A 72,089-nucleotide genomic window follows, 5' to 3' on the forward strand; every position below is an offset into this window, starting at 1 on the left:
ATCCACACATGACAGCATCAATAAAGCAAATAGATCTCATAAACGGTTCAAGAACAAGGAGGGTACTATAGATAGGCTAAATCTACATTGACAACTCAACAATGTTTGAATCATGAGATGGAGGGACACTACCATAGAACATAAAACAAAAGATATTCTAATTTTGGATTTTTAAAAGACGTTCTGACAACCCTTCAATGTTATAAACGACCAGTGCCTTATCCAAGCCACATAGTCATGCATAAAACTGGAAGAGAAATCTCAGAGCAAGTTCCTTTCAACATTAAATTTTCATGTACCAATGCCTTACATTAATACAATTTTCTACTCTATCATAAAATCATGCTTACACATCCAATATACATATTCAACATCATTAATGTTGGGTTTCGGGATTTAAATTCTTCCTTGAAGAATATCCAAAAGACAAACATTACACTCTTAGAGAAGGCTAAAAGAGACAAATCCAAATTATCCTTGACAATATGAAATTGTATGAATTTAAATACATTTTGGAGACAATTTCATGGAAAATCACACATGCCTTGCATATGTGTGAACCAACAAACTAAAACAAGACCTACAACAAAGACAACACTGAAAACCTTGAAGAACACACTGTCATTTGCACAAATAAAAAGATGTCATCACTGGAACTTGCAATTTCAGATTTCTCCCTTGGAGAAAATCACTCAAAAACTAGAACCCCTACAATTGAGAAGAATTGGGAATAAGAAGGAGAGGGAAAAAGATCAGAACCCATCAAAACATGCCAAGTGTCTCCTTTGTCCCTAACTGAATTTCATTTCCTTCCCATGGAAAATGCTCTTGAAATATCTGATTTCTATTGAAACTAACTCCATAACTGCATTCCTCATCTCGAGAGCTTTTTGGAAATATATAATACTTGCCATTTTGAGTAAAAATAGAGCTTGGGCAAATTAATCACTCATGTGTGCACATCATTTAATTTTTTTGAATTTTTAATATATTCTGCACTATATATATAACTGATTTTAATTTTGATTTTTGGCTCCTTTTCTGCCCTGATGACTTACCATGTGGCAGCCCCTGATTGGTCGATGCGATCCACTAGGCACCACCTGGGATGACACCTCATCACTGCCACGTGCACGCTTTATCACTGCCACTTGTCTGTCCACCTATACACCACATGTGCGCTACGTCACTGCCACCTATGTGCCAACTGTGTACCACATCACCGCCACCTCAGATGACCTACGAGCTGTCCTTCCCCCTGGGCCCACCACCTGGCTTTCGCCATTTCGCAATGGCTAACGGGCATGCAACTTTGGCTTGCGAATCAACGCCGACCGTCAGATCTTCTCCAAAATGCATGGTCTTTAACTCCTCATTTTCGCTACATTTTCAACCTAATCTTTTCACCATTTCGTAGCCCTTAACCGGCGAGCATCTTCGGCCTACGAAATCATGCACACCGTCAGATCAGCTTGAACCTGGACGATCTTTACCCTGCTTAATTTTTGCAGACGCTTTTCGCCATTTCGCCTTTTGCCATTTCGCAGGCCTTAGCCGATGAGCATCTCCACCCTGCAAAATCATGGCGACCGTTGGATCTCCTGAAGCTACATGATCTTTAACTCACTCCTCTACAAAATTCACCTGCCTCGAGATCCATGCCAACGTGGGGTCCACCTATCATCACTTGTCGACCTCCTCAGCCATCTTGAGATCATGCCCACACCTGTGGGGTTCACTTGGGCACCCAACGGGCACCATCCGTCAAAAGCCTTGATGGCTTTGACATATTAGATTTGTAAGGTTTAGGTTATAAACATTAGAAAAGTTCACTTCCCAGCGAATGTGGGATAATACATTAAGCCTGAGACTGCATTTTGGAGGTTCCCGTAGAGCTCTAATGGAAATTTTCTGCATTTGCTTGGAATTTGTTCTGTTTGCCTCTTCACTCACCACGTCCACCTTGGTATTATTCTGCAGCTCCCTCTCCAATCTCCATGTAGAAGCCTTGGAGGTCCTCTGTAGACCCTTTGCATACCACGTGAACTGCTGGGAGGATGCTTTGGGAGGGCATGTGAAGGAAGAGCTCCTGCTGAAAGCATATTTAAAAAACAAATAAAACTTTGGAACCCCTTAGAACATACCATGTAGGGGAGGGTAAATGCTGGCAAGGCTTTAAGCCTATTGGTTTCCTTATGCGTGGAGGCTTCTACATGCTCCCTTCTTCAAACTCCACCTCAAATGTAGTAGGGAGGAGCTAGCTGGACATTATGCCACCATTGTAATTGCACTTTGCTGCTTTAAAAAAAAAAACCCACGTGACCAAAGGAGAAGGTAAGGTTGCTGGGGTTCAATGCCTTGCTGAAAACTATGCAATGGAAGGAGGACATGGCATTGATTTGCATTTGCTGAGAACATCAACACCCTCTACTAGTCATCACGTGCCATTGGAGATGGGCATTCAACCTGCCAATATGCATTTGCTTGAATGTTTTTGTTGCTGCCAAAGCTATGTAAAGGGGAAGATTCTGCCATTTCTGTCATCCACTATAGAAAGGGAGGGTTATGGCTTTATACCAACCAATAGCATTTGACTTGTGTTTTCACTGCTCTTTTTTACATGCCACATGATCTTGGTAGCCTTCTTCATTACCACATAATCTACCATAGCATCTTTTTGCTATACTTCAAACACCACGCTGCATGCTATTTGTCCCATCTTCTAAATTAAGTCTTCAAAACTAGGCAATGATTCCATAGATGCTTTTCCTTGAAATATATGTTGAACCTCTGGCAGAAGATCATACATTGCATCATACATGTCAAGAATTACAAATAACTTCTTTGATGTCTTCCGATTTTTAAGCATAACTTCCCCGAAGTTCAAAAGTTGTTTCATGCTTGGCTCAGTAAATTCTGCAAAACAACATTCTATATGAGGATTGAGCTCATAAAGCATTTGATTGCACATTCTCCATTCAGCTGTATATAATATCTTTACTGCAATTTGCAAACATTGGATTCAAGTTCCAATCTTTGCCTCACATGATTCCCATGATAGTTACTGCACATCATCTTTCAATAACTTGTCTCATAATCAAAACCCAAATTTAGATATTCTAAAATTCTCGCAGTGAGCCAAGTCGCCAATAAAATTAATCCGCGAGCATAAGCCAGGTTGGGCCCCAAAGTGGGTTCGACTAAAAAAAATTTTGTTTTCATGCAACTGACCTTCAGAATGCTTCAAGAACCTCAAACACACCTTTGGAAATGATCGACATCATTTTTGGATCATTGGACTGAGTTTTGCAACTTTCAGGTAATTACGCCACATTTTCGCATTTAATCGCGAAGACATATTTTTTAAAGTGGTCAAAACACCTTTCTGGACCTTGCCATCTGACAGGTGTATTCTCTGATATACAAGCATGAAATATACCAAACGGTTTCTCAAGACGAGTCCCAAGTGAAGAGATATTAATTGGTGAAAATGACCAACTAGCTTTGTCAACACTGCAAACCTGATGAAGTCAATGTTCTGGCAACACATGATGCCTTTCTTAGAAATATCAAACGACCTCCGTAGACCCTCAAATTTGAAACACAGGTACCTTGAAGTACATATTAAATCTTTGGATTCTTATTTTGACCAAAAGTCTAACTAGGTGCAAATGGCACGCTCATGAAAATGGCTACTTTAACTGATATAACACTGAAAGTACGGATCACTGAAAACGATGACTCAATGAACCCTTTTGAAAACCGATCAAACGGATTGGTAGAGGCTTGAAATTTGAAACATGACTCATCATTTATACCAATAATAACATAGAACAAACATTCTGACATGACACTCACTGAGGCAACTTTTACACTTATGCGAAATAGGGCTCTGACTAGGTGCTGAAACAAGGACTTGTCAAACCACACAAACTGCAAATGGATTGATCTTCAAAAACTGAGCAAATGGATTCGTTAGGACTTGAAATTTTGCAAGCTCACTCACATTTATGCATAGAATTGAATCCATTTTTAATTTCTTCATGATGATAAAAAGGTTAAAAGATGTAAGCACTCAAAGTAGGCTACTCAATAAAATTAGCATTTGTGCCTAAAATGTACTTTTAGCTCACCCCTTGAAATGGGTACCTGACAAACTTATCCAAACTGAATTCTAAAAGTTTCAACACATTGCATAGGCAAAATGAAAGGTATAGGACACATTTCAAAGCTTTGCCTCTTCATGATTAACTGAGCTCCATTTTGCCCTCTCTCTAACTAGGTCATTCAGACTAACTCATTTGGAAATGCAGAGCAAAATTTTGAAATGGGCCTCTAAACTTGACTCAATTTTAATGAGTCCCAATAGTGGCTCTGACTGGGGATGGTTGATTGCAAGATCAACTCAAGAATCTAGAATGAATGGTTAAGCAGACCACCCAAAATACGAATCACTCTTCTTCTCAAAAACAGGGCATCCTTATTCTACCCAAACAACAGGGCACTTTATTGAAAACCACACAACTAAAGCAAAGCAACTATACAAGATATATAAACATACTTAAAATTGATTATAACTCCTCCACTAATCCTCAACATTTACCTCTGTCAAAAATCTGATTTTCATCTCTTGATATCGTGATCCAAACAAAGGCACCTTCTAGTAACAACTAAGCATAATCATTATAATCAACCTCTTTTATCTCATCACTATAACAGTTGGTGTGCATACCTCTTGTCTAATTCTGAACTTTACGATCACACACTACCTCAACAAAAGTAAAACCATGAGACAACTCACTAAAGAGGCTTTCCCACAAGATACCATGCATTTCACTATCCCAATCAATTCTATCTTTTGCAAGGACATCATCATGCTGAACTTCAAAAGTAAAACATTCATTCTCAACACTGTAATTCTCATCAGCACATACCTTATTATCATTTAAATCAATAGAATGAGGGACACTACTAACCAACTGATGCAAACAAGGAACATAAACATTTTGGTTCAGATGTGATACTTCCCTATTTGATCACACTCTTTACCATCCTTGTTCATCAAGCTCAAAACCTTTGCATTCTCAAAATCCCATTCATGAAAAAGAATGCATACCTTTGGCTGAAGCAAATCCTCAGCTAAATCTTCTTCATTCAAACTTATATCCACCCAAAAAACTTCCATCTATGGTCTGGAGTAATCATCACACAACCCATGCCCCTTACCTTCATCATGAAGTAATTTTTTACAACACATGCTACTGTTGTTTGGAATTTCATCAGCATTATGGACTAGTTGATCATTTACAACATCTGGTTGATCATTTATTTTTTCATACAAAGGGTTAGAAACCAAATGAAAAATCCCTTTATGAACATTATAAAAATGAAGTGGTTGGTCCGTATCTATATCAACATTGAATAGAACATTAGTAAAATTGCTAAAGATACCATCCGCCCTATCATCATAATCATCTTCACCAAACAAAGAAGAAATTGAAACTAGGCTAGAACAATCCTCAGTGTTCCATGTTTCACATCCATAAGATTTCATCCTTTTGTCATCATTATGAAAAATCAAGATAATCATACTTATCTTTCCATGATTGATCTTCTTTACCAATCGAACACTCATCATCAGCCAAAGAATGAAAATGAATATTGCTGCCATTTACTTCATCTGATGAATTTTCAGCATGTTCACTAAAATTTTCTATCATAAAACCATCTGTTAGGTCAGCATGTTGTTCATTAAATGTACAAGCATTCAGTTCACAATCATTTTCTGAAGAATCCTCTTCACCATATTGCAGAAGGTCTTCATTAACAACTTGAAGGCTCTCTAACATTTGAACCTTCTTATCCACAACTTCAAGAGCTTTCCTAAGTTCTAAAATCTTTTGGACTTGCTTTGCACTTTGTTGTTCCGTGTGAGATTCTATAAAAATTTGTTCATCCATGTGTGCTATACTTTCATTGCAATCATGTGTACCATTGAGATTTTCTAAATTAACTTTTTGCATAACTTTCAAATTAGAAAGATCATCAACATGATTATAAGAAGTGAAATCTGAAAATACTTTTACTTCATCCTCAACACAAGTGACATTATCAACGTTTAAGTGAGGATCAACTATTGTTTGCACTAAACAATTTTGATTTTCATCATATTGCACATTTTCACTTGCACAAACAACAACACTTGGTAATTCCTCTGTATTTGGTATTTCAACATCAAATACATCAGCAACATGTAAAGATTGATGGTCATCACCATCATTGTTTTCATCATCACTAACCTTGGGAGATGCATGATTAACTTGATATTTTGCAATCACATAGTCAACATAACCGGCATACAAATCAAATGGTACATATCCCTTGTATATATCTACCTTTGTATCAACATTTTCACAACACTTCCCACTGATCATTCCATCATTACTTTGAGAGACAACTGGTATTAACAACAAAGGTTCTTGACTCTCATTCAAATTTGAATCACATGCATCAACAAAACCTTTTAGAACTGCAAAGCTTGATGCACCTAGACAAGGAATGATTTGCTCAGCTTCACATGGTATTTCACCATTGAAGGTACTTTGGCATGAAACAACAACAGACATGAATCTCTTCAAGATCCCATACTTCAAGTTATTTTCCATATCCCTAGTTGTGTTAAACACTTCATACAAGGTCTTGGGTTCTTTGTTTCTCAATAAGAAACTCATCTTCTCATCAAATGCACTCATATAAACATCCAGACATACTTTATCATCAAGTTTATACTTTCTGGAAGTTTCAGACAAAGCTTGTGAAAATCTGATATTAAATGTTGGTACCAATTCATCTTCCCTGATTTGTATATAAGTGAATTCTTTCAGCAAATCACAATCACTCATCTTTTCATCAAATTGGTCTATGAAATCTAAAACTAATTCTTCCCATGAAGAAATACAATCTACCGGCAAAAAAGAGAACCAATCCCTTGCATCCTCTTTCAATGACTGAACAAACAATTTCATGCATACATCTTCCTGACAAATTTCAAACTCTCCTATCAAATCTGAAAATCTTTTCACATGTTGACATGTTGCTTTTGATTTCTTCCCACTAAATATGGGCAAATACTTTCTAATTTCTGTGGGTATGGGATTTGGGTAACCCGAAATACCTTCAAAGTTTAGAGCAGCATAATACTTCATATTGAAACTCTTCCTATTACATGGTTGTGACATTTCACTAAGCATGGCCACATGTGGAAATACACAAGGTTGAAAAACTTCACTATTCATTCCTTCTTACTCCCACAAATGATTATACAATCTTGGATAAAATCCTTCAAGCACATATCATCATACTGATCTATTCATAACATTGCTTGACACAAATCTTTCCCTAATTTGCATACTATAACAGAAGAACATAAACACTAGATATTTCAGCAGAATAGATATGCAAACTAATTTGAAAACCTCTCTTTCCCTCTTTACTAGTGTTGCTCACTTAATGGGAAAACTACATTACACATTAAAAATTTCAGAAGAGATATCTTGCATTTAAAACCTCTGAAAATGCATGGAGATTTGCAGCTATAAGACTTGTAGATCTTAAGATTTACTTCACATTTCAGCACTATCTTTTACCTCAGAGTCGCCACCTCTTGCATAGAGGACATTTTGAACAGCAAAATACCATTCAATCACAAATTTAAATTCTCTGTTTCTCTTTCAATCTCGCTGCAATAAACACTCTTCTAGGCTATTTAACACTGGTATGAACCACAGAGTCGCCACCCAAATAAGGAATCGGGGAAAAGTTTGCACACAGCTGCAAGAACTTCTTACAACTTTCAACAATGATTTTACTGATACTCCTTTATAAAATATGACATGAAAAGACATATCATTCTACATATCCAGAACAAGGAACATTCTCTAACTCTGTGCATACACAATGGACAGACTGCCTGGAAATGAAATTGACAGGATGAGGTATACATTCAACTTCTAACCTTATCAATCAAACATTTGAATCCATTAGCTCCCCAACAGAGTCACCATTTTTGTTGTTCATAAAAAATGATTAACCCAAGTACACCTGCAATTGATCTATGAAGTAGCCAATTCAATCTATGAATAACCTTAGGGCTTGGACAACATGACAAGGATATGAATCCTTCTACTCTTTAGGCTCTGCAAAACCTAGGTGGGTATACCTTTGATGCTTGAAATTTAGACTCATTAACCACATATGACAGCATCAATAAAGCAGATAGATCTCATAAACGGTTCAAGAACAAGGAGGGTACTATAGATAGGCTAAATCTACATTGACAACTCAACAATGTTTGAATCATGAGATGGAGGGACACTACCATAGAACATAAAACAAAAGATATTCTAATTTTGGATTTTTAAAAGATGTTCTAACAACCCTTCAATGTTACAAAAGACCAGTGCCTTGCCTTATCCAGGCCATAGAGTCATGCATAAAAATGGAAGAGAAATCTCAGATGCAAGTTCCTTTCAACATTAAATTTTCATGTACCAATGCCTTACATTAATACAATTTTCTGCTCTGTCATAAAATCATGCTTACACATCCAATATACATATTCAACATCATTAATGTTGGGTTTCAGGATTTAAATTCTTCCTTGAAGAATACCCAAAAGACAAACATTACACTCTTAGAGAAGGCTAAAAGAGACAAATCCAAATTATCCTTGACCATATGAAATTGTATGAATCTGAATCCATTTTGGAGACAATTTCATGGAAAATCACACATGCCTTGCATATGTGTGAACCTACAAACTGAAACAAGACCTATAGCAAAGACAACACTGAAAACCCTAAAGAACACACTATCATTTGCACAAATAAAAAGATGTCATCACTGGAACCTGCAATTTTGGATTTCTCCCTTGGAGAAAATCACTCAAAAACTAGAACCCCTACAATTGAGAAGAATTGGGAATAAGAAGGAGACGGAAGAAGATCAGAATCCATCAGAACATGCCAAGTGTCTCCTTTGTCCCTAACTGAATTTCATTTCCTTCCCATGGAAACTAATCTCGAAATATCTGATTTCTATTGAAACTAACTTGATACCTACATTCCTCATCTCGAGAGCTTTCTGACAATATATAATACTTGCCATTTTGAGTAAAAATAGAGCCTGGGCGAATTAATCACTCATGTGTGCACATCATTTAAATTTTTTGAATTTTTAATATAGTCTGCACTATATATATAACTTATTTTAATTTTGATTTTTGGCTCCTTTTTTGCCCTGATGCCTTGCCATGTGGCAGCCCCTGATTGGTTGATGGGATCCACTGGGTGCCACCTGGGATGACACCTCATCACTGCCACGTGCACGCTTTATCACTGCCACTTGTCTGTCCACTTGTACACCACATGTGCGCTATGTCACCGCCACCTATGTGCCAATTGTGTGCCATGTCACCACCACCTCGGATGACCAGCGAGCTATCCTTCCACCTGGGCCCGCCACCTAGCTTTCGCCATTTTGCAATGGCTAACGGGCGTGCAACTTTAGCTTGCAAATCAACGCCGACCGTCGGATCTGCTCCAAGATGCATGGTCTTTAACTCCTCATTTTCACTACATTTTCGGCCTGAGCTTTTTGCCATTTCGTAGCCCTTAACTGACAAGCATCTTCGGCCTACGAAATCATGTACACCGTTGGATCAGCTTGAACCTGTACAATCTTAACCTTGCTCAATTTTTGCAGACGCTTTTCACTATTTGCCTTTCGCCATTTCACAGCCCTTAACCGGTGAGCATCTCCACCCTACGAAATCACGCCGACCATTGGATTTCCCGAAGCTGCATGGTCTTTAACTCACTCCTCTGCAAAATTTATCTGCCTCAGGATCCGTGCCTACGTGGGGTCCATCTATTGCCACTTGTTGGCCTCCTTAGCCATCTTGGGATCCGCACCCATGCGTGTGGGGTCCGCTTGGGTGCCCAACGAGCAACATCCATCAAAAGCCTTGATGGCTTTGACATATTAGATGTGTAAGGTTTTGGTTATAAACATTAGAAAAGTTCACTTCCCAGCGAATGTGGGATAATACATTAAGCCTGGGACTGCATTTTGGAGGTTTATGCAGAGCTTTAATGGCAATTTTCTGCATTTGCTTGGAATTTTTTATATTTGCCTCTTCACTCACCATGTCCACCTTAGAATTATTCTGCAGCTCCCTCTCCAATCTCCACGTAGAAGCCTTGGAGGTCCTCTGTAGCCCCTTTGCATACCATGTGAACTGCTGGGAGGATGCTTTGGGAGGGAATGTGAAGGAAGAGCTCTTGCTGAAAGCATATTTAAAAAACAAAAAAAAATTTGGAACCCCTCAGAACATACCACGTAGGGGAGGGTAAATGCTGGCAAGGCTTTAAGCCTGCTAGTTTCCTTATGCGTGGAGGCTTCTACATGCTCCCTTCTTTAAACTCCACCTCAAATGCAGCAGGGAGGAGCTTGTTGGGCATTACACCACCATTGCAATTGCACTTTGTTGTTTTAAAACAAAACCCCCATGTGACCAAAGGAGAAGGTAAGGTTGATGGGGTTCAATGCCTTGCTGAACACTATGCAATGGAAGGAGGACATGACATTGATTTGCATTTGCTGAGAACATCAACACCCTCTACTAGTCATCACGTGCCATTGGAGATGGGCATTCAACCTGCCAATATGCATTTGCTTAAATGTTTTTGTTGCTGCCAAAGCCACGTAAAGGGGAAGATTCTACCATTTCTGTCATCCACTGTAGAAAGGGAGGGTTATGGCTTTATACCAGCCAATAGCATTTGACTTATGTTTTCACTGCTCTTTTTTACATGCCACGTGATCTTGGTAGCCTTCTTCATTACCACGTGATCTACCATAGCATCTTTCTACTATACTTGAAACACCACACTGCATGTTGTTTGTCCCATCTTCTACATTAAGTCTTCAAAACTAGGCAATGATTTTATAGATGTTTTTGCTTGAAATATATGTTGAACCTCTAGTAGAAGATCATACATTGCATCATACATGTCAAGAATTACAAATAACTTCTCTGATGTCTTCCGATTTTTAAGCATAAATTCCCTGAAGTTCAAAAGTTGTTTCATGCTTGGCTAAGTAACTTCTGCAAAACAACATTCTATATGATGATCGAGCTCATAAAGCATTTGATTGCACATTCTCCATTCGGCTATATATAATATCTTAACTGCAATTTGCAAACATTGGATTCAAGTTCCAATATTTGCCTGAAATGATTCCCATGATAGTTACTGCACATCATCTTTCAATAACTTGTCTCATAATCAAAACCCAAATTTAGATATTTTGAAATTCTCGCAGTGAGCCAAGTCGCCAATAAAATTAATCCGAGAGCATAAGCCAGGTCGGGCCCCAAAGTGGGTCCAACTAAAAAAAATCATTTTCATGCAACTGACCTTCGGAATGCTTCAGGAACCTCAAACACACCTCTGGAAATGATCGGCATCATTTTCGGATCATCAGACTAAGTTTTGCAACTTTCAAGCAATTACGGCACATTTTCACATTTAATCGCAAAGACATATTTTTTAAAGTAGTCAAAACACCTTTCTGGACCTTGCCATCTGACAGGTGTATCCTTTGATAAAGAAGCATGAAATATACCAAATGGTTTCTCAAGACAAGTCCTGAGTGAAGAGATATTAACTGGCAAAAATGACCAACTGGCTTTGTCGACACTGCGGACCTGATGAAGTCAATGTTCTGGAAACACATGATGCCTTTCTTAAAAATATCAAGCGACCTCCATAGACCCTCAAATTTGAAACAAAGGTACCTTGAAGTATATATTAAATCTTTGTATTCTTAGTTTGACCAAAATTCTGACTAGGTGCAAATGGCATGCTCATGAAAATGGCTACTTTAACTGATACAACACTGAAAGTACGGATCACTGAAAACGATGACTCAATGAACCCTTTTGAAAACCGATCAAACGGATTGGTAGAGGCTTGAAATTTGAAACATGACTCATCATTTATACCAATAATAACCTGGAACAAACGTTCTGATATGACACTCACTGAGGCAACTTTTACACTTATGTGAAACAGGGCTCTGACTAGGTGCTAAAACAGGGACTTGTCAAACCACACAAACTGCAAATGGATTGATCTTCAAAAACTGAGCAAATGGATTCGTTAGGACTTGAAATTTTGCAAGCTCACTCAAATTTATGCATAGAATTGAATCCATTTTGAATTTCTTCATGATTATCAACAAGGTAAAAGATGTAAGCACTCAAAGTAGGCTACTCAATAAAATCTGCATTTGTGCCTAAAATGCACTTTCAGCTCACCCCTTGAAATGGGTACCTGACAAATTTATCCAAACTGAATTCTGAAAGTTGCAACACACTGCATAGGCCAAATGAAAGGTATAGGACACATTTCAAAGCTTTACCTCTTCATGATTAACCGAGCTCCATTTTGCCCTCTCTCTAACTAGGCCATTCAAACTAACTCATTTGGAAATGCAAAGCAAAATTTTGAAATGGGCCTCTAAACTTGACTCAATTTTAATGAGTCCCAACAGGAAGGATGATAGTGGGAAGAGTGTGGAAATTGAAGGTATTCAGAGACCTATCTCTCTTTGCATGATTTCTCCTATGCAGATGAAGAGGTGTGTGTGTAAGGGTTGCCAGTTGTTTGCGGTTAGAGTGAAGGATGTGGATGGGGAAGTTAGTTCAGAGGATTTATTGCAGCAGCATCCCATTCTTCAGGAGTTTGTAGATGTTTTTCCTAGTGATATTCTAGGTATGCCCCCTCAGCGAGATATAGATTTCAGGATTGATTTGGTGCTAGGAGCTGAGCCTATTTCTAAAGCTCCCTATCGGATGACCACGCAGGACTTGAATGAGTTGAGGGTTCAGTTGGAGGATTTGTTGGTAAAGGGGTGCACCTGTGCTATTTGTGAAGAAGAAGGATGGATCTCTTCGATTATGCATTGATTACAGACAGCTTAATAAGGTGACGGTGAAGAACCGATATCCCTTGCCTCAGATAGATGATTTATTTGACCAGATTAAGGATGCCAAAATCTTCTCTAAGATTGACCTTAAGTTTGGGTATCACTAGTTGAGGATTCAGGAGATAGACATTCATTGTACAACTTTTCTTACTAGATATGGTCATTATGAGTTCATAGTGGTACCTTTTGGTCTCACGAATGCACCTTCAGTTTTCATGAGCTTGATGAATGGTGTATTTAGGTTGTATTTGGACAGATTTGTATTAGTATTTGTAGGATTTTGCCAAGATCAAGGGCACAATGAAAAGCATAAAAGGAGAGACAATAGAATGACAAGAACAAACTGTATTCTCATCAATATGCAAATGATCAACTGGATTAACCAATACAATGAATATAGGCCTGCTTATATAGGCAAGGCCATATGGATGTACGAGCACACAATTATGACATGTGGCTCAATGAGAAACAAGGGTAGGTAAGAAATACTAGGGGTAGGTAGGAGAAATAATATAATATTCCACAAGAGGTGGATGACCCACCGAATGTGGAGTGTAACAGCAAAATAAGACCACCACAAAGGGTGGAATTTCTCCTACAAGCTCTATCCCCATGTGCACACTTCCCTAAGTGTCTCAAATCCAAACTACGAAGAGATGCATTATCCTAAGTTAACTTAAGTAAAGTGTAATAATATCCATAATGAATATTTATTTACACCAACAGTATTTTTGGATGATATTTTGATCTATTTGAGATCAGTTGAGGAGCATGAGGATCATGTGAGGTAGGTTTTGTAGTATCTTAGGGAGAATCAGCTATATGCCAATTTGGCAAAGTGTGATTTCTTCCAGACAGAGGTGAGGTATCTTGGTCATGTGATTTCTGGAGAGGGTACCGCAGTTGATCCCTTGAAGATTCAGGCGATTGTCGATTGGCCAGCACCCACTAATGTGGGAGAGGTGTGTAGTTTCATGGGTTTAGCAAGATATTATCGCAGATATGTTTAGGATTTCTCCAGGATAGCTCATCCTATCACTTCTCTTCAGAGAAAAGGGAAGAAGTTTGTTTGGACAGAGCAGTGTGAGACAACATTTCAAATCCTTACAGAGCGTTTGACTAGTGCACCTATTTTAGCAGTACCAAATCCTTTGGGGAATTTTGTAGTATGCACGGATGCTTCTTTGGAAGGTCTAGGAGCAGTATTGATGCAGGATGGTCGTGTGATTGCATATGAGTTGCCTAAACTTAAGAATCATGAGCAAAACTATCCCACCCATGATCTTGAGTTGGCAGTAGTGGTGCATGCTTTGGTTAGATGGAGGCACTTCCTTCTTGGACATAGATTAGAGTTGCACAGTGATCACCGCAGTTTGCAGTATATCTTCACACAACCAAATTTGAATGCTAGGTAGAGGCATTGGATGGATTTCTTATGTGAGTATGACTTTGAGGTGAGATATATTCAAGGTAAGGAGAATGTGGTAGCAGATGCATTGAGTCGCAGGAGGCATGAGATCTCAACAATGTCTCTTAGTGTGGATTTGAGGAGCCGTATTCTTAGTGCCCTTTCTTTAGATGTACGGTATCAGGAGATTATTGCAGAGGTTGCCATAGGTAGAGCTTTTGAGGGTAGATATGCAGGTTACTCAGTAGAATCAGATGGACTCCTTAGGCATTTGGGACGCATTTATGTTCCACCATCAGATGGTCTTCAAGATTTGATCGTGTCAGAGGCACATCGCACACCGTACTTGGCACATCCAGGTGTCAAGAAGATGCATGCGGATTTGAGATAGATATATCATTGGTCTTGTATGAGGAGAGATATTGCAGATTTTGTGGCATGATGCCTAGAGTGTCAGTGAGTGAAGGCAGAGCATCAACATTCCGTAGGATTATTACAGTCACATTTGGTTCCAGGATGGAAATGGGACATTATATATATGGATTTTATAGCTGGATTGCCCATGTCTTCACGCCGTCATGATGCTATTATGGTCACTGTAGACAAATTGACCAAAGTAGTGCACTTTTCTTCGATCAGGTCTTCATATACAACAGCGACAGTAGCCTGAGTTTTCTTGGAAGGAGTTGTGAGGTTGCATGGTATTCCTCAGTGGATCATATCAGATCACGATCCAGTGTTCACATCAGTATTTTGGACATCTCTTCAGCATTATTTGGGTACGCAGTTGAACTTTAGTTCAACTTATCACCCCGAGACAAATAGACAGATAGAAAGGGTGAACCAGGTTTTGGAGGATATGTTGAGAATGTAAGTGATGGATCAACAGCCTAGCTGGGAGGATTATCTCTATTTGGTTGAGTTTGCATACAATAATGGTTACCATATCTCTATAGGTATGTCTCCTTATTAGGTGTTATATGGTAGACCATGTCACACACCCTTGAGTTGGGATTGTTTAGAGGATAGAGTGTGTATTGGATCAGAGATGTTGCAGGATATGGAGGAGCAGGTGGCTCATATTAGAGAGCATTTGTTGGTCACTCAGGATAGATAGAAGAAATATGCAGATGCTCATCGAGTGGACAGGCAGTTTTCTATTGGTGACAGGGTATTTCTAAGAGTTCACCCATGAAAGAGTCCGATCCGTTACGAAAAAGGCTCTAAGTTGGCACCTCGGTTTGTTGGACCTTTCAAGATTTTGGAGTGGATTGGTCCTGTGGCTTATCGCCTTGCCTTGCCGCCTAGCTTGTCCCACATCCATGATGTCTTTCATGTTTTAGTTTTGAGGTTATATCATCTTGATATTTCGTATGTGTTGGATTGGAATGCTTTGCAGGTCGAGGATGGGCAACTTTCTATGGAGCCCGTATGCATTCTTCAGCATAGACAGATGTCACTCAGAGGTCAGAGTGTAGAGCAGGTAAGGGTCTAGTGGGATCCGATTGATGATTCTTTAGCTACATGGGAGGACGCAGTGCGGATGAGAGAGCTATATCCCTATCTATTCTCAGGCTTCCAAGAGTAAGCCAAGCCAAAGGGGGGGAGAATGTAGTGTCCACCCTTGATTCAACTTATTTTGACTAGAATTGACTTTTATATTATGCTTGATAGACTTATCTAGACTATATTTTGATGTTTTGGATGATGATTACTCGTGTTGCTTCAGTGACTTATGATTGATGTTTGACACTATTGGACATATGCTATTTTGATTATCTATATGGATGTTGGTATTATCATGATTTATCATGTGATTTGATGATATATGTACTCGATGGATTTTATATGCTCACTATGTGATGGATTATTGATAGATTAGATTTATCATGGTTTTGATGATGATTATGATTAGGCTAACCCTACTTCATGATTACCTATGATGAGATGTTTATGAGATGTGTTTGACTATTGTTTGACTGTCTTCGTGATAGAGACGATTCCACATCACTCATTGCGAGTGGGATGTGTCATCGCGATTCTCTATCACTTGCCTGTTCTATATAAATGTATATGTATATGTGGTATTGTCATTTTGTGGTTGTAGGATTTTGCAGGTACCAGACATCGACTCCACCTGGCTTCATAGGTCTAAGCATCTCTTTAGTTCTAATGGCTAATGTGGTTCAGAGATGGCATGAGTTTCCCCTCACATACTCTAGGTCTAAGTTGTTCACCGTGTGTAGTCAGCGTCTTGGCATAATTTGCCATGTTAGTTAGTAAGCTTGGTCTTTTGGTTTGGTGAGTTCAATGTACGCCGGTTGATTTACTTGATTATGTTAGAGTAATTATGTGGCTCTTGATGTGCAGTTTTATATTTGGTAATGTTTATTTTTAAGTATTTAATTTATGAGTTCTGAATATTTAATTATCTGGTATTTATATTTATTTGATAATTAACGTCGATTGATTTTATGATTATTTAATAATTGATGAGCTTCATTGTTGTTTAATATTTGTGATTTAATCTTTAATGGTATTTGATTATCTAATTATTTATTTGACCTTCTACGGTTTGATATTTATTTGATGTCTTATATTTATTTGGTTCTTTAATTAATTTTATTAGCTTTTGGTTTATTTGATTTTCGTCCCCATTTGGATTATTTATTTACAGCTTATGTTTATTTAATAGTTTGACTTTTATTCCTAAGTGGAGTGTATGAACACATTAAATTAAATAAAGAAATAAAATAATCCCACTTAGCTAAATAAGAATATTTTATTTACTTTACCTACCCTTCACTCCCATTGGTTAAATTCAAAATGGGTGAATAAATTATATTATATGGTGGGTTGGTAAAATATACTCCAAAATGGAATATTTTGATTGGCCAAAATTGAGGCTAGGGTTTAAGATTATTGTTGCTTTTTATTTTTCTTCCCGTGGAGTTTTTTGGGTTGGTTTTTTTTGGCTCTTCTCTAGAAAAATTTCAGCAAGCTTCTTTCTTGGCTTTGGATTTCCTCTTTTTGGATTTGGCTGGAGCTTGGATTGGATTTGGTTGGCTTGTAGGAGCTCTTCTTCAGCTTCATTTTCCATTACTTCAAGTTGCAGGTTGGAGTTCTTTTCCGTTGCATTGTTTTTCAATGGCTTCTCTGTGTATGCCTTGTGTCTGCATTGTTTTGGGTATTGGGTTGAAATACTATTTATTCTATAGTTTTAATATTGTTGAAAAGAAATATTTGGGAAGGAAACTTTAGTTTTATATAGTTGCTAGGAGATTTATTGGTTTTTCCTATGTATGGCATTTCATGGCTCTGTGAATTTGCTGTGGAAACCTTGGGTTGATTAATCCTCTCCTGTATGAGATGAGATTGGTCTTCATTTGTGAGTCCTTCAGTTATGGTTGTTTGGGACTATCTTCATTTGTTTCTCTATGAGTTTTGCAGTGGTTCGGCTCATTTTAGGCCATGTAGTTATTTGATTTAATCTTGATCTATAGTTGGAGATATTTTATTATGTTTATACCCAAGTAATCCTTGTTTTTGGGTGTCTCTTTCCATATGTTTTTCGAGCATTTTTGTTAAGTCTGTGATTTGTTATTTTACCCAAAAGTTATTTGAGTTTTCCGTAAGTTTTATGCAAAAGCATTGTTTCTACAAAAGCGTTGTTCTGTATTGCATTTGCGCTGCTCTGTGCTGCATTTGCGTTGTCCTAGGATGCATAAGTGTGAATCTAGAAACATAAGTGATGTTTCAAAATGCATATGTGTGATTTTGGAATGCATAAGCGTTGTCTTGAGTTGCATATGTGTTGTCCTATGTGACATAAGCGTTGTCCTGTGGGGCAAAAGCGCTAACCTGACTGTGCTTTGTATTTTCTCAGTTTTGGTCATTTTTGAAGTATTTTCCTGAATTGATTTTTGTACCAGAGGCTTTATTTGAGGTCTGTTAGTACTTCTAGATTTGGCTATTATCAGTCTTGGTGTATTTTTATGGTTTTATGTATATTTACTTCTCTATACCATTGTGGGTATTTTAGACTCTCTTCCATGTGGATAGGCGATGGATGATTGAGATGATTTTTATGTTGTTTTGGACCAGCAAGTGAGTAAGCCTTGCTGTGATGTTATTCTTTATTTGATGTCTTGTTATGCCTTTGTTTATTGCTAGCCAAGAGGCTCATTTTTCTATATGGATGTTGTTGTAACCTTGCATATGTTGTGAGAGTATGTGTGGAAGTTGTTGGCTGCTTTGAGTATTATTTTCATGTATTTATGCGGTAGAGCCTCTTGTGATTTGTTGTTGGGCCATGTTAGGAGGATTGGGCTTCCTTGTGGTGACTGGGGTCATGAGAGATGGGCTTGCATGAGGTTCCTTGTAAGGATACATGAAGTCTAGACCGCTAGGGCACATTGGAGTTTTCCATGACTTGTAAATAAGTGATAACCTAATAATTGATGGGTTGGGTAGTTAGATTAATTAATAAGATGATAAATTGATTTGTGCCTCATGGCTTAGTCCTAGGGAGGATGTTTTAGGATAAGTATGAGAAGCTCGTGAAGACGGTAAGCTAATCTCCCTTAGTCTCTCATAGGTTGAGATGGCTCTACATGTCCATCAGGCTAGTGCCTTGTGTTATTATGTTACTATGTTATGAGGATGGCATGTGATGACACTCCACTCCTACATTTGTTTCCCCTTATTGATTTATGATTATGCTTATTGGATGCATTTATGTCTTGATGAGTTGTATGCCTCTGGGAGTCATTCTTGTTGTATTGTGTAAGTTCTTGCTTGAGAGTCCTTGTGTGGTTAGTCTCCTTGGTTATAGGTGCCAGCTTAGGTTTAGACTGTGTGTTGAGACCTTGTGTTATCTCCTAGCACGGGGGGTGGTTCCTTTGGTTCCACATGGTCGGGTGGTTGGTGGTTTTTAGCCATTGGGATGTTCCCTTTGATTCTTCTTGCGTGGATGTGGATTCTTCTTTGTGATGTACTATGGATGTACCTTGTAGTAGATTTATGTAATGGATGAGATGGACTATATGTAATATAATATCTTTGTATATAGTAGATGGAATATTTAGTAGAAGGAGCTATGCTCATGATGTATTTAATGTACTTATATTTGTAAGATGAATTGTAGTAGGAAATTGGGATTTAGAGATATTATATTTGTATCATAGTAGAGATGTGATTTTATGAATCATGGAAATAAAGTGGATTATAGTCGGGATAGAATGGAATTGCATTATGAATTAGTTGTATTATCTCATGGAATGATTAGAGGCTAGTTAGAATGTTAAATAATATTGAAAGAGGAATGTTCATGGAATAATAAATGAATATGTTATAGGATGTTAAATGAATTCAATAAACATGAATGATTCAAATAGATGCATTGGTAGAAAGAAAACTATGCATATCATGGGAAGTAAGTAATGTTGTAGGTTGCATTTCTCATGGTTAAAGAATTTAGAATATGATGCATTATTGAAGGTGAAATCTACCTATCATGTGTGTAGTATGTTATTGTGGAAATGATTTAAGTAATGATGTTAAAGTACCCTAGAGAAAGATTATTGATGTTGTGTTATTTCCTCTTGCGTTATTTGATTAAATGATCAATGATGTATGTTCATATTGATTAATTGGTTAATGAATGTAAATAGAGGGAGATGTTGTAAGTTTCATTAGTTGTTTTAGATGTTAATTAAGAGAAAAAATTTATCTCCATTTGTATATTATTGTTTAGTTTCTTTAGGGTATTTTGGCAGGCATTACACGGTGACCTGCAATCAATTTTGAAAGGTTTCAGAAGGCTTAGATCAAATATGCAGATATTATCTAGAAGTTTTAGAAAGGATTTGATAGTCTGGTCTATGACCTCATGAAACTCATGGTAACCAATTACATTTATTACAGTGAAAAATTGGGTTTTCGAAGGATGAAAGTGCACTTCAATGTTTCATTTGTCACAATGCGATCAAGAGAATAGTGAAGATAAGAAGAGAAAAGTGATTCGACAATTTCAAGAGCAATTTCAGTGATCCTAAAGCTAATTTTAGTGCCTGGTTGTGAATTAAATCTATTTAGGCTTTTAGTTTTCGCAAACCCTATCATTTTAAATGGCAGCTTCTGGTATTTCTACCCCTTTGGTGGTCGAGATTAAGGACAGGGCACCAATCTATTTTCAAGAAGCACCCTTTCAAGTTAGTTGAGGATTATCTAGAAGGTGCATTCTCATTGGTACCCTATGACATTCTCCATAATGAAGACATTAGGGCTTACATCCACTATGATCTCGAGGAGCTTGGAAACCTAGATATGTTGGACCTGTACAACAAACATTTGCTAGATGGTTTGGGAAATCTCAAACCCAAATACAAAGCTCTTCAGAACAAGGGTTTATCACAATTCATGCATTTTTCATTGTTTGATGAAGTAGAGTGGATCCGATATATCCTTAGCTCAGTTAATGATGAATTGTTATGGCTTGATAGGCTGCACAAGATCTCCAAACAAGTGATCCAAGTCGTGACATGACTAGTTGAAATTGGTGAAGTGCCTAGCCTGAGGAAAGTGTCAAATGATACAGTGATAGCCACCACTAGTTCCAAGTTTGACAACAAAGCTATGAACATAAGTGATATACTAGAGAATGATGTGAAATTTGCATCAATGGTGGTCAGTTACAAGGTATACCAGTCAAGCAGGTACAACTCTTTCTCCGGTACTACCATATACTCTACATACCAGACGCTCAAGGATGATAAGAGGTATGACCTGTGTTCATCTCTCCTAAATGAAATGTTAAGCAATTTGAAGAATATTAAGAAGGATAAAAAGAACACTTTGAAATATGGTACTCTTCTTATCTACTTGGCCTTATACTTTTTGAATGAGATACCCAGTGTAAAAGGAAAGGTCCAATGGGCCTATGATAGACCCATGGCAATGCAAATTAAAGAGGGATTATGGAGAATTAGAGATGCATCGATGAGAATATCTACTCTCTAGGGATACTTCAAATCCTTCCAAGCAACAATGAAAAGTAGAGACATGATCCCTAAGAAAATTGTTGAGAAGTATGAGCAAACCATATGCTTCATGGTTGACAAAGATAAATGCCAAATGGAAGCGGTGGAACTCAGTATATTGTGGATCATCCCCATGGGTTATGAAGTTGACCCCATTACACTAGAGGCATATTCTCAACATTTACTAAGTCAACTGATGGACCCTAAGGAAGGGAGATTTGGAACATTCAAGGAGAAAGACCTTGAATTGCATAGACAATTCACTACACCTACCAAGAAAAGAAAAGTTACTAAGATGGCCGAGGAGGTGGCACCTCAGATGGGATTCACCCAGGAGGGGGTGAAGAAAGAAAGAGAAATATATGCACAGAAGGAGGCCAAAGAGGAAACCAAGAAACCTAAGGTTGATTTGGTTCCCTCCAAGGTCAAACCTAAGGAGACCAAGTTTGCTCCTACTCTGGTGGCACAAACTGTAGGACCTAGCCCATCTGAGAAAGGCATGTTGAAGAAGGAGAATCCTAAAAGGACCTATGTTGCAATATCTATGGTAGCTTTTGAAACAAAGTCTGAGAAGGAAGAAGGAAAAGTGAAGAAGAAAGGAGAATTTATTAGGCCAGTGAGGAAGCCGCAATCCGATGGAGCTCAATAGAGTAAGATGTCTCAAGTATTTGTCTTCTCTTCTCCATACCCTTTATCTTTTGTACCAATGTTGCCACTTGGTGCAGTATCAACTATTGAATCTTAGGGTTTGTAGATGGTTACAACAAAAAATTACAAATACTTGAGAAAAATACAAAGGAGTAGTTGATCCAACAATTGTCACTCCTTCGGTTACAAGGACCCCACCTCAGATCCCTTTCAATCTAGACGGTCCACTGAATCTTGGACAAATGTCTCTTGCAGAGAAGCTTATGCTTGCATCTGTTGTGCAAGCCCAGGCTAGCCAGGATATGGTGAAGTCTAAATCTGAAGATAAAAAGCTCATTTTCATGTTAGTTGATGTTTTGCAGAAGGTGGCTCCAAATGTATAACTAGATTCCAATAATAGCCCCTTCGGTAAATTCTTGCAATTTATTAACAGTGTAAATACCATTTTTGATTCTTTAGAGAAGTCTGCTACTCAGAAAGTTTTCAATAAATTTAAGGATGTTAGGATACAGACATTCCGGAAGATGATTGAGGATGATAGAGTGAGACTAAATAAGAGATTGTGGATTATTTCTGATACATTGTCAAAAGGCAGTAAATTGTACAAATCTTGCCTAATTTTGCCTAAATTCACTGTAGATATAAAAAAAAAAAGATAGGTATTTTCTAGGGCAAGCTTGCTAGTATTTCACAGTCATTTGATCCTATTGTAACTTTAACTAGAAGTGTTGAAGGGCAGATTATAGCTCTAAATGATCAGATCTCAAGCCTCCAAGTGGACAAGGACAAAATTTCAAGAAAATTTGATGAACTTCGTAACCTAATTGCCCCTTGGTTTGTCACGAATCATATTTTTAATAAGGTGCATTTTAAAGATTTAATGTGATTTTTATGTATGCATTGAAATTAAAATAGATTTGATCATTCATAATCCAGTTGTGAGAAAATATTGTATGCATTTTTACTCCTGCAATTGATATGAAATTTGACATTTAATATTCTTTTGGGTTTGTCAATACTGATAAACTATCGAGTGCAAGTAATGCAGGATCAAGTGAACGAGGTCGAAGGTGAGAACACGAATCAGGTAGACTTATTTTTAACTAAATGACTTCGATGGAAAAAGGAAATCTCACACACCACATTTGCATATACATTTATCTTTGCATTTATGAATGAAATATTATGTTAAATTCAACCATATAGGATGAAAAATCGATTAATAATTGAATTATATAGTGATTCTATGATTATAAACTTGTATATTCAAAAGTGAATATAGTTCATGTTTAATTTATTCGATTATGTATTTATTTTTATAGGACTAATTATATTGAATATTTTAGTATGATTAATTAGTCGTTGAATAAATTGAATTATATGACCTAGTTTATAAATTGATTAATCATTGTTATATAGATGGTATGAAACTTGAAATTTATCGATTACATATATATATATATTTAGGTGAAATTGTAAATTTAATCATTATGGAAATGGTCATACGCTATAAAAGCGATTACATAAAACATATTATGAAAATTAATATATATACTAAATTAGGAATATATATTATAAACTTTAAATATTTCTAAGTTAAATATCACATAAAGTCGCATGTTAAATGATGACTTAATAAAAGGTGGTGGATTTAGTTTGACAAAAAAATGACTGTCGCATGACCAAAAGGTGGCGCTTAGACTAAAGTCAACAAATTCATATGGCCAAACAACATGGAGTTAAAATAATGACTAATAGGAGTCGATATATATGGCATAAGACTAAAATGTAGGAAAATATTAATTAACACGTAGAAGATGGAGGTTTAATGCAGAAATTGGAGGATTTTAACGCGGAACTTAGCATGCAAAGGACATAGACCATTGTTAACATTACAAGTTGCAAAGACCAGTGGAATTAAATGCAGAATTATGAGCTCCAATGTGGAAGTAATAGTAAGCAATCAATTTATAGCACAAAAATAGGAAACATGGTCATGCATGGAGTGTTAAATCTGCCTTCGTACACGTTAGAAACCCCAGTTAGACTCCTCCATTCAACGTAGCAAGAGGAAGACCCTTAGTGGTGGCATAAACTAAGTATATCTAGCTTCAACGTGGCATAGATTTGGCAGATATACCAAGGAAACTGTGAAATACAAACACATAAGTGTTTATTACATCTTCCACCCTCTCCATTGGACCGATAAGAACTGCTGTAATCACGATCAAGGAAAGGGGAAGCAACACATAACTTAGGGATGAAGTCATATTGTGGAGATCACGTGGAGATATACTTCTATCGTGGTGTTAATCTTGCACAATAATAGCAGAAATATAACAAAAGATGCCATCTCTCTCAAATGTGGAAGAGTAAGAGGAGATGAAGGTAAAAGATTTCTAAATAAATACTATCACTGAGCCCTTGAATAGGGAGTAATCTTAGGGAAAAATTAGATAAAAAGAGGGAGAAGATAGAAGAAAGGATCATCTTTTCTTTGCTAGCAAGGAAGGATGAGAGAATAAAGAAGAGAAGGATAGAGTAGAAAAGAAAAATAGAATAGAAGAGAGGAGAAGATACTTTGATAATATCAAAGAGAGAGATAGAGATAGATTTGATATAGAGATAGGAATAGTTTGGAGAAAGACTTGCCAACAAGGCGAGGAACTATTTGATGAAAGAACGTCAAGGTCGTACAAACTAGACCAAGTTTACAAGAGGTCAGAATTCCTTTGTTTATGGTTGTTATTTGTTATTATTTGGTATAAGAATGTATAGAATTAGAAGCTTTAGATATTAGGTATGATTATCCAAATTTGTTTCATATGTCATTATCTTATTTGAAATGCATTGTAAATCATTTTAGAATAGAAGAAAAGTATATAGAGAAAAAGATGTTAACTAATTGTTAATAACGTATTTTGTCCAAAATAATTAGTTCTAATTCTATTTAAGAATGTATTTGCCTACTTTTTGGTAATATATGAGATTAAATTCATACATGTATAACACCTTCTTTTGCGTGTATCTTATTTAGTCGAAAGGTTGATTATGAAACTATTGCTTATAAAATTTTATTGTTTTCCAAAGTATGAAAGATTGTTCGTCAACTAGATACACTAGAAGAAAATAATGATAATAGGGAAAGTGATATTTCTATTTTTGTTTGAAAGAAAGATTGTATTTTCAATTATACTTGTGTTTGAGGGAACCAAGCTAGGGTTAAGCTTGAGTTAGAAAATTACCTTTCGGGACGGGTGCCGAATGTGGATGTTTTTAGGGAGAATGGTTGCTTTTTCCAACTATTATTTTGCTGTGCATGGCATTATACTCAACCGAGTTATTATTTGAATTATCCATAGAAAATGATGGAAATTCCTTATTTATGCTCTCTACCACATCCTAGTATGATAGTGAATGCTTGTTTCTTAGAATGAAGTAGAAAAATGAAAATGCATATATTATCTAGGCATGCACCAGATTCCCTCTTGCTTTTGAATTCTTTGGTTAAAACAATTTGTGCAGGGTCGGGTATTCTTGATTGACCAAGAATTCCAAGGAAGCGTAAGCTTCAAGGCTGGGCAGAAAAAGCGCCTAATTCTTGTTCTCATCTGCGTTCAAAGGACTGATGGAAGCAACTCAGACTAAAGATCGACGGATGCATCTTCTTGTATATTTTTAAGGCAATTTGGAAGCCTAAGTAGGAAATAAGGACTTCTAAGTGAGAAATTTGTATTATTCATTTACATTATAATGATATATCTATGAACATTTTTATATCCATATTCGATGTTTTCTTATATCTTGTATAAAATATGCTTAATGATTGAAATTTAAGTTTATTTATGAATAAAGAGTAGTTTAGGGCTAGATCCTAGATTGATGTCTTTACATTCTGGTATCAAAGCCTAGGGTTTATAACACTAGGACCTATATGAGTCACTACGTTAAGATAAATTTGGAGATTAATAGTTTTATGTTTAAACATTACAGAAATGGTGCATACCAAGCAGACAGCCCGGAAGTCTGTAGTTGGGTATGCCCATTACCTGAGGTTCAAGAAGGATCCTCCATCTCTTGTCAAGCCGGTTTTGGATGACGTCCCTTTTGAAGTGAAACTAGTCCCAGAAGGAAGTGTTGTAATACCTTCTAAGAAGAATATTCTTGTAAAATAAAAAAGAGCCTGAGTTAGAATACTCACCTATAAGGCCAATTGTTATAAGTTCTGAAGAATCTGAGGAGTATACTCCTCTAAGCGATGATGAATCTGATGGCTATACCCCTCTGAGTGAGACTGAATTGGAAGGATATACTCCTTTAAGTCCTAATGAGTTTGAAGAATACACTCCCCTGACTCCTCCCGATGAGTGATGTAACGTGTTACAACACTTCTATAAAAATGTCTTTCCTTCTTTTACCAAATAAAGATGTATTCCCTTCTATATCAAATAAAGATGTCTTCTTTTGTATTTTGAGTTAAAAATTGTGTTTTTATTGATGATATCTATATGTATTTTGAACCTAACTTGTGTTATAAATTTGAATGAAGTAGATTGAAAATTATTTGATACTGCTATATTATAAATTTATATTGTTTTCCTATAATAGTCAATAAGAGTATTAAATCTCTATAGTTGTAATATAAGGCTAGATGTTAGGGGGCATGATAGAAGTTACGAAAGACATAACATTGCAAATATGTTTCTTTTTCGCTAAGAATTATCAACATCTCCCTGATGCAAAATTGTTAAAAATGGCCTCAAGAACCACAAGGGCAGGGCCAAGTAATGGAAATGAAAGGTTAGATCAAATTCTTGACCTACTCAATCAGAAAAGTGCAAGGATGAATGATCTTGAACAAGAGGTTCGAAGGGTCAAAGAAGTCCGACAGGAAGCCCCAAGGGTTGAGGAGCAACCCGACAACCAAGCTAGAATAGAAGAAGAGCTGGAAAAAGATTTGAAGAGGATAGCCCCACCAAAGTTTGATGGAAAAATAATTGGCGATGGTGTAGAGGCATGGGTAATAGAAATGGAGAAATATTTTGGTCTCCGCAACATGTCAAATAAAACCAAGGCAGTTTGGGCTGCTTATCAGTTATCTGGTGAAGCTGCTACTTGGTGGGACAATGAAAAATCAGAAAGGAAACTGCAACCAAGAGAGATCACTTGGGATTTGTTTTTACAATCCTTCAAGAAAAGGTGGCTTCCTCAGTTATTCTTCGACAAGAAGATGACAGAATTTCAAAACCTTACTCAAGGTAATATGTCGGTAACACAGTACTGGGAGAAATTTACTAATCTCCTTAAGTATGTTCCGCAATACCAGATGGATGAAAGATTCCGCATTCGGAAGTTCATTTTGGGTTTAAGAACCCATATAGGAGCAGAGGTGGATATCCATAATCCATCAACTATGGTGGAGGTATTTGAAAAGGTGACTAAGCAAGAGTAGAAGTTGCAGTAGTTGGGGAACCTCCGAAAGAATGAGAACAACCGACCAAATTTTGGAAATAGAAATTTCCAAAGGAACCACAATGGCAACAATCGGCAAATAAGAAATCTTAAGAGGGGACCCAACACCCAGGAAAAAGGTAGAGCGAATCAGGATGGAAACAAGAAAGCAAACAATAACACCAATGCTTGACAGAATATGGACAGAGGAAGGTCAGGTGGCCATCCTAGTCCTAGGGATGGGTGTTATAATTGTGGAGGGAGTCATTATGCCTCTAATTGTCCACAACGTACCCCAGCAGAGAGAGGAGCATATCAGCAAGGATCCCCTCAACATCAGATTCATCCTGCTGTCAACAATCGTCAAGCTGATTTCCAAGCCGCCCCTATCCAGATTATGAGTAAGCTCTTTGGAAAAACAGTTTCTATTTTAATAGATACAGGAGCTACTGAATGTTTTATTGATCCAAAAGTTGTTTCTAGAATATCTGTTAAACTTGGTTATATTTCAAATTCATGGATGGTTCAGTATGGAAATCGAGCAGAAAAGAGGGTAGATACTTGTCTATTTTGCAGTGAATTAGAACTTCCTAGTTTCCAAACCCAAGTTAACCTTTATGTTGCACCACTAGGATCATATGATGTGATCTTAGGTATTAATTGGTTGACTGAACATAAAGCCATAGTGAACTGTGAAGATAAGGTCATTAGTTGCATTGATGATTTTGGGAGTTCCATTGAAATTTTTGGGTCTAAAAATCCTCTTGAATTGAGATACATTTCGGCAATGCAACTCAAGAAGGCCCAAAGAAAAGGATCTTCCATCATTGTAGTCATGGTTAATGATTTGAATAATGTAGAGAAAATTCTTAAAGATTATTCTATCCTTCTAGAGTTTCTAGATATCTTTCCAGAAGATCTTACCAAGTTACCACCTAAGAGAGAGTTTGATTTTTCTATAAAACTCTTAACTGGAACAGAGCCGCAATCTAAGGCTCCATATAGAATGACAACAATAGAACTGTATGAGCTTAAGGCTCAATTGTAGGAGTTGCTTAGGCAAGGTTTTATTAGACCAAGCGTATCCCCGTGGGATGCACCGGTGATCTTTGTAAAGAAGAAAGATGGTACTTTGAGGTTATGCATTGACTATAGGATGTTGAACAAAGTAACCATCAAAAACAGATATCCTCTACCAAAGATAGATGAATTATTTGATCAAATGAAAGGTGCATCTGTATTCTCCAAGATTGATCTTCGATTCGGATATCATCAGTTAAGGATTAAAGATGAAGACATTCCTAAGACTGCATTCCAAACAAGGTATGGGCATTATGAATTTACAGTTGTACCATTTGGTTTAACTAATGCCCCAGCAGCATTCATGAACCTCATGAATAGTATTTTCAGAGAATACTTAGATGATTTTGTTTTAATCTTCATTGATGACATATTGGTCTATTCTAAGAATGAAGAAGAACATAAGAAGCACCAGAGGATAGTTTTGCAATGATTGAGAGATCGTAAACTTTATGGGAAATTCTCTAAGTGTACCTTCTTTCAGGAAAAGGTGCAATACTTAGGTCACGTCATATCCACCAAAGGAATTTTAGTTGATCCTGCAAAGATAGAAGCAATAGTAGATTGGCCAACACCCCAGAATGTTTTAGAAGTTCAAAGTTTTATGGGACGTGCTGGATATTATAGAAAATATGTGGAAGGGTTTTCTAGGATAGCAACACCAATTACCTCACTTTAGAAAAAGGAAAAAAGGTTTGAATGGACTGAGAAGTGTGAGGAATCATTTCAACTCCTGAAGCAAAAATTAACAACAGCACCAGTATTAACAATACTAGATCCCAACAGACATTTTGTAGTAAATACAGATGCCTTGGGTGAAGGTGTGGGAGCAGTTTTGATGCAACAAGGAAAGGTGGTTGCATATGAATCATGAAAGCTAAAGCAATATGAGATGAATTATGCTCCGCATGATTTAAAACTACTAGTTATTGTGCATGCATTACAAATGTGGAGACATTACCTTTTAGGGAAGCCTTTTGAGCTTAAAACGGATCATTTAGGATTGAAGTATATTTTTACACAACCTAACCTAAATGCAAGACAGAGAAGGTGGCTTGAATTTCTAAGTGAGTATGACTTTGGTATTAAATATATCCAAGGGAAGGAAAATAGAGTAGTTGATGCTCTCAATAGAAGAAGACACTATCTGCTATGGTTACAACAAAGACAATCTTGAAGCAACAAGTGTTGCAGAATGTTTCCAAAGATGAACATTATTTAAGAGTTGAACAAGCCTTGGAAAGAGACTCTTCAGACCATCGTTATGATGGATATGAGATAGAACCAGAGGGTATTTTGAGATACCAAGGAAGGATGTACATACCAGAAGGGGGAGAGTTGAGGAAGTTGATATTACATGAGATGCACAATACACCTTATTCAGGACACCCTGGAATAACAAAGATGGTAGCTGGTTTGAAAACATTGTATTTCTGGCCTAAACTCAGGAAAGAAGTGGTTGAGTATGTAGCACAATGCCTAGAATGTCAAAGAGTAAAAGTTGAACATATTCATCTAGCAGGACTTCTATTCCAACATGTTATACCAGAATACAAGTGGCAGGTAATCAATATGGATTTCATCCAAGGATTACCGATAAGTAAGAATAAGCATGACACTATCTTAGTAGTGGTGGAAAAGTTGACTAAAGTTGCACATTTCATACCTGGAAATCTAAAAGATGGATCATTTGTTCTTGCCAAGAAATTTGTGCAATAAATTTTTCGGTTACATGGAGTTCTAGAAACTATAATATCTGATAGGGATACCAGGATGACTTCCAGATTTTGGACAACATTGAATGTAGCATTGGGAACAAGGCTAAATTTTAGCTCAGCATATCATCCTCAGACTGATGGCCAAACCGAAAGGGTTAATCAGGTAGTGGAGGATCTTTTGAGAATGTATTGCATGGATCAGTAGTACAAATGGGAGGAGTACTTGCCCTTAGTTGAATTTACTTATAACAACTCCTTTCATGCATCATTAGGGATGGCACCTTTTGAAGCACTCTATGGGTGAAAATGTCACACACCTATCAGCTGGAATAGACTAGAAGATAGGATCATTATTGGTCCAGATTTACTTAAGGAAATGGATGAGCAAATGGTGTTGATTAAGAGTAGATTGAAGGAAGCAACTGACCAACAGGAGAGTTATGCAGACCGAAATAGAACTTTTAGACAATTCTCTATAGGAGATAAAGTCTTTTTGAGAGTCAAACCTCATAAGAGCTCTATCTCATTTGGAAAATCACCAAAATTGGCTCCAAGATATGTGGGACCCTTTGATGTACTGGAGGTTATCAATCTAGTTGCTTATAGATTAGCTTTACCCCCTACTCTAGCTCGAATCCATAATGTGTTTCATGTGTCTTTACTGAAACCTTACAATGCTGATGCATCTCATATTCTTGATTGGCAATCCTTACAGGTTCAAGATCCCGGGGTGGTGCTAGTGGAGCCCATCTGAATCCTAGCTCAGCGTAGTGTGAAGCTACGTAGCAGAGATTTCACTTAGTATAAGGTTCAATGGGACCAATATTCTGAGGATAGTGCTACATGGGAGGATGCTGAGATGATTGACCGTCATTTTCCTCATTTGCTTTCTTAGGAAATAACTGCTATTTATTTTGGATATTTTGAAACAATTATTTAAATTTTATGATGTAAACTTGGATAGCCTATGTGCTATTAGTATTATTATTTTAATTTGAGGTATGGTTGACATTTTATGAGATATTATTGTTTTGTGATTATTGATGAGTGACAAGACATCGAGACGATGTCTCTTCCAAGAGGGGAAGGATGTCACGAATCATATTTTTAATAAGGTGCATTTTAAAGATTTAATGTGATTTTTATGTATGCATTGAAATTAAAATAGATTTGATCATTCATAATCCAGTTGTGAGAAAATATTGTATGCATTTTTACTCCCGCAATTGATATGAAATTCAACATTTAATATTCTTTTGGGTTTGTCAATACTGATAAACTATCGAGTGAAAGTAATGCAGGATCAGGTGAATGAGGTCGAAAGCGAGAACACGAATCAGGTAGACTTGTTTTTAACTAAATGACTTCGATGGAAAAAGGGAATCTCACACACCACATTTGCATATACATTTTTCTTTGCATTTATGAATGAAATATTATGTTAAATTCGACCATATAGGATGAAAAATCGATTAATGATTGAATTATATAGTGATTCTATGATTATAAACTTGTATATTCAAAAGTGAATATAGTTCATGTTTAATTTATTCAATTATGTATTTATTTTTATAGGACTAATTATATTGAATATTTTAGTATGATTAATTAGTCGTTGAATAAATTGAATTATATGACCTAGTTTATAAATTGATTAATCATTGTTATATAGATGGTAGGAAACTTGAAATTTATCGATTACATATATATATATATATTTAGGTGAAATTGTAAATTTAATCATTACGGAAATGGTCATACGCTATAAAAGCGATTACATAAAACATATTATGAATATTAATATATATATTAAATTAGGAATATATATTATAAACTTTAAATATTTCTAAGTTAAATATCAAATAAAGTCGCATGTTAAATGATGACTTAATAAAAGGTGGTGGATTTAGTTTGAGAAAAAAATGACTATGTCACATGACCAAAAGGTGGCTGCTTAGACTGCAGTCAACAAATTCATATGGCCAAACAATATGGAGTTAAAATAATGACTAATATGAGTCGATATATATGGCATAAGACTAAAATGTAGGAAAATATTAATTAACACATAGAAGATAGAGGTCTAATGTAGAAATTGGAGGATTTTAATGTGGAACTTAGCATGAAAAGGACATAGACCATTGTTAATGTTAGAAGATGCAAAGACCAGTGGAAATAAAGGCAGAATTGTGAGTTCCAACGTGGAAGTAATAGTAAGCAATTAGTTTATAGCACAAAAATAGGAAACGTGGTCATGCATGGAGCGTTAAATCTACCTTCGTACATGTTAGAAACCCCAGTTAGACTCCTCCATTCAATGCAGCAAGAGGAAGACCCTTAGTGGTGGCATAAACTAAGTATAGCTAGCTTCAACGTGGCATAGACCTGGCAGATATAGCAAGGAAACTGCGAAATACAAACACATAAGTGTTTATTACATCTTCCAACCTCTCCATTGGACCGATAAGAACTGTTGTAATCACGATCAAGGAAAGGAGAAGCAACAGATAACTTAGGGATGAAGTCATATCGTGGAGATCACGTGGAGATATACTTCTATCATGGTGTTAATCTTACACAATAATAGCAAAAATATAACAAAAGATGCCATCTCTCTCAGACATGGAAGAGTAAGAGGAGATGAAGGTAAAAGATTTCTAAATAATTACTATCATTGAGCCTTTGAATAGGGAGTAATCTTAGGGAAAAATTAGATAAATAGAGGGAGAAGATAGAAGAAAGGATCATCTTTTCTTCGCTAGCAAGGAAGGATGAGAGAATCAAGAAGAGAAGGATAGAGTAGAAGATAAGAATAGAATAGAAGAGGGGAGAAGATACTTTGATAATATCAAAGAGAGAGATAGAGATAAATTTGATATAGAGATAGGAATAGTTTGGAGAAAGACTTGCGAACAAGGTGAGGAACTATTTGATGAAAGAACGTCAAGGTCGTACAAACTGGACCAAGTTTACAAGAGGTCAGAATTGCTTTGTTTATGGTTGTTATTTGTTATTATTTGGTATAAGAATGTATAGAATTAGAAGCTTTAGATATTAGGTATGATTATCCAAATTTGTTTCATATGTCATTATCTTATTTGAAATGCATTGTAAATCATTTTAGAATAGAAGAAAAGTATATAGAGAAAAAGATGTTAACTAATTGTTAATAATGTATTTTGTCCAAAATAATTAGTTCTAATTCTATTTAAGAATGTGTTTGCCTACTTTTTGGTTATATATGAGATTAAATTCATACATGTATAACACCTTCTTTTGCATGTATCTTATTTAGTCGAAAGGTTGATTATGAAACTATTGCTTATAAAATTTTATCGTTTTCCAAAGTATGAAAGATTGTTCGTCAATAAGATACACTAGAAAAAAATAATGATAATAGGGAAAGTGATATTTCTATTTTTGTTTGAAAGAAATATTGTGTTTTCAATTATACTTGTTTTTGAGGGAACCAAGCTAGGGTTAAGCTTGAGTTAGAAAATTACCTTTCGGGACGGGTGCCGAATGTGGATGTTTTTAGGGAGAATAGTTTCTTTTTCCAACTTTTATTTTGTTGTGCATGGCATTATACTCGGTCGAGTTATTATTTGAATTATCCGTAGAAAATGATAGAAATTCCTTATTTATGCTCTCTACCACATCCTAGTATGATAGTGAATGCTTGTTTCTTAGAATGAAGTAGAAAAATGAAAATGCATATATTATCTAGGCATGCACCAGATTCCCTCTTGCTTTCAAATTCTTTGGTTCAAACAATTTGTGCAGGGTTGGGTATTCTTGATTGACCAATAATTCCGGGGAAGTGTAAGCTTCAAGGTTGGTTGGAAAAAGTGCTTTATTCTTGTTCTTGTCTGCGTTCAAAGGACTGAAGGAAGTGACTCAGACTAAAGATCGACAGATGCACCTTCTTGTATATTTTTAAGGCAATTTGGAAGCCTAAGTAGGAAATAAGGACTTCTAAGTGAGAAATTTGTATTATTCATTTACATTATAATGATATATCTATGAATGTTTTTATATCCATATTCGATGTTTTCTTATATCTTGTATAAAATATGCTTAATGATTGAAATTTAAGTTTATTTATGAATAAAGAGTAGTTTAGGTTTAGATCCTAGATTGACGTCTTTACACGGTTGGACACCATGTTGAGTAATAAGGTAGATTGTATGAAGGAAATGGCTTGGCCTTTGTCATATGACCTAAGGGAATTAGATATTCATGCCACTATATTTAGTGCTTTCATCACAATTTTGGACAACTTAAAGAGTGGGTGGGATACTCACCTAGTATTTTTTAAGACTATCTATACTGACATCTTCAAGTATTTGTAATTTTTTTGGTGTATCTTTGTATATAAATTTTGGACAACACCCCATCTTTGGTATTGTTGTTAAAGGGAGAGAGGAACAATGAAAAATGTACAGTATAGAAGAGTGGAATTCTTTGTCTAAGGGGGTGCCTTAGAAATTCTTTTGATTCTTTTGAACCAATGTATAGTGCTCAACACTTAACCATTTTTCACGAGTGTTGCCATCAATGGCAAAGGGGGAGATTGGTGGCAATTGACACTAATTCAATTGTTTTTGGTGGTTTTTATTGATGGCTAACTATTGGTTTAGGGTTGTCATTGATGACAACTCTTCATGGAGATTCGATCTGGTGATCATAATTCTTTGTATCCAGAAGTGGGTGTTAATCAATAACTGATTTACCAGTATTTTGGGAAGAACAGAGCATTTTTGGGTCTGGAAGCTTTCTGGTGATTTCAGTGTATTGAATAGTATTTGGGGTGATTGGGCAAACATAGAAACATCATTTTATTATTGTTTTGATGATCTGCATTTATCTTTTGTGATCTGGTCAATCTGACATAAGACTATACGTTACACTAGCAAGCCGACATGATAAATGATCTATTTTGTGATTATTGAAATATAATTTTGATGTGGATGATCTTTTTGGTGAATGATGTGATTTTATGTGAGTGAGAGGTGATCAAGAATCCATTTTGGCATAGTTTCATGTGCGCACTCTTGATCTAGTAGCTGACTAAGATAGAGAATAGGGCAGAACAGAGAAGGTGCTCCAGTTAGTGTATGTAACACTTACCCAGAACTCATCTAGGCATTGTAGATGCTATTTCAAAGTTCATACATTGTAACTCATCACTGTAACTAATTGGTAAGTTAGTGAGACTTCCCTAAGGGTTGTAGCCTTTCGGGTTATTGTAATTGAGCAGTGAGCTCTAGACACTGTGCCTGAATTCCTGTGCATTCTCATATTGTAATATTGTTTTTCTACTGGCCAAAGTGGAATAATATTGTGGGTTCAAATCCCACCGTGGTTTTTCCCATTTGGGTTTCCACGTAAAAATATTGGTGTTATGATCTTGTGGTTTTTTTTTTATGTTTTTGCATTTCAATTTCAAGTATTTTCTTCTGGTGGTTTAAAGTTAAATTTAAAAATCTGATAACTAGTGGATCATTGATTCACCCCCCACCCTCTAAGTGATCCCTGATTCCAACAATACAAACTAGCTTCTAATTCCTATTTTTCTTAATTTCTATAATTCCTAAAACATAGATGATGTGTAAATCCCTTGGCCCCTATCCACCTTTTATAGAATTTAAATTAGTTAATGTATCTCGCTGATTTTTTTGGTGCTAATACTTGCCCTTGGAAATGGAGGATTATACTTTACAACTATAAATTGATGAATAAATGATGAACAGTTAGTACCAAACTAGTACTGAGAGGGGGGGTGAATCAGTATAGGCAAAAACACTTTTCCCAAACCAGTTTGACTGCAAACACTAAACTTTAACTGGCAAGCAATAACACTGGTCTAAAACAAATTACTACTGGTAAAAAATAGTGAGAATGCCAAAGACATTAACTGGTAACCCTTATCTTTCCATACAATCTAGTACCTCATTTCCACTTCACCCTTATGCATAAATAGGTAATCTATCATTAAAAATATAATGACTCCTAGTTCAACATATTTTACCAGTTTGACATAAAACACTAAACCATCACATGAAAGGCATCACACATGACACACTGATTTTTCACATGGAAACCCAATTGGGAAAAACCACAGTGGGGATGAATACCCACAAGTTTCTCTTTGAACTCTTTTGAAATCTTCTCTATTAGGAGCCTAGTCCGATTAAAGACTATTACAATAGGTTCTGCTAGGAACCGATCCTGCTAGGGATCACCTGGTTAAGGGATGCCTAAATACCTGATTAAAGGTTAGAACCCTACTAAAGGTTACCTCGCAAGAGGATTTGAAGAACTCGTTGAATTGAGTCACCCTGTTAAAGGATTTACACAAAAGCATGTTAAAGCTACCCAGTTAAGGGATTTTCCAACTGCTGAAATGGTTAGAAGTCAACAGGTAATACACTAATCTGATAACAGCACTCAATGCCAAGGCAAATCCACTTTAGCTCCTTTTCTTCTACAATCACACTCTATAGGTATCAACACACTTCTCCAGTCTAGCAAGAATCAAGTATCACTCACTAGGATACACACATAACATTTGCCAACAACTTCAAAATGAAAAACATCTTCGACCTTATAGGAAATAGATAGGTCGGTAGCATGAACCCTAAACCCTAACCATTTAGGTTTTACAATCCAGTCAGTTCAATCCTAACCGTTAATCACACTACATCGAATACAACAGTCTTGAATAGATCTCAAGACATTCTCCAACATTCATTCTTTGCCGCTTCAGAAAGTTGATAACTCTTCACGCGCTCTCCATTGTTTACAGAGACTTCGCACATTCCTGAGGTAGATAGGATCAATCTCCATGCAAGATCCTCAAGGAAATCCTTCATGCGCACAAGGCTAACATGGCAACATTACCTGGTCTTCATTATAATGCTAACTCATCACAAGATGTCATCAGTTGAATCACACAATCTTGGAATGCATCAAACGGAAACCCTGAAGCTGAGACTACCAACCAGTAGTCATGCCAAATGAAACCCCCGATACAAAACTTCCATTTACCGGTTCTCATTCTAACATATCAGTTCACCTTGAACAAACATACCGCTTCACTTTTTCACAAATACTGGTTTACATCATCATACCAGTTCTCTTGCTAGTTTGCTTACTACAACATACCAGTTCGTACTTCAGCATATTGACATCAATGAAAACATACAATATCATCATGTCATCATGCTCTACAAATATGCCAACAATCTCCCCCTTTGGCATTTATGGCAATATACAAAGATATCTTTCTGCTTCTGCTTCACATCTTCTCCCCAATACAGCAGATATCTTCTCCGCTTCACATCTTCTCCCCCTTTGACAACAATGCCAAAGTGGAGACATACACATCTATGGTCCACTATGCTGCTCCCCCTAAGGAGTAGCATCCTTCAACACACCAATCCTAAAAAAGATATATCAATGTAAGACTTGACTGATGTGGAGCACACACCTTTAGTTCACCTCTTGAAGGGGCAGCACCTCTAATTCACCTCTCAAATAGGTAAAGGTAGCCTTGAATAGAGGCTTGGTGAATATGTCTACTAACTGTTCCTTACCGGAAACATGTTCTAGTACAACCTCTTTGTTCTGAACCTTCTCCCTCAATAAATGATACTTGAGCTCGAAGTGCTTGGTTCTAGCATGTAAAACTGGATTCTTAGAGATGTTAATTGCACTTGTGTTGTCACAAAATATACTTACCAATTTAGATAAAGGAACTTTGAAGCCATTTAATACACACTTCATCCAAATTGTCTGGGTGCAGTTCATAAATGCCGCAACATACTCTTCTTCTGTTGTAGACTGAGAGATAAAACTTTTCTTCTTACTCATCCATGAGACTAGTCTATCACCAAGAAAGAATGCACCACCAGTTGTGCTCTTCTGGTTGTCCACATTACTAGCCCAATCAGCATCTGTAAACACTTTTAGGTTGAAATTGTTACTATATGGATACATTAATCCATAGTCAATAGTTCCCTTCAGATATCTAAGAATCCGCTCGACTGCTACCAAGTGGGAGTCTCTTGGGCTTTTCAGGAACCATGCAGTAATGCCCACTACATGTGCAATGTCCAGTCTGCTATTTACTACATAGTGCAATTTACTAATCATTGATTGGTATTCCTTCTCATTTACCAACTCTGAGTCATCATCTTTTGATAATTTACAACCGGTCACCATCGGTGTACTAACCAGTTTGCTATCTTCCATGCCAAAGGTCTTCAACACCTTTTTGACATACTTGGACTAAGTGATAAAGATTCCATCTTTCATTTGTTGAATCTGTAGCCCAATGAAGAACTTAATCTCCCCTATAAGTGACATCTCAAATTCCTTCTTCATCTCATCTACAAAGTCATGACTCATCTTGTCATCTCCACCAAAAATTATGTCATCAACAAATACTTCACAGATCAGAATCTAATCTCCTTCTAATTTCAAGTAGATATTTCTATCTTCACTTGTTCTTTCAAATCCAATCTTCACAAGATGGGAGTGCAAGCATTCATACCATACTCTAGGTGCCTGCTTAAGCCCATACAAGGCTTTATGTAACCTACACACCATGTCACTGTCTTCTGATAGGGAAAACCCATCTAGTTGCTCTATATACACCTCCTCTTCTAGTATTCCATTTAGGAATGCATATTTTACATTCATTTGATATACTTTGAATCCATTGAATGTTGCATATGCAAGAAGCATACGAACTCCTTCCAATCTGGCTACTGGAGCAAAGGTTTCTCCATAGTCTTCTCCTTCTTCTTGAGCATATCCTTTACACACTAGTCTGGCTTTGTTTCTTACCATTGTGCCATCTTCATTCAGCTTATTTATGAAAACCCATTCAGTGCCTATGACATTTTTATGCTCAGGTTCAGGTACCAAAGACCATGTACCATTCTTTTCTATCTGGTCAATTTCCTCTTACATTGCCTTGATCCAGTCTTCATCTTTATGTACCTCTTTGAATGTTTTAGGCTCAAATTCAGAGATCATGCAAGAGTTTTCTCTGACCTTTCTTCTTGTAAGAATTCCTGCATCCTTATCTCCTATGATCTGCTTTGGATCATGATTCAGCTTTACATACCTAGGAATGATCTTAGTTGTTTCTTCTTGCTTTTCTTCTTCATCCTCATCTTGATCAGCATCAACATCTACCGGTGTAGGAGCACTATTACTGGTGCTAGGCTATTTTGCAACCGATTCCCAGAAGGTTACTACTGGTTCCTCTCCTACTTTCTCACTGTCGGTTTCCTTAGGTTTCTCAGAGGTTTCATCAACTCTAACATTGATACTTTTAACAATTCTCTGAGTCCTATTGTTGAAACATTTGAGAGCTTTTCTCTTTGTGGAATACCCTAGGAATATTCCCTCATCACATTTTGCATCAAACTTGCTCTGATATTCACTCCTCTTGATATAACATTTGCTACCAAACACTCTAAAGTAGCTTACCACTTGTGTCTTACTGGTCCAATACTCATAAGGAGTTTTATCATTACATTTCTTGATGAGTACCCGGTTCATAGTGTAGACTGCAGTGCTCACCGCTTCTCTCCAAAAAGTGTGAGCAACTTTTCCTTGGATCAACATTGTTCTAGCTGCTTCAACTATAGTCTAGTTGTTTCTCTCTGCTAGGCCATTCTGCTGTGGAGTTTGGGGGCAGAGAGTTTCCTCTTGATGTCATTCTCTTCATAGTACTTGTTGAATTCACCGGAAGTGAATTATCCTCCTTGATCAGTTCTTAGGCACTTAATCCTCTTACCGCTTTCTTTTTCAACCAATGCTTTGAAGGCTTTGAACTTTCCAAAGGCTTCAGACTTGTCCTTCAAGAATGTGACCCACATCATTCTTGAGAAATCATCAGTAAGAATCATAAAATACCTATCTCCTTGCACACTCCTAGTTTTCATAGGACCACACAAATTAGTATGCACAAGATCAAGTAAATTGTCTGCAGTGAAAGATTTACCTTTGAAGGTCGAGGAAGATGTTTTCCCCAGTTGACACTCTCTGCACAAAGGATTCTCTGATTTTCTTAGCATAGGCAATCCTCTAACTACCTCGATCTTACTGGCCTTCACAATATTATCAAAGTTTACATGGCAGAGTCTCCTATGCCATATCTAGCTATCATCAAACTTAGCCATTAGACATGTAGTGATGTTTGCATTTAGCTGAAATAGGTTACCTTTGGTCTGCATATCAATGGCCATTAGTTCACCACTCTTACTTTTTATTTTACACACTCCATCTCTGAATTCTAGAGTGAGTTCATTATCATTCAGCTAGGCAACACTCAAAAGGTTGTGTCTGAGACCTTCTACCCAATACACATTGTCAGCACTACTTTTTCCATTCAGAGAGATGGACCCTTTTCCTTTTACCATACATGGTGCATCATTACCAAAACTAACCACACCACAATCATACTCTTCCAAAGATAGAAACTTACTCTGGTCACCAGTCATATGGTGAGAACAGCCATTGTCAATAATCCACTCATTGGAATTATCAAAGTGGGAGACAAGAGACTTCTTGTCTGACACATCTTCCTTAACTACTACAAACACAATGTCTTCACTTTCTTCATCTTCTGATTCCTCATCAATGACACCTTCATCATTTGCTACAAAATATTTTCTCCTATTTCCTCCCTTGAACTTCTTGAACTTCTCTGGTTTGTCCTTGTTATTACCATTAGGACAAATTACAGCAATGTGTCCTATCCTATTGCAAGAAAAGAATTTCAGAGGGAGCTTACCTCTGTATTTACCATTCCCTTAGGGAGTCTCTTGGCAAGAAGAGCTTCAAATTCCATCAGGATCTCCTCATCATCCATTTCTCTGCTTTGTCTTGGTTCACCACTGGTACTAGCTTGTTTGCCCTTTCTAGATGGTGCAACAGATGCTCTAAAGGCTGATTCAGTCTTCTGAATACTCCCATCATAATTATTTATCTCATAAGCTGTCAACTTAGCAATGATGGAGTCTAGGGATACCTTTGTCTTGACTATAGACCTCAACTCCTGAATAGCAGCAACCCTTATTGCATAGACCGATAATAAGGATCTCAAGACTTTGCTAACGACAATGGAATCATATATTATACCACCTGCACTCTTGATGTCTCCAACAATAGTTTTTATTCTTATTCCATATTGTTGAATGGTCTCTCCTTCAACCATCTGCATGTCTTCAAACTTTCCCCTAAGGCTCTCTTCCTTATCTTGTTTCACATGCTCATCACCACCATAGATATTCTCAAGAGCATCCCATACTTCTTTGGGATTGTCTTTATCCTGAACATCAATAAACTCAATTTCATATAGACTATTGATTAGGGCTTCCATGACTTTCCCATTCTCTTGAATCTCTCTCTTTTGATCATCGGTGAGAGTACTGGTAGGGATAACATAAGCATTCTCAACATAGCTCCAGCATTGAGAACCCATGCTTTTGATTTATATCTTCATTTTGTCCTTCCATATTTTAAGGTTGTCTCTATTGAACTTTGGACCTTCCCTCTTCATCATCAGAGTAGGATCTTTTCCTCAAGCAGTTAAGCTTACAACATAGAGGACCTGGAGGACGCTCTGATACCAATTGATGAATAAATGATGAAAAGTTAGTACCAAATAGGTATTGAGAGGGGGGGTGAATCAGTATAGGCAAAAACACTTTTCCCAAACTGGTTTGACTGCAAACACTAAACTTTAACTGGCAAGCAATAACACTGGTCTAAAATAGATTACTACTGGTAAAACACAGTGAGAATGTCAAAGACATAAACCAGTAACCCATAGCTTTCCATACAATCTAATACCTCATTTCCACTTCACCCTTATGCATAAACAGGTAATCTATCATAAAAAATATAATGACTGCTAGTTCAACATATTTTACTAGTTTGACATAAAACACTAAACCATCACATGAAAGGCATCACACATGACACACTGATTTTTCACGTGGAAACCCAACTGGGAAAAAAACTACAGTGGGGATGAATACCCACAAGCTGCTCTTTGAACTCTTTTGAAGTCCGCTCTGTTAGGAGCCTAGTCTGGTTAAAGACTATTACAATAGGTTCTACTAGGAACTGATCCTGCTAGAGATCACCCGGTTAAGGGATGGCTAAATACCCGGTTAAAGGTTAGAACCCTGTTAAAGGTTACCTTGGAAGAGGATTTGAAGAACTCACTGAATTGAGTCACCCTATTAAAGGATTTACACAAAATCCCATTAAATCTACCCGGTTAAGGGATTTTCCAACTACTGAAACAGTTAGAATTCAATAGGTAATACACTGATCTAATAACAACACTCAATGCCAAGGAAGATCCACTTTAGTTCCTTTTCTTCTACAATCACACTCTACAGGTATCAACACACTTTTTTGGTCTAGCAAGAATCAAGTATCACTCACTGGGATACACACATAACATTTGCCAACAACTTCAAAATGAAAAACATCATCGACCTTATAGGAAACAGATAGGTTGGTAGCATAAACCCTAAACCCTAAACCCTAAACATTTAGGTTTTACAATCTAGTCGGTTCAATCCTGGCCGTTAATCACACTGCATCGAATACAACAGTCTTGAAAAGATCTCAAGACGTTCTCCAACATTCATTCTTTGTCACTTTAGGAAGCTGATAATTGATCACTTGCTCTCCACCGTTTACAGAGACTTCACACATTCCTGAGGTAGATAGGATCAATCTCCATGTAAGATCCTTGAGGAAATCCTTCACGCGCTCAAGGCTGATGTGGCAACATTATCTAGTCTTCATTATAATGCTAACTCATCACAAGATGTCATCGATTGAATCACACAATATTAGAATGCATCAACCGGAAACCCTGAAGCTAAGACTGCCAACTGGTAGTCATGCCAAATGAAACCTAGTATAAAACTTCCATTTACCAGTTCTCATTCCAATATACCGGTTCACCTTGAACAAACATATCGCTTCACTTTTTTACAAATACTAGTTTACATCATCATACCGGTTCTCTTGCCAGTTTGCTTACTACAACATATCAGTTCATACTTCAGCATATTGACATCAATGACAACATACAATATCATCATGTCATCATGCTCTGCACATATGCCAACATAAATTTGGGCACTCTTTCTAGGCTGAGGAATGAGTACTACCAGTCTACCATGGACCACCTGAACCTCAACTACATTACACTCACTGTCTTATCAACCATCCCAATTTGGCAACATGTGATAATGTCCATTATTATCATGCCATCTTTTCTTTTAACTTTTTGATGTCCATTTTAATGCCCAATACTACCTCTGTTCAATTCTTTTAACTTTTTGATAACCGTTTTAATGCCACATTATAGATACACATTAACTACTAACTTTAAATGTGTGAAAATTGATATTTTCCAACAAATGCCATTGTGATTAAATGATGGATTTTGATAGTGACTAACTAGCGAATCAATATTTAGATTTTGTACTAAAAGGATTTTGTAGATTACGAATCACATCCATCGTCAGATCATCAAATATCAACAACAAAGGATCAATTCTAGGCCTAAGATATGACAAAAAAAAATTAGTTCAAAGCATTACCAGAATTGAGAGAAGTGGCATTTTTTTTTGTTGTATCACGACTGCAATAGCGATGAATTATTATTAGTTAATGTCATTAAAAATGAATTTATGTATTAATTGGCCAAACAAAACCAAAATGAAAGATATCCTTCTGCAAGGTGGGAAAACCAAAAAAAATCTTTCAAAAGCAGAGCTAGATCCATATACTAAGTTGTTGCTAAAATTAATTGTGGAATGCCAAGTTGGAGGGGAAATAAATACATGGGGAGAACGAAATAGAATTTAATTCACCTAGGTTGTAGTTAATGCCAAATTGTTTATATTGTTTTAGTACATGGCCAACCACATTTTTAGACAATTGTGAAGTGAATAGTTTAGCTAACTTGGTTGTGGATGGTTGTGATAGTACCACTTATGGGACAAGAATTTATTCAGATTGATGTTATGAGCAACCTACATTAATATTTCACATCTGTTGGCCACTCATGTGGAGACTTTTATATTTGTGGTGTTGTGTCATATTCTCATTCAATATCTCGATGAAGCTTCCTGGTCTTGGTGTGGAGTTGGTGGTTGCTTATCATGGACAATCCTATTAGGTTGAGTTGAAAAAGATGTCAAATGTCTTACTTGGATATGATTTCAACCTTCAGAATAAAGTGCATTACAATAGGTCATCACATTCCTTTCATTCAGGAATTATAATTGGAAGTCATTAAAATGGTGCTTGGGCATGATTTTTTGGTCGATGAGAATCGGTATCGAGTAAACTCGGACATTTCTTCTAGATTTGGGGGGTAGAAAAGTTGACATTCTCCTTCTATTACGAGAGGTGTTTTATGGGGATTTTTTGGTGGATGATTTGGATGTGGTGGTTTGGGTAGAAATTGGTGAAGGTATCCCTTGGGTGAATGACCTCCACAAACTAGACGAGGGAATTGAGCTAGTCGTTCACCAACCATTTACTCTAGGTTTGAACAACAGGGCACTTGGCCGCCATCATCATTGGGCCATAGTGGTTCATTATTTCCTACTAAAGATAAAGGTGTTAGAGTCAACAATTTTGATTGGTTGTTTCACTTTGCACAGCTCGTGCAGGATGGGGTTTACTGGTTTGGAGAATGAATTATCCTTCTAATTCTGATTTTTGTCTTTTTGTATTTCTATATACTCAAAGAATATGGATATGTCACCTTTTTCTTCTCTGAATATTTTTTGTTTTTTTGTTGGGGAAGCTGAGGCTTTGATTTTTGTTAATGGGGATCTGTAAATGTGTTTTTGAAATATCTACTTTGTAAAAGTCTTTTTCATATTAATAAAATTATATATTAAAGATTAAAAAATAGTGATATAATTTTCCAGTAAAATTATTTTACTTATTTTATTCGAAGCATGATTCACCAATTTAAACTTTATAGTTTTATTATATTTCAAAAATTTCTCTTGTAAAAATATATTTTTGCTTTATTTAAAATGTTTATTTCGCCAAAAAAATATTTTATATTTGAAATTAAAGATAAATATTCATCAAAATTTCTTTTGATTTTTCCCGATTTCAAAAAAATCACCAACCTAATTTATATTATGTTTTCACAAAAAAATGAAAAAATCACCAATTAAAAAAAGGATCTTCGGTTAATGAAAATTTGGCTAATATTTTCCACCATTTTTGAGTGGGGTGTTTCTTAAAGTTTTCACTGCAACATGGACACCCAAAGCATATTCTCTTCAGAACGTCATGAAATCATTCCACAAACAGAAGACGAAAAAAAAAAGACCACAAACCATCCTAGCCACTCTAATCACTTTTGGATATCATTGAGTAGCATAAGAATATGACCAAAGATAAATCAATGAAGGATAAGACTCACTAGACCAAGCGAGTCAACAACTATTTTTATCTTGTTGTCAAATTTGATAGTTTGTATTTGATAGGACGATCATGATGTCTAGTTTCAAGAATGAAGAACCCTATTTAAGATGGACATAGTTTGGTTTAGAGTATACCACACCCTATATAAGACAGATGATAGTTTGGATAATGTTGGTTTAGTGATTGATTGATACAATAAGTTGATATGTTCGATTGTTGTCTTGGTTGATAGTTTGTTCATTATTATGTGATTTGATAAGCATAGTGTTTTACGGGTTTTCCATTTGCGTCTACTCAAATGTTTATCTTGTTGCAAGGACAATTTATTGATGGATTGAAAGATGATTGTTTTTGGGTTTTTATTGTTTTCTAGGTTTTGAGGTTATTTGATTTTGTGTGATTTCTTCAAAGACTTTTTTTTTTATGTTTTTGAATTTGTTTTTCAAGAGGGTTAATGAATGCTTTTGGAGTTTTTAAAGGACATTTTCTATGTTTCGGGGTTTTTTCAAGACATTTCGCTATGTTTAGGGGTTTTTTTAGGATACTTTTTTTCTATTTAGAGGTTTTTTTCATTACATTTTGCTATGTTTTTTTATCTTTTTTTAGGACATTTTTTATGTACATGTCACATCCTCTGTCCTTATAGTGAGAAGGACTCTATCTATTGATCATGGTAAGAGAATTACCTCATCTTACTCAAAATATATACAATGGCCAAATATAAGCATATGTACATATTGGCTACACAAAGGAACAACAGTAAATAACGACCAGTTTTAGGACACAAAGGCCAAAAGAGGTTGATGGAAAAGTGGACAGAAAATCTATTGTGAATGTGGATGGAATGGAGATAGAGTGACAATACATGATGGAGTGATGACTTTCTATGTGTGGAGCCTATTCGCCAGGTTTTCACATGAGGACTTCACTGTTAGGCAATATTATATCACGTGCATTCATATTGGGGGGTTTAATATCCCAAAAAAGAGGGTACAATATATTGCCTCTCAGTGAAAATAGGGGGTTTTTTAATCTGGGCTATGAAAAAATATAATATTTGGCAAAAAATAGGGGGCTTTTAATTTAGGTTTTGTAGTGGGAGGGGTGACAAAAAAGGAGTTTGGGGCAATATTTTTGGAAACTAGGGGGATTATTTAGTATGCCATGAACACACGTGCTATAATCCAGGTTCACAAAGTGAAGCCCCCTTGGGTTTTCACCATAGTACTTACCCAAAGCGCCTATTGGTGAGGTTTTACTAGTGGCTGAATGATTTCTCTTGATTGATTGTTCCTTCTTACCTCTTTTTTCAAGATCTTTTTTCAATTTTTTTGTTGTTTCTTCAAAAGATCGCCTTTTTCAATTTTTTTGATCTTTTATCATATCTCCTCAAGTATAATACTTGTAGAGGTACATGCTATCTATAGGATTAGATGATGGTTCTCCTTCTAGTGTTGCAAGCTGATATTCCTCAAATCCATAGGTTGCAGTGACTATATAAGGACCTAGCCAATTTGGCTCAAATTTGTCAAACTTTTCCCTTACTTTTGGATTCTTTGGGTTCATTTTGAGGATTGGGTATCTGACATCAAAGTGCCTACCCTTCACTTTCTTGTTTTAATTCCTTCGGAGCCAATTTTGATATGTTTGTAGATGGATTAGGGTAGTCAAGCATAATTCATACAACATCTCTAACTCATGCAATCTAGATACTCTATACTCTTCTTCATCAATGATATGTCACAAGGAGACTCAACGAGGGGACCTTGACCTGACTAGAAAGTATGGTCGCAATACCATAAACTAGGGAATAGAGGATGGTACAATATGCCTATAAAGAAAGATTGAGTTGCACATGCCAATCACAACTATCATCATTGACAACCTTTATGAGTATATTTATGATAGTTTTGTTTGATGCCTCATCTTAGCCATTACTTTGTGGGTATTAAGGAGTGGAAAAGAAGTGTTGGATATGAAACTTCTCATAGAGTTCCCTAACGTCTTAGTTTTTCAATGTATGGCCATTATCAATGACAATAGAAAAAGGGACTCCATATCAATATATGACATAATTCAAGATGAGTTTAGAAATTTGTGTGTTGGTAGTGTAGGTCATGGGAATGGGTTCAGTCCATTTGGTGAAATACTCTATGGTAGTGATTATGAATCTATGGTCATTGGTGGAAGTAGGGTGGATCTTTCCTATGAGGTCAAGTCCCCATTAAGAAATAAGCCATGGAGATATGATCAATTGGAGATCTTGTGTTGGAGCGTGAATTGGGTCTCCATGCATCTGACACTTTTAATACTTCACTACAAAATTGTGGGCCTCCTGTTCCATTGTAGGCCAATTTTATCTAGCTCTAGTTAGTTTCTTCGCTAGAATTAAATGATTAAATGACCCCCACAAATACCATCATGAACCTCATGTAAATCAGTTTGTTCTTCTCTTGAATCAAGAGACCTAAGGAGGGTTTGGTCAAAAGAGAAACAATAAAGGGTGCCACCAATGATAAAATTTATAGAGGTTTGGTGGATGAAGGATCAACAATCTCCCCCTCAAAATTGTCTGTGCCTTCAACATCCACTGAAGGGAGACTCAAACCCATAACCCAAGGCTTTGACACCAATTGTTGGAATCGTTTGTCATTGTGCCAAAAGCTCAAACTATCAATGCCCATTACAAATGCTATATTTAACTAACCCATGGGAGGCAGTTAAGCCATGTCACAAGTCCCTAAGGAGGTGTTAAACACCATGTCAACAATATATATCTTGGTACCAAGGGGAATTGAGACCAACAATCTCACACACGAGCTCAAATTATGGGAACTCAAAAGAAAGAATCAACAATTGTTTCACTAAGAATTCACACTTGTCAACATTTTGCAAGATATCGAGCATGGATTGCAATAGTGGCCATGGCATTTGCTGGTTTGTTTAGTAGTAATGGTACATGGCTGGATGTGATTGTAACAAACCTGGTCTTGTAGAAGTCAACCAATTTCTATTAGGGTAAAATCTTATTATATTTAGTTTCATAATCATCATTTTCTTGTCGAATGACAAGTTGGGAATCACCATATACCTAAAGATTCTTAATATCCCATTGCACTACAATTTGTAGCCCTGTGACTAAGGCTTCATTTTCTGCAATGTTATTTGTGCATTCAAAAGTGATTTTCTATTGTTTTGGAATTGCATCTCCCTCTGGAGTTAGAAAAAATTACTTTCCCTTGATCCATGCCTTGTGTGTGAGCCATCAAAGAATAATTGCCACTTATTAGAAGTTGTGATATTGAATATCGACTCATCTAGAAAGTCGAATAGCAATGGATGATTGTCTTGGACTGGAACTTCTACAATTTGATCTGCTATTACTTGCCCTTTGATTGCTTTTATATCCACATATTTGATATCAAACTCACTCAATATCATTACCCTTTTTTCTAGGAATCATGTGAGTGTTTCTCTATTGAGTAGGTATTTCAATGGGTCTATCTTTGCTACAAGAAATGTCTTGTGATTCAACATGTAATGTCTAAGTTTTTGGTCAGAAAAATGACTGATAGGAATGCATACCCAATGGTGGTACATAATTTAATTCATATTCTACAAGATTTCAACTGATGTAGTATATATATCTCTCTCTTCCTTCTATATTGTGTTGTTCCAAGAGAGCCCCTAATGTTGTTGTTGAGATGTACAAAATGAAATTTTTTTCTTCAATTAGAGGCATCAAGACTGGTGGAGATAACAAATAGTCTTTTAACTATTGGAAAGCATGATGACATTGATCATTCTATTTGAAAGTCACCCCCTTGTGAAAGAGATGTTGAAAGGGGTGACATTTGTTAGCTAATTGTGCTATGAATCTCCTAATAGGCTACAACTTTCCTTGAAGGCTGCCTAATTGTGTCAGATTTGAAGGTGGAGGCATATCTATTATAGACTTTACCTTTTTTGGGTCTACTTCAATGCCATAGTGAGAGATAATGTACCCAAGGAGTTTTCCTAATGTGATCCCAAAAACACATTTTTTAGGGTTAAGATAAAACTTGTATTCTTCCATTTTGTCAAATACCATAGCTAGGATATTTAGATGACTATCTCTAGTTACTAATTTACATAATAGGTCATCTACATAGTATTCCATTAATGTATGCATGAAATCATGGAATATGGTTGTCATTGCTATCTAATAGGTTACTTTGGCATTCTTGAGGCCAAAGGGCATCACATTCCAACAATAGGTTCCTCAAGCACAAGTAGAATTTGTTTTATGTTGATCTTCACGAGCTATTCTGATTTGATTGTAGCTAAAATTACTATCCATTAAATACAACATTTCATAGTTAGATATCATGCCCACTATTATGTCAATGTTTGGTAAAGGGAAATTATCTTTTGGACATGCTTTGTTCAATTCTCTAAAATTGGTGCATATTCAGATGCCCCAAGTAGGCTTGTTGAAGCGAACCAAGTTGGAAATCCACTCTGCATAATCAATTGATTGAATGAAACCCACATCTAGAAATTTCTTGAGTTCATATTTGACTATTAATATAATCTAGGGATGCATCTTCCTCAGCTTTTATTTTACTAGTTTAATATCTAGTCGTAGTGGTAAGTGATGAAGGACCAATTTTGAATCAAGTCCTGACATATCTATGTATGAATATGAAAATTTCACTTACTTTTTTATGAAGAACATGACAAAGTCTACTTTCTCTTTCTCTAACAAGGAATCTACAAAATGGATAATCTTAGGGTTATTTGGCGTACCTAGTTTAATTTCTTGTGTTATCTCCACTAATAGAGGAGATATTTCATGACCTATCAGGGGTGTGTACATTCTTCCATCCTTAGGTGACTCAAAGAGTTTTTTGATCACCCTTAGATATGTCTTTTATTGTTTTATTTTTTCATGGTCTAGAGGTGCCTTGCAGTTATCACCAAGAGACCTATTCTTTTTCATTTTTTCATTGTTTTCATTTTTTATTTTTTATTTTGAGAATAGAAGATGGAGTTGACTCCCCAAAATATGTTTCTGTACCCAAATTTATAGTAAAATATTTCTTGTGATCATCTAGTGGTGTGCCTTCTTGAATCTCAAAGGAATTTTCTATAGCTTTTTCATTCTCAAAATAGTCTGAGATTGGTGGTCATTATTGGTCCCAATTGATAAGCTTGGGGAAAACTAATGGCATGTTATCATCAATCTTTTATTGATCTTGGGTGGTAGAAGTTATAGTCATGATATGGATATCAGAAGTATCATTGTCGTTACTTCTATCTTTAGATGATGTATTAGGATTCCAAAAGTCTTGGATCCAAGTTCTAGGACAAGTTTGGATAGAAGAAGTGTCTACATGTTTATCTTCAAGGGGTAAGTCAGGATCAATAAAATTATTATCATGGGCATATGAACTAGAGGAATAGGAGTCCCATTCCCAATCATTGGAATCAATTTTATTACGATTTGCCTCAGGTGTCATGTTATCATTAGAAGTACTCCCTTATTCACACAAGGTTGGCTTGATGTTCGAGGAGACTATCTATGGTGGTGTAAATACCAATCCTCTATTCTTTGATCGCTCCTTCAATTGGATGGGTTCTATGGCACCTTGCTTATTTGTGCCAAGACAATTGTGCCAATTGTATCCCTTCTTTTGGATGATGGTAAAGCCTTTTCCATATTATTCAAGGGATATTTGTATAGGTGGTGCATCTTCCTCATCTTTATAAAGCTAGTTAGACACACCCTCTTTAGTGTTTTCTTTATTGAGTTCTCCCCATTTTGAGAATGTGGTAGGATGTTGATATTGAATAACAACCTTGGGTTATTTCTATAGAGGATGAGGCTTCCCATAGGATTTTGGGTGAGTGGGAAACATCCCAATATGGATTGGTTGTGCTATAGTGTATTCTCCACACCCTTGGTCCTGGATCTTGAGTTTTTCTTTGGACAATTTGGACAATGTCTAAGGATCCACATATTCAGAGGTATTAGTGGATTATGGAGCTTCTTAGTTAACGAGCACTTGCTATTCAGGAGTTCCCTTGAGATTTGTATAAATTTGGATCTCTAGGGATAGTGTTCTATGTTTGATTGTAAGTGTATTGCAGACATTGGTGATAGGTTGATGGAACTAGTTTCATGGCATCTATCTAGGTGATTTACAATGTTATGTTTTCAGTGACAGGACCGACTCAGATAATCCATACAATGACCCCCATGGAAATGTGTTATGAATCATAATATGCCTTTATTTTTGTCTTCTTGGAGGGATCTATATCTTCTTCAGAGTATTTGAGACCTGTTACTAATCTTAAAGTAAAAATGTTCAGTCTTGCTCCACCTTCTATCAAGAATTATCTAGTTTTGCAATTATGTACAAAGATTTCTAGATGCAATGGATCATTATGGTGGGGGTTGTCATGAGGGATGCCATTTTTGGTGAAAGTAATAGGGAAAGTGAGAGAAATGTAGCCTATCATAGCCTAAAGTTGGTTGACATCTATATCTATGGGAACTGTAGATTCCCGAAAGGATTTATCTAGGATTTCTCTGTGTGTAGGAGATATATGCAACAAATAAAGAATGGATATTTGTGTGGGTGTCTTCCCTAAATGATAAAGGAGGTTGTACTACCTAGTTAATTTTATTTTAGGAGGAGCTCCTTGTAAGGTGATTTTGGATCAACGGGTAGTTATCGCACATTGGGCATTTTGGTAATTGACATTATCATAGACACATGATCATCTAACACTCAGTGACATTTTATGGTGTATTGATGATAAGTATTGTTGTAATTTGCATTGCCTTTGAGGTCAAAATTAGAAGTAGAGCCTTTTCCCTTACCATGATCAAGTACAGGAGTCTTGAGTATAGTGTGATCTATGTTGGAGGATGTTGTGGGAGATTCTATCTCAACCAAACCTTGGTCAATCGAATCTTGTATAAGGTGTTTTAACTAATAACAAGAAGGAGTTTTGTGTCCTTTTGTTTGGTGATATTCACAATACTGATTATCATTCCACCACCCTGGCTTGACTGCAAGTTCATTTTTTTATTTCAAGTAGCTAAACAAGACTCGACTGAAGTAGTTATTTCAATATAGATTCGATGGGCTCCCTTAATGGTGTAAATTGTTTGGGAGGCATTTCTCTATTTATAGGAGGCTTATGTTGTTTGTTGTTTGATTTTGTTACTAAGTTGGTTGTTGAAATGGCACATTGTGCTAAGGTTGTTGTTGAGTTTGGCTATATGTTTGAGTTTTTGGTTGTGTCAGTCCTTTGAGAGTGATCTTAGTCTATGCATTATTCATTTTCCTTGTGTCCACAACTCCATCATTGGTAACATTCTTTTTCCAAGACCATAATTTCTTCTTATCGTTTGAGTTGTTGGGATTGTTAGTGTCATCTTTCGAGATTAAAATGATCCCTTTTTGGATAAGAGACTTTTTGATGTTCATCCCTTTCTTGACAAGTTTATCAATAGTGCTAGGACTCTTGATTTTCAACTCATACATCAATTCTAGTACTATATTTTCAATGAACAAGTTCTCTTGTTGTTCTTTAGGGATATCAAGTGGGCATCTACTAACCAAGTTACACCACTATTGTAGGAATGTTATGAAGGATTCCCCTATCTTCTATTTAATGGTACACAAATATGTCATGGTGACTTTATTATCAATGTTGAAGGCAAAGTGACAAATGAACTTTTCCTTTAGTTCATTTCATGACTTTATGTTACTGGGTAATCATACATACCAATCCATCACTTATCCTGAAAGACTTTGAGGGAAGAGACACATAAGATATGTGTCATCATAGTGAACCTCCATACAAGATGTGTAAAATTATTTGATATGATCCTTGGGGTCTCATTTTCCTCTATATTTGTCAAACTTTGACACATTAAAGCTCTTAGGAAAAGGAGCCATATACAAAATTTTATCAAAGGGATTAGGACATAGGTCTTAGGGTGTATAATTCCTTTTGATCCCTCTTGTTTGTAATACTTTGACTTGTTTTGACAATTTCTCAATTTGTTGGGTCATCATGTCAGAAGCTCCTTGACTATACCCCCAAATGGGTATTGATCTTGATATTTAGAGATGGTTGATAGGGGATACTTGTTGTTGACATATCTTGGTATGGGTCTCCATATTGCACCACGGTGGTGTCTTGGTACTAGCCTATTTGTTGCAATTGTTGATATTCTATTTTGGTCTAAACTTGGGGTTGGTATTGAATATTGGATTGCATTTGAGGTTGAAATTGTGTTGCTTATCAGATAGGTTGTTGGACTTGAACTATTGGTATAAGATGATGTTGGTCTCACTCATGTTGTTTCAATTGTACTATATATCAGTTGATATTGTGTGTTCATTTATTGTTGGGCACTTGGTTGAACAACTTGTTGTTAGAATCAAGTAACTTGTTATATTTGTTGTTGGTACTGTGATACATATTGTTGTTGGTATTGTACTGCATATTGTTGTTGCCCTTGTTGAAATTGTGGATCTGGTTGATATTATTGGATGGTGGGTTGTTGTTGAGTTATTTGTGTTGGTCCAACATGTTGATAAACTAGTAGTTGTTGTGGTTGATATTGAATTTATGTTTGCATTGTTGGATGTGTTTGTTGTTGGTATTGAGTAGCAATTTCTTAATGCTATCAGATTGCCACAATCTATATTATAATTCTTATAGAGCTTTTGGATTAGATTGTGTGCCAATTTTTTTAACATCAACATTTCGTATCACACTTTGTGATTCATCATTACGATGATAAAGAGTTCAAAGGAGATGAAAATATGACAAGTTGCATATCTAGACTGAATATAAAGAGATGAGAGAGGGAAGGGATAGGAAGACAACACATAGATCGAGGATAAAAATAATAAATAATAATAGCTACAAGCCCAACTCCTAAAAAGAAGAAGAAACACAAATATAAATAAATAAACACTAAATATGTGAAAGAATGTACTAAAGAAGAAAGGCAGAAAAAATATATATAAATAAATAAAAAGTAAAAATAAAACATTAGAATAAAAAATACACAGAAAAACAAAAGAGAAGTAAAACATAATAAATAATAAACATAAAAGTAAAAATGAACCAAAACTACCAACACACAAAGAACTATCAAATTCCAAAAAATGAAAACTGAAAAAAGACATACAAGGAGAGGAAATAAAGAAAAAAAATGTGTGTATCTGTATATTGAACAGTTGGTTGTGAGTAATGTAGTCTTCCAAGCAGGTTATCAAGCATCTCGATTTTGTGTTTGTGTTGCTTAGGAGGATCAGTTTGTGATATCATGTGTGTACCTACTTGTGGCATAGTTTCTTGTTTGGATCTGCGTGATTGCATTTGACCTGATTGGACATTTGTGGTTGTTTTTGGAGAGGTTGTTTGTAAAAGTGAAGCACTCTATTGTGTTTGGTTGGTTTGGTCTAGGGGTTGTATATGGTGTTCCCATAGTAAATGTGGATATGTCTTGGGCCATTTATTGTTGACCTACTTGAGGAATATTTAATTTATTTGGCTGGATTATGGTTGCTAATGTCCCCGTTGTTACTTATGATAATGGTACTGTATACGGATCCATTTGGTGCATTGATGGTGGTGTTGTACTAAACAAAAGGTTGTCAAGATTGTTCGAATGAATATTTGGAGGGAATTCACAAGGTCAATCGATTATGAGTCATTTTCCCTAAGGTTTTCTTTGTAGTGTTTTTTTTTAAATATGTTGTGGGATTTGATTTGTTTGTTCTACTTGTGAGGGAAGATTTTTTTGAATTTATTGAAATAGAAGGTGTGTTTTCTCATGTCTACCTAATTTGAGACAGAGATTCACTTAGGTTTGATATTCAAGAGTCAAGGCCATTTTTTCTTTTATAAATTAAAAGTATTGCATGGGATCTTTAAAGATTAATTGGTCTAAAGTTTAGTGATTATGGGATTGTTTATAGCCTTTTCAATTTATCTCTGAGAAACATTGGTTAAGGAAAGATTACTCTCTAATGAAGACTCTGAATCAGATGTTTTGTTTGATTGTACATTTAAATTCAATGGTGATTTAGGTTGAACATAACCAAATTTTGGGTGAAAATATGTTCCACTCTTGATGACGATCTTTGTTGAACATAACTTTGAGTTGATTGACCTAAGTCAAGACATAGTGGAAAATTTGTCAATGATGTTGGTGGAATATTGTCATCTCCTAGTTTTACTAATTGAGAATCTTATCCTAATCCTCATTGATTCATGTCATGTTGTGGTTGTGACCGGACCCTTGTCTAGATTGGAACTTGGTTGCAAGATGTTACCTTGTTGGGTTGGATTGGATTGGGGTCATCCCAATGGTGTCTCTTCCATTGAACTACTCAGAGGTTGATCTATTGACTCTTGTTGCTTTCTAGAAACTTGGGATCTTGTTTCAACCATTAATCTCGCACTTGCACTATGGACTATGTTATGTTTTTATTTTTGTTTTTGATTTTTGGCTGAAACGCAATGCAACTAAAGGATATAGCCTATGTTTTTAAATGTTTTTTTGAGATTTTTGGAAAAATGGACAGATGCCACTTTAAGGATGATTAATGCACCTCTTTTTTTTGGAAATTTTTGAGACTTTGGAAAATGGACAAATTCAACTTTAAGTATGATAATGCACCTAATTTTTTGGACTTTGGAAAATTTTCAAGACTAAAAATCTAAAGGTGTAGCCCCAAGAATTTGGTATGAAGTCAAAACCTTGAAAGGACAAAGAGACAAGAAGATGGATAAGGGACAAAGTTGGACCAGTCACTAGACTAATGAGCAAGGGATTTTCACTTGATAATGATTGATAGTGGATGAAATTTTGATAAGGTATAGACTTCTTTGACAACAATGTAGGATTTAGCCCTAAGACTTGATGTTATTTTTTTGGATTTTCAAAAATCCGATTTTATGACCTAGATGCGATATGAAGATGACCTAAATTGATAATTTGAATTAAATGGATATGTGCTAAGGTAAACGGAAATGGAAATGAAATAATGTGAAAAAATGGAATTAACTAATATATGCCCTAATTTGGAGATAATGAAAAACTAAATGATAAGTGATCTTATGACTTAGTAGAATGAGAGGCTATGCAAAGATTCTCCTAAGATGAATTCGAGATAATCCAAAAGACGAACCCAAGATGCAGGAAGAATAATGACTACATGAAAATGATCCTAAAATTATTTGAGATAATGTTGGAATTAATCTCAGAATTAGGATATATGCCAACTATGCAAAGTTAATCTAATGATGATTTTGAGATGATGTGAAATAAACCTAGGACTTACGATAGGATGGCAATTATGCAAAAGCTACTATAAGGTGATTTTGATATGATGTAGAAATGAACCTAAGAGAAAATAATTCAAAATCTATTTTAAAATGATACCTAGGTTGAATCATATTAGATTTCCCATATTCTAAAGTTGTTGTAAGATGACAATATTTGACAATGTTTTGGATTTAGGAATGATGTTTTGAGTTCACAATTTTTGACCTTTGGGACAAAATTTTGATTTTACAATGTCTAAGGTTTTTATTTTGATTTTGATTTGGAAATGTTTATCACAAACACTCATAAAACATAGTAGACAAAAATGGTTGTTTGATTGCTTGACTCTGAAACAAAATCAATTTAATGACTGAAAGAGGCCTAGATTAGCCCAGCTTTAGCATCAGTGGTTTAAATAATTAAAAACACTTGGAAGCATGTACAACTTAAGATGGAAAGAGGACACTATTCACTAAGGCCCTTCTCTATAAAATAAATACCTTAGACAAAATGGATATGCACAGATCTAGTGATACTAGCTCCCCCACCATAGCATGGGCACACCAAATCTGATTCCTCAAATGTTCAAAACCCTTTTTAATTGATAAATTTCATACCTCACGATGAAGGGTACATGAAGGGTTAACTTTAGGATATGATCCACATTCCCTAAATTAGTATGGGTTTTTGAATCTTTACAACAATGGTTCTTAGCTATTCTTTGAGCAACAAAGCTAACAAGAAGATTCACAAAGCGAGCTACTTAAAGCTCTTACAACCCTTATCGAAAGACCTGAATTCCAATTGCACCTCGGCCATAAGAAACTGTAGACACCTAAAAATGGTCAACGCTTGCGGAAGTCATACTTTAACATTTGCGCATTGCCTCATTTTAGGTTTTTGCGTCGCATTAACATTTCTCCTATGTCACGCACTTGATCTTTATCATTTGCGAGCATCGAGTCATTCTTCTGTATTCTTCATTTGTCTCACTTTTGAATTAGGTCCTGTCGATAACAATCTTTAATCATGATTTTGGTCGATCTTTGTCCTTTTGTCAATCTTGTCATATTGCGATCGATTCGTCATCGATCCTTGTCCTTTTCAATCATGTCAATTTGGTCAATTTGTCATTGATTTTTGTCAACCAATCTCAATCAAATCATTTATCAACACTGTTCATTTATCAATTCAAAATCATGATCGAATCGATATCAACTATCCTTTGTCAAGACCTAATTGTCATCTTTGCATTGCTAATCCATCTCTTTAGGGTTTCATGATTTAGTCATTTAACCTTGCTTGTCATTTTCTTCCTTTAGGATTAATAAATTACTTATTTATCCTAAGTCTTCTCATTACAATTAAATGTTCATTTAATTGGCTAATTATTCCTCTTTGTGAATTAATTAATAAATGAAAGATTATTAATTAATTTACCTAATTTCTAATTTCTTAATTCCTCTTTTCCCTATTTTTCTAATTTCTTAATTCTTAAATTCAATTTCCTCCTATTTCATCTCCTAATTCTATGGGAATGACATTTCAATTTGTCATAAATTGTCATAATTGATAATCAATCAATTTTGACATAGAATGTGTCATAATTTGTCATCAATCATCAATCAACAAATTGTGCATAGAAAGTGCATAATTTGTCATAATTTGTCATATTGATTTGCAATTTCCATTTGAATTGCATCGTGCTAATCTTTTCATTTATCCAATTCTTCTATAAATTGGATGATTTTCTTCAATCAAACCCTTGATCCTTGATTCCCGGATCCCGGATCCCTAATCAAACTATCGAACTTATGCTTCTAGTACTCTTGATCAACAAACCAATATCAATCTTGCTTTCAATTGCATGTTGTGCACTTGTAGGTGAGATCCACAAATCCATTTGAAGAGGAAAGAAGAACAATGGAGCCGCATGGAAGGAGCATTCAATTCTGCATTTGGTTTGCATAATCTTTCATTTTGAATGCTTTGTTTTCATATCTCTATTGAGTGTGCTTAGGATTAGATCATTGCAATGAGTGTTCTTATGATTGAGTTATCATGTCTAGTGTTTTGATCTACTTACTTGCTTTGATGATTCCTAATTCTGATGCTACATTAATTGGTGAACCCGACGTGAAAACTAACCTTCTAATCCTCTTTATGGTGTTTTGAGTGCTTTCAAGTTGTTTGCAGGTCAAAAAAACCCAAAAATAGGGCCGTGCAGGGTATTCTGGACACTTCCGCGCTTGTGTCATGCATCTTGCGCTTGTGTCATGCATCTTGCGCTTGTGTAGGTGACATCTTGCACTTGTGTCATACATCTTGTGCCTGTGTCATGCATCTTGCGCTTGTGTAAAGTCCAGAACAGAGGTGAAAATTGCAGTTTTTACTTGAAATTTTTGGTGTTTTTGCATTCTGTTTTCTATGCTTTGGATTTTGGTACTAATTATTTGTGCAGAATCTTGGCATACGCATGGCAAAGACTACAAATCAAACTACTAACATGTGTTATGCAGAATCGATGGTCAAAGACAACAAATCAAACCTCTAACTTGGGTTTTGCAGGTTGCCTTGGAGAAACAACCAAACTGTGTGTTTGAGATTTTTAATTAGGCACTTAGTGATTTTTAAATAGGTTGGAATAAACATTTGTTTGCTTTGATTGTTAAGTATGACATTGGAGTACGAGAGTATGCTCTCATCCTTCATAGGGTGATGAGAAATCCAGATCTTCGATACCATGCTTGTGATGTTGATTGTGTGTCACATTTAGAGGGCCTGCCTTCCTGACCACTTTGCTTTAGCAAGCAAGTGATAATCGTGAGAAGGGAATGACCCAAAGTGAGTACGGCTAGAATTCCTTGGCATTCTAACTCACTATAAAAAAATACCCAATGAGCGAAAGCTTTGAAGGAAGTGTTACGTGGGAATTGCAGTTACTTGGGAAGTGATGACCCTTGAACTCTTTCTCATATCAACATCTAAGTAGGGCCTCTTGGTCTAAATCATGCTTGCGCGACTACATTTGTTTGGTATCTTGATGGGCTTAATGTCTCAATCACGCTTGCGTGACATCAAGGAGTAACACTTAACAGAAATCCTTACTAAACACCTTTGTTTTAGAGGCCAAAAACCCTTCTAGTTGCTTGAGAAGGACAAGTTCGGATAATTGGAAGAGATACTAAGTTTGCCATGGGGAGATTTCCATGGGGACTAATGCTTGGCTGCCCTGAGAAGTGAGTGTCGTGGAGGGGAGCCCGTGGGGTCAAGCATCTATGTATTCTCCTTGAATCTCATAATGAGTCTACCTCTGAAGTACCTAATGTCTTTGCCTACCATAAGAAATGTGGAAATGAGCATGAGTGTCTTGAGTCTAAGTTGCAATATCTTGTATTCTTTGATTGTCAAAAGTTGAATTGCATCCCATTTCAAAAAGCAAAACAAATTGATTCAAAACAAGGTTAAACATAAGAGACATTCATCCAACAAAAATTCAACAAGATTCAAAGATCATCTTCTTCAAACATGGTTATCCAACATTGTTCAAAAACTTGTCTCAACATTTATGTCACTTACATTTAGGTTCATCCTAGGTTGCATTTTGCAAAGTCATTGTCAAATATCAAGGTTAGGTTTCACATAAGTCATACTCCTTTTTCATATTAATAAGAGTCATCCACTTGCATATGTCCTCTTGCATTAAAGTCATATCATTGTCATACATTTATATTTGCATACCCTAAGTCTCTTCACTAAGCTTAGGTCATTATCATATCATATTAGGGTCATTTGCATAGTAATTGTCCCTTAGCATATAGTGTCAAAACTAGGTCTTGTCATACTTGAGTAATCCAAATCTTTGATAAACCCTAAGTCATTGTTAAGAAGTCTAGACCTTATCAAGTCTTTTGTCCTTTTGTCATCAATATCATTTCGTCAAACCTAGCTTAGTATCCAAGCATATAGGGGAGACATTGTCATCTTGTCCTTTGTCAATTAAGTCCTTTTGTCCTTTGAGGTCTAGACATCATTTCAATTTCCTAAAGGTCTCTTTTAGATTTGCATTCATAAGTTTGTCAAAATATTCAAAAACAACCAAAAACATAGATTGCATTCTCATTCTATCTAGTTGCATTTAGTTGCATATCATACATTATCCTTGAAAAATTCCAAAAATATTGCATTTGCATAGTGACATGTCTATTGAAACAAGGTTCCAAGCACCAATGATGCAACAAAGTTTGACATATCAACCAACAATGCAATCACAATTCTATCCAACCCAACAACAAGGCAATATTGATCAAACTTTTTATGATGAAACAAGTCTCCAAATACAAAAACTAGAGGAGAAACTAGCTCAAGAAGAGGAGATATTGGAACAAAGAGTGAAAAACATTGAGAAGAATAGATCACAAATGTCCAAAGTGTTTCGAAAATTTCCAGGTCAAAATCCAAAGATTGAGCCAATTGATGTAAGGTCTCTTATCGAACGATCAGACATACCAGCTCTCCTCTCCCAAATAGAGATGATGAAACAATTTCAAGAAAGGAGACAACATCAATTTCAACATTATGTGCCTCCACAACAAGAACAAGAAGGTGTTTACTATCAATCAAATTTTCAACCATCACAACCAATTGTTCAAAAGCTCCAACATTTCCAACATATACAACCAACACAATCAATGGTCCAATTTCAACCATATGTCCAACCAACTATACAATGTCCACAACTAGTTCAACCAATGGTGGAATATCAACAAGTTCAATCAACATATCAATGTCAACAACCACCACCAAACATTCAAAAACAAAGGTTGCAGCACACACCAAGCCAAATTTTGAACATGTCAAACCAAAATGATCAACATCTAGTTCAATATCAAAACATGACATCAAACCAAAAACAAGTTCAAATTCCAGATCCAATCATGTCAAAACCTAAAAAGAAAGGTGGCTTTATTGCAATGATCTTAAGGAAATGACCAAGTGAGTTCTTTGAGGAAGATCAAAATAATACACTTATGTCTAGCAATGCCTCATCCCCTTGCAAACAAATTGACTCTCCAGTGGCATCTATCCCTACACCTTTAGAAGTTTCACAAGAACCTTCCATATTGTTCTCATCAAACAATACACCCAAGGATGCAATTAGCCAAGGGCTATCCATAATTGATTGCCATGATAATCCAATTCATGATGTACATCCTTGTCATGTTTCAGAAATACAAGACCCAATGCCACCATGCACTTTATTGCCATTACCTATTTTAGAGGACCCCATTCGAAGTCACTCTTCCTCATGTTCAAGCATTGATTCCTTGCTAAAATCTATCACAAATGTTCAAAGTGCATCCCCTTCATGCCAAATCATTGATCCCTTGTCAGAATCCCCCATGCATATCCAAAGTCCAACCCCATGTCAAGAGGATAATTTAGAGCATGAAGAAATGTGTCTTAAAACAAATCAAGATCAAGATCCTGAAACCTTATCATCCCATCCAATTGTTGACCAGGACTCCATGTTCCCAGACACTCACGATGATTCCCCTATTCTTGTCCATCCTATCCAAAGTCCTATTGACACTCCATTTCCCAAGCAAGCTCAAGATATCCCAATCCATCCAATCCCAAATGATCCCCTTCCATTTCATGAAAAAAATGTCCTTTCAAATCCCATTGACATTCCAAATATCCCTTCCATCCTTTCCGATGATCCCATTAAAAGTCAAGAGCAAAGCAATTTTAAAGAGGAATCCAATGATCTTCCTCCTTGTCAAGGTCAAAGTATCCTTCCAAATTCATTTCCAACACAAGACCCTATCATTCCTTTAGATCCTCCACAAGATCCACTTGTTCCTCCATCTCCTCGTCCTAATCCAACATATACACTCCAAGATCACATTTCTTGTGATGATCCCATTATGTCTCCCATTCCATCTCTTGAAGAGCCTGTCATTGAACCATGTCCACTACACAATCCTAGTCCCCCTCATGATCCTAATCCCCCTCATGATTCTAACGTGTCAGTGCAAGATGTTCATGAACCCTCGACATGCATAATGGGTTCTTCCACTTTGGTGCAATCCGATCCACTTCAAGATCTCATTATTTCTCTCATATCATATCCACCTCATAATGGACTCGCGTCTTCGTCCCAAAGAAAAGAGTCTCCTACAAGTCAAGATATTCATAAAGGCAAAGGAGTAGACCTCCATGAGCAAGAACCCCTTCATATCAAATAATATACTAATGGTCATGGCTACAGAGCTCACACTCAAGGCGTTGGTATCCCTTCAAAGTCAAAATCCAAATGTCCACCTTCCCCATCATCCCGTCCATCCATTCTAGGTCCCTATATCCCTCCATCTCCTATGCAACATCAGCAAAGGCACACATCCTCGAGTAAATTCCATCCATCCAAAAGAAGTCCATTTCATTCATATCCATCCATGCATTCCTTTCCCCCTCCAAGCAATTTGGATGCCAAGTATAAAAGTCATAAGTCTAAAAATCCACATGTATTCAAGGATCAACATGTCCAATATAATCGACATGTCAAAACAAAGAAAAATATGATCTATAAAGAAAAAGAAATATCCAAAAGGCCACAAAGGCCCACTGAGCAAAATCCAAAACAAAAGTCAAAATATATATGGGTTCCTAAATCCCTTGTGCAAGCAATGCACTCCAAGGAACCACAAAAGCATGAAAAATCAAAAACCATGTGGATCCCTAAGCGTCTGCTTGAAGCACAAAAGCCTAAAGAAACATCCAACTTGGCATCCAAAATTGCTATTCCTCCATCCAAACCTTCCAAGTCTATTTCTCCATCACCTCCTTCATCCATTTTGGGCCCTTATGTCCCGAAATCCATAGCATTTCCTTCGTCAAAATCTCAATATCCAAAATACATCTTTCCTCCATCAATCCATCACCCCTCAAGGTGTGTGCCAATGTCGATCTTGCCTTAATTTCCATCCACTCAAGCCCAATTCTTCCAATACCCTATCCATTATCCAATGCATATTTTCCATCCTTCCATCCCTCTGGTCCAATCCTTTGCATAAATCCTTGCCTTAGTTTCATCTTATTTTCCATGTCCTTATCCTACCAACGTCTTTGAGCATGCTTTTAAAGGTCATGGTTTAGTTTTTTTCAAGGCTACTATCCAAACAAAAAGACGCTTGAGTCCTTCTTCCATCCCCTATCATGTGTCCATCTCCTTCTAAAAAAATCAAAAAAAAAAATAAAGAAAAAAAGAAAAAAATAGTAAAAGAAAAATAATTCGTCCACTGGTGAAAACCTGGCAAACAGGTGCCTTGGGCAAGTACTGTGAGGAAAACCTGGCAAACAGGCATCATGCGTAATCTATGAACTTCTTGCACACCACACTTGGGGGCAGGTTTCCTCCTTCATAACCTATTGCCCTTCATTATCCTATCATATCATGTCATTACCCTTCATATCCTATTGTCCCGCATGTCCAGTTTCCCTTTCCACTTTAGTGCAACTTTCTGCCACTATCCCTTAGCCAATCCCGACCTTCAGTCCATGTCCCTTATCCATTCTTGGTCTTGCTTATCCTATCCATATCTTACCACTATCCATACACTCTTTCTGTCCCTTGATCTTGATCTTGGTCGTTTGTACGTGCGTACATGTTCTCCGAGGTGATCTACCATTGGAATGTTCACCATCCCTCTGCAAGTGTCCTTTTCCAGAGCAACAAATCCTCCTCTTTAGCTAGTGCAAATGAGCAATTTTCCATCTCTTGGTCTCATTTATAGATCTTTGTCAGTGCATAGATGGATGTGCGTCTTCTCCATCTTATGTTGGTCGCGGTCTTGTGCACCTTACATTGCTTGTCCTTCATGCATCCGATCTCCGGTTGTCAGTCCGTTCGATCCTATCATTTTTATCGATCAATTGGCCTCTTTTCTACATGTTTTCGGCCAATTCCTCGAGGGGGCATGCATATGTCATTGTTATTGTCTGGGGCATTTTCATTATTATTCTTTGAAACAACGCTCAGAATCGCATTTGTCTCAAAGAGGGGCAAAATGTAGACACCTAAAAATGGTCAACGCTTGCGGAAGTCATACTTTAACATTTGCGCATTGCCTCATTTTAGGTTTTTGCATCGCATTAACATTTCTCCTATGTCACGCACTTGATCTTTATCATTTGCAAGCATCGAGTCATTCTTCTATATTCTTCATTTGTCTCGCTTTTGAATTAGGTCTTGTCGATAACAAGCTTTAATCATGATTTTGGTCGATCTTTGTCCTTTTGTCAATCTTGTCATATTGCGATCGATTCGTCATCGATCCTTGTCCTTTTCAATCATGTCAATTTGGTCAATTTGTCATTGATTTTTGTCAACCAATCTCAATCAAATCATTTATCAACACTGTTCATTTATCAATTCAAAATCATGATCGAATCGATATCAACTATCCTTTGTCAAGACCTAATTGTCATCTTTGCATTGCTAATCCATCTCTTTAGGGTTTCATGATTTAGTCATTTAACCTTGCTTGTCATTTTCTTCCTTTAGGATTAATAAATTACTTATTTATCCTAAGTCTTCTCATTACAATTAAATGTTCATTTAATTGGCTAATTATTCCTCTTTGTGAATTAATTAATAAATGAAAGATTATTAATTAATTTACCTAATTTCTAATTTCTTAATTCCTCTTTTCCCTATTTTTCTAATTTCTTAATTCTTAAATTCAATTTCCTCCTATTTCATCTCCTAATTCTATGGGAATGACATTTCAATTTGTCATAAATTGTCATAATTGATAATCAATCAATTTTGACATAGAATGTGTCATAATTTGTCATCAATTATCAATCAACAAATTGTGCATAGAAAGTGCATAATTTGTCATAATTTGTCATATTGATTTGCAATTTCCATTTGAATTGCATCATGCTAATCTTGTCATTTATCCAATTCTTCTATAAATTGGATGATTTTCTTCAATCAAACCCTTGATCCTTGATTCCCGGATCCCGAATCCCTAATCAAACTATCGAACTTATGCTTCTAGTACTCTTGATCAACAAACCAATATCAATCTTGCTTTCAATTGTATGTTGTGCACTTGTAGGTGAGATCCACAAATCCATTTGAAGAGGAAAGAAGAACAATGGAGCCGCATGGAAGGAGCATTCAATTCTGCATTTGGTTTGCATAATCTTTCATTTTGAATGCTTTGTTTTCATATCTCTATTGAGTGTGCTTAGGATTAGATCATTGCAATGAGTGTTCTTATGATTGAGTTATCATGTCTAGTGTTTTGATCTACTTACTTGCTTTGATGATTCCTAATTCTGATGCTACAGAAACCTTTTGGAAAAGCCTTTTATATTGTGTCCCAAAGAGAAATACCACTTGTTCACATTAAAACCCCCCGGTCTAGGGTTTTCCATTGGGTTCCCCTTTTTTATTTGTCTCTTTAGTTTTCCAGCAGTGCAGGATGCGTAGGATAATTGTTGGCATGGCGTTACTCCCTCGGTCCGTATTTGGCATCTAGTTTTTGGAGTAGCACAATGGTGACAAATGGAAAGGCATGCTAACTAGTTTCCTTTTCGGGGCCCACCTTTTGGCTCAGTAAGCAAGCGATTACCCGCATTTCTATAGATTTTCTAGTAGCCTGTTCGCGGTTAGTGAAATCTTTTTGGTTCATGGCAGTATGAAGACCGTTGTAGGTAAGAAGTGGGGTTTCAGGGCCGTTTTGCTCGATGTGATCTTTAGGGTGACATGACATGGTTTTCTATTCAGGGTGTTATGCCTTTTTGGCATGTTTTGGGAGCTATTTTCCAGAGCTGGGTGCTCTATTTATGCTTGTTTTTTCCCTATTGCCGGGGGATTCAGAACTTTTGAAGAACAATTAAGTTTACTTAGTAGAGATTTTAGCCTTTAAAAAACTTTTACTATTTGTTTGAAGAAGGTTATTCAAATTGTGCCAATGACCTTTATGATACTTCTTTCAGTATGCTTTGATGGTCTTTTATGTGCTATTCTATTAAAATTCCAATAACTTTGGGAATACATCTATCTAAGATTTTTCCGATTAAACAATGTTTTTCACTTGTTATCTAGTAAATACATGATGAGTATTTCCTTATGTTGCAAAGAAATTTAATTGTATCTTGGTTATGTCACTAATCCGGACTTGTAGATTGTTGAATGGGCTTATGAAAGTCATATGTATTTGGATTTTGCATGCTCGTGTCCTTTAAAAAAGCTCTGGCGTATCACCTCAGTAGTCTAGATTTATTGTTCTTAATGTTTCTTTCTTCCCCTTTTTCTCTCCAAACCCACAAGGAAGAGTCAGCTTCTCAATCCCAAAGGTTATTCAGTGGAACCCACATAATAGATCCCCTGTCACTGAATTTCCCATAAGGTTGTTCATTTCCAAGGTAAAATTTAGAGTAAACAGTTCTTTTTCTGGCACGCCCGATGGGACCAATTACTTCAAAATATATCTCTGAGCTAGTTTATGAGTCATAAGCCTATCACCAGGAGTTAGACAACTTTAAACCCTCACCTTCTTTTTCCTCCATTGGTGACCGTCCATTCAACCACAGCTTCATCCTCTCAGGGTTTTCCCACAATCATACATGTTGTGATGGTACAAGTTCCCCCCATAAATTTTGTGACTTGGGATAATGGTAGCCCCCTCATTCCCCCAATTCCACCCATGGTTTGGCGAGCCATCCCTGCAGCCGCGCTTAAGGCCATTCCTAAGTTCACAGGAGAATGTCATAAAACCCCTGGGGAGAATTACAAGATGTAGCTACTGTCTGCACTGTCTATGGTATCACTGAACAAAACGTGGCTCTGAGATTGCTTGTAGCATCTTTCAAAGGAAAAGCTTTGGACTGGTTCAGATCCTTAGGCCCCAACACTATAGGAGATTGGGATTAGCTGGGAGATCGTTTCTTTCAGAGATTCTTGGATAAAGCTGACAGATCATCCTTAATGCACCAACTCATTACAATAAAGAGATCTCCGACTGAAGCACTAACCAATTTTAATCTAAGGTTTCAACGAACCTGGTAGAGGATATCATTGTCTGCTCATCCTCTGGCAGGTATGGCTTTTGTATTCTATCTAAATGCTTTCAATTCTGACATATCACTAATGATTCAATCTTAAGGAGGTAATACTCTTCCGCAAGCATTTGATATAGCAGTCCAAGATGAAAATAACCTTATCGACGCTGGAAAGCTAGCCACACGCCCTATAATGCCAGTATCCCCTAAAATATCTACTCAAGTTGTGGAAGAGGCTGCTCCTAGTACATCCACTCCATAGTCTATGTACTCATTCCCTACTCCCCAAACCACTTCTTTGGCTGCTAAAGTTAGTGATATGAAAAATCTCCTGAGATCCTTCTCCAATGAAATTGTCAACCTAAAAAGAGCCCAGGTCTCACCCGCCAAGCCCTCTTTTCAGCAAAATTTCCAAGGGAATCAACCTCTGTACCAACATACGAATCATCATGCTAAGAAACCTCTTCTGCCAAATGGCCAAATAGTCCCAGTCCCCAATCCGTTGCAGGCTATCTACCCAACTGTTGGTAGGGAACTGACAATAGGTCAAAATAACTTAGCAGATGACACCAACTCTTGGTGTTTCCCGTGCAACAATGCTCATACTCCGAGGAATTGCCCAAGAGGGAATTTGCAGTAGAGAGTTGCATAACAAATGAACTCAGGCATGACATCAGATGAGTCAGCATATACATCTCTGGGCATGGACAATGTGGCTTTTATCACTCAGATGCAAGGGATGTCATTACAACAAGAAGCAGAGATTGCCCCTGACCACGCACTTTTTTCATGGATTGAGGATGAGGACGTAGTACTGACCAATGGCGTAATCACCCCAAAGGATGGAGCCCCTCTTGTGCACTCACATTACAATCTTCTCTCTAAAAAGTGTTTGACCGAGGAAGACACTGGCAGTATGAGATCAGTGCCCATGGACAGGCCCCTAGAACCACCAGTCATTAATTCTGCCTATCCGAGGAAAGAGTTCATCCCTTATAAGCCGAAGGAGCCAAAGGTTCTCACACCTCTAGTGCTAGATGTAGTTGAACAGTTGAAGAAGGCCCCAACGCGTGTCTCTCTATGGGATCTCCTGAGTATCCTAGAGCAAAAGAATAGGCTAAGAGAGGCATTGTCTCGTGACCAAAAAGACACAAGTGCGGTAGCTCCACATTCCCTTCAGACTGACGGAATGAGTTCCCGACCAGCAACGGGTAAAGCGCGCTCTCTGGCCATATTGACAAATGAAGGCTCACCCCCTACTACCCAAGGGGAAGGTAAGCCTAAGACAAATCCATTCTACCTTACCCTTATAGTTGGAGATAAAATTTTGCATAACTCCATGATAGATTCCGGGGCTAGCACTACTATTATGCCTAAGAAAATTATCGAGGTATTAAACATCAGGTATGATCCTTTGAATAAAGGGGTCATGCAGCTTGATGGGAACAGGGTTTAGATGGTAGGTCTCATCAAAAGCCTCCCCCTAACGTTATTTGCATGTCCAAGTGTGATAGTGTCTCAAGAAGTAGTAGTCATCGATATCCCCCTGTCTTTGGACTCTGTCTTTCTCAAGATTTTATTGCTAAAATAGGAGGCTATATGTCCCTAGATTGGTCCCATCTCATCCTCCATACCCGACATGGTGCCAAGATGAAAATCCTTTTAGAACCCCTTCATGCTGAGCATATAGCTGACCAGGCCTTGATTAATTTCAAGCCTACCCACACCTCTATATCCAATGATGAACGAAAGGTGGTAGATCTTTTAGAAGATGAAGAAGTAATGGGAGAGATTCTACCTAAGCAAGAAGCTTTCCTGAATGAGTTCATAGATTCGGACCCCTTCTCTAATTACCATGCCACTGGCTTGGGTACCTATTGCATTTTTGAAAAAAATTAGATCATCCCAAAGCTCACTAAAGATCTGTTCTCTGAAGAATAGTTGTCTTCGGCACTATGGACCCTACACTTCGGTTGTGCCAACTGCAAGATGGGCTCTGGAGCGGGAGTTTGTCTCACTTCCCCTTTGGGCGATCAAATCCTAAAGCCTTTTCGGTTGCAGTTTGCATGCTCAAATAATGAAGTAGAGTATGAAGGACTGATTCAAGGTTTGAACATGGTGGAAAAGATGGGCATTAAAAAATTGAAAGTCCTTGGCAATTCTGAGATAGTGATTCACCAATTTCAAGGGATATCCAGTGCCAAGCATGTCCACATGAGGTCTTACCATGCTAGAGTGTGGGATCTAATAGAAAGTTTCGATGCTTTCAATATTATAAGCATTCCTCATAAACTAAATACCATAGCGGATCAAATGGCCACCATAGGAGCACATTTTGATCCTGCTACAAACTTCCTAACCGACTCCCAAGCAGTCAGCGTGGTTGTCCGCCCGACTATTCTCGATAATGATACTTATTGGCAAGTTTTCGAAAGTGATGAACAGATCGCTTTGTTCATCCAAAGCTTGGGAGAATTTGTTGACCAGCTACAACCTAAGATAAAAGAAGCTTACGGGAATCAGGTCATCCAGTTAAAGTCCAATAAGCTCCCTAATGGTTTGATCACCTTAGAGAACCTTTTAGACCATGAGGATTCTAAAAAGGATAAGTGGAAGCTCACAACAATCAAAGAGGATTACGTCGAGATGTCAGTCGGCAGCTGAAGAATTCTCAAGGTAGGAAAAGGTGTTTCCTCTGAAGACAAAAAGAAGTTGGCCCAATACTGTGATGAATATGAAGGTGTCATGGCTTGGTCTTATGAGGATTTAAGGGGTTACGATCCTAACATCATCCAGCATACCATCGAGCTCACAAATGAGGCTAAGCCGGTCCAGTATAAGCAAAGACCAGTTAACCTAAAAATTGAATCCCTCATGGCTCAAGAGTTGAAAAAGCTGATTGAATCAAGGATTATTTACCCCATAAAGCACAATACATGGGTGTCAAATTTGGTCCTTGTTAGGAATAAAAATGGAGATATTTGGCTCTATGTGGACTTCTGAGATCTGAATCGAGCGTCGCTCAAAGACCACCATCCCCTGCCATCCATGGAACAATTACTAAGCACAATGGCCGGATCATAAATATTCTCAATGCTCGAAGGTTTCTTAGGATACAACCAGGTAAGTGTGAAAGCAACGGACCATCACAAGATGACATTTACTACTAAGTGGGGAATGTTTGCATACCAAAAGATGCCTTTCAGATTGTCAAATGTTGGAGAAACCTTTCAAAGGGCCATGGATTTAGCCTTCAAAGAGATAATTAATAAGATCATCTTAATATACTTAGATGACCTGACTATGTTTTCCAAACACTGGGAGGATCATTTTGATCATCTCGAGTTAGTCCTCCAAAAATTTCTTGAATTTGGGATCTCCTTAAACCCAAAAAAATGTATCTTTGGGGTTCCTCAAGGAAAATTACTTGGGCATATAGTTTCAAAAGAGGGTGTCTCCATTGATCTAGACCAGGTCAAATCTATTAAAGACCTTCCCCTCCCGGTCAACAAAAAGGGAGTCCAATCTTTTCTAGGAAAGGTCAATTTTATTAGTCATTTTATCTCAAACTTTGCCGAAATTATAAGACCCATCACTCTCATGCTAAAAAAAGATATACATTTCAAATGGACTGTTGAAGCCAAAAAAGCTTTTGATGAAATAAAAAATGCTATCTGTTCCGCTCTCATATTGTCTAACCTAGACATGTCTAAGGACTTCATAATGTGCATTTTTCCTAGTCAGCATAGCATTGCCAT

The sequence above is a fragment of the Cryptomeria japonica genome, chromosome 7 (genome assembly GCF_030272615.1).
Source record: "Cryptomeria japonica chromosome 7, Sugi_1.0, whole genome shotgun sequence".
Lineage (NCBI taxonomy): Eukaryota > Viridiplantae > Streptophyta > Pinopsida > Cupressales > Cupressaceae > Cryptomeria > Cryptomeria japonica.